Raw genomic sequence first — 72,089 nt, forward strand, 5'->3', positions numbered from 1 at the left:
GAATATCTACCTTGTTCGAAATTCATATCGAATGATCTCCATTGACTATTGAGTTACATACACACTCCCACAAATACATCGAAAGAAATTTAAAATAAATATATTAAATATATATACCTAGGAAACAAAAACATAGAGATAAAATAACTTATCTTTTTTAGTTCAAAATCTAAATTGAACGATTTTCATTGACTCTTGACTCTCCATTGAGGTTTTACATACATGCTCCCACGAATGTATCGATAGAGATTTAAAATTTATATTAGTACATATACGTAGGAAACATAAAAATAAATTTTGAATAATTACCTTCTTGTGTTCGAAATTCATATTGAATGTTCTTTATTGACTATTGGGTCCTAACATAGATTTTACTTACACGCTTCCACGAATACATCGAAAAAGATTCAAAATAAATATATTGATATATATACGTATGAAACATAAAAATAAAGATTAAATACTTATCTTTTTGTGTTCAAAATCTAAATTAAACGATCTTCATTGACTCTTCAGTCTCCATAGAGATTTTACGTGTGCATGCTCCCACGAATGTATTAAAGACATTTATAATAAATATTACTATAGAGGTATAGATGATGTGCCAAGGAGGTGGGGAGTCTTGGGACAATCTGGCACGGTTTTGAGGGTAGGGTTTGATTGATTTTATTTTTTTAAAAATATATTAATTGATTGAAAACTAAGAATAATAATGTAAACATAGTGTCATACTATGATACTTATTTTAATTTATGTATTTATTTTTTGTTATATAATGTTTTTATAATAAAATTGTCTTTTTTAAAATGTGGTGTATATGTATTAGCTTCTAGCTTTTCTGTTATTATACATGTAAGTACATTTAACAATTTTATTATTGTTGTTTTAAAAATTATGAATATGGTATAATTTGACTTTATGTTAAAGTATTTTGGTAGTTACTATGTAAAACAATAACAATTGAGTAACATGTATGAAATTCTCTAAAGATAAATAAAATTAAAGAATTTAAATGAAACATTCATGAGAGGGAAAAATAGAATATATTGGACGAGAAATAAAATATAGGGTTAAAATTGAAGTATGAATTAATAAAAAATAGAGTTTTCGATTTGAATATAGACATTTGAAATCATTGTGAGCCAATGTTTGTAAAAATGGATTTTCATATTTATGTATTTTTTTATATTATTTTGCTAGATTTAAGCATGAGTCCACTACTATATATATATCTTGTAAACTCTTACTTTTGACATATAAAATTTTTATAATTTTTCCACAAATTCTAATATGGTATTAAAGCCCGGTTTTCCAAAACAGAAACCCTAGTTGCTACCACCGCTATTCGCCCACCGCCGCGCTCCGATCGACACCACCTATACCATCGGAGCCGCCGCCTCGTCCACGGTCGATCACCGAAGTTTCGCCACCAACCACCGCGCGTCCGCCGCTATTTGCGCTGCTCATGTGCTGCTGACGCAAATAGCGGCGGAAAAGAGTTTTCCGCCACCGTCTTCAGACCGCGCGTCCGGCTATCCTTCACCGCCGTTTTGTGGCCGTCATCTTCTGTCTTGATTCCCTACGTCTTGGTGTGGTTGATTTTGTCATCGGAGTTAATTTCAGTTTGTGACTGTTACTGGTTAGATTGTTTGATCTACTTTCTTGATTTGAATCTTGATTTCTTGATTCACATATTTTTCTTTGTTCTTGTTATGGAGCATATGGACGTTCATTCACCTATTACTACTATCTTGTCCTGCGATTATTATGATCTATGGATGCAGTCTATGAAAAATTTCTTGGTTGGTAGGAAGTTATGGCGAATTGTCACTGGCGATATCCGGCCACCTATCTTTCCATCTCCTTTTGTGAATGTTGATCCCACCTCTCGGGAACATGAAGATTATGTTTCAAAATTGGAAGATTGGAATAGTAAGAATCATAAGAAGATTATGTTTCTTACTTGGTTGCGCAATACTTCTGTACCTGCAATTCATGTACAATTGACTATTTTTGATACTGCAAATGAGGCATGGAATTTCCTTACTGCTCGTTTTTTAAATACAAGTCTTGCTCATTATTATCAGCTTTGGACCATGTTGAGCTCCACCCGATAGCAAGCTGGTCAGTCTATTAATGAGTTTCTTGCTTAAGTTCAGTCTATTCGTTATCGTCTCTGGCAGTCACAGATTAGTCAAGTCCATCTTGACTTTATTCAGATCTTGATGACCCTTCGACCTGAATATGAGATTGTTCGTGCCTCACTCCTACATCGACATCCATTGCCTACTCTTGATGTTGTCATTCAGAAGATTATTTTTTAGGAGACCCGCCTCCAATTGGCTAAAACACCGAGTTTTGATTCTGCTTTAGTTGTGTCTCGCCAGTCCCGATCTGCTAGTACTAGATGTCGAGTTTTCAAATCTTATGATCACACTTGGACCACCTATCCAAAGATTGAGTGCCACTTTTGTCGTTTGCATGGCCATATTGCTCCGGCTTGTCCCACCAGATCTCAGTGTTCATGTAGTTCTGCTCCCAAACATTCCGGTAGTTCTGCTCCCAGAAATTCAGGTGGTTTAGCTCCCAAATCTCGGGAGCCTAGTGGGTCTTCTTCGACTGCTTCTTCTTCGGTTACAACTTCTACTACTAATGAGACTCAGAATTCATCTTACAATCTTCACAATATAGAAGCCATCATCAAACAGGTTATGCAAACCAATTCTACTATGTCTACCACTCCAGGTACATCTACTTGGTATTTTGATTCTGGTTGTTGTCACCGCATGACCTCTAACCATCGTAACTTGACCTCTATGTCTTATGTCTCACATTTACCACATATACATATTGTCAATGGTACTACCATGCATATCATCCATACCGGTCTTGTGTCCTCCCCTTCCCTATATCTTCCTGATACATATTGTATCACTGACTCCCTCTCCCTATATCTTCCTGATACATATTGCATCACTGACTTACCTTAAATCTTATCTCTGTTGGTCAATTAGTTGAACAAAGTCTTACCGTTACATTCAGTTCTTGTGGTGTGCAGGTTCGGGATTCTCAGACGGGTTAGCTTCTCGGGACGGGCCGCAAGACGGGTCGGTTATTTGAGCTTGAGTCTCTCCATACCTCCTGCATATATCCCCGCTCTGCAACTCTTACCTCTGATTTCTCAAGTCTTCATTGGCATCTCACCTAGGTCACGCGTCTTCCAGTAAGCTCGAGTCACTTCATACTAAAGGTCTGTAGGTCCAGATGGTTTTGAGTCTTTCAATTGTGTCGACTGTAAACTTGGCAAACAGTCTGCTCTTAGTTTTTCAGAGAGTTCATCTACTGCTACTAAACCTTTTTCTTTAGTACATTTTGATATTTGTGGTCTTTCTCATGTTGTGTCCATCAGTGGTTTTTAGTATTATGTTATATTTTTTGATGATTTTTCATGATTTACTTGGATTTATTTTTTGAAAAATCGTTCTAAATTACCGCCTATATATGCTCAGTTTTCTCATATGATTCACACTTAATTCTCTCGTCCTATTAAAGTCCTTCGTACTGGATAATGCTGGTGAATACAATGCGTCATCATTTTTTTATTTTCTATCCAGTCAGGGTACCTTGGTATAACGTTTCTGTTTGTATACGTCCCAATAGAATAGGCGCGCAGAACGTAAACATCGTCACATTCTCGATACTATTCGTGCCCTCCTTCTTTCTACTAAGTGTCTTGGTCATTTTTGGGGGGAAGCAGCCTTGATTGTTGTTTATAGCATTGATCGGTTACCCTCGTTAGTCCTCCATGATGTCAGTCCCTTCGAGCATCTATTTGGTCAGTCCCCTGATTATAGTTTGTTCCATCCACTTAGTTATGTGCTTTGTCCTCATCCCTCCCCATAAGCGAACAAAGCTTCAACATTGAGCTCGTTTATGTTGTTTTTTGGATTATGGCGTCGAACGCAAGGGTTATAGATGTTGGGATCCTATCTCTAATCGGTTGCGCATATCTCATCATGTCACCTTTTGGGACCGCACCTATTTCTCCACCTTATCCAGGTTCAGCACACCGTTTTACTCAACTTCTCTTTTTTTTTTTTTTTTTTTTATATTCTCTCTATGATCTCTTCCCAAACACCTCTTCTTCTTCTTCGCCACAACTCATTGATCAATCTGTCTTGTCACCGTCTCCTGAAGTTGATCCGTCTGCGTCTCTTGAGCCGACGCCTCCTCTTGCGCCTCTCCCTGCTTGTCGTCGCTCCACTCATGTAAGTAACCCTCTTTCTCACATTAATGATTACCATTGTTACTCTGCTATTTTATCTCATCATAAACCTAGGTCTTTTTGTGAGGCGAATGCTGATCCATTATAGCAGCAAACTATTACTGAGGAATTGCAGGCTCTGGAAAAGACTTACACTTGGGATTAGACTTGCCCAAACAGTTCAAACCACCGGTTACGATTTGTCAGAATTTCAAACCGAAACCGAATCTTCCGAATGATAGTTTCGGTTACAGTTTGATGGCTTCGATTACAGTTTATAAACTGACGGTTTCGGTTTAAAAACTGCCGGTTTATATTACTTTTTTTTTTGGTTTTTTCTTAATATTAATTTGTACGATTAATTTTGATTCCGATCTAATTTACTAAATCTTTGTAATTTTATGAAAAATTATATAAATAATACTTCATTTTTATAAAATAATTACTTATTAATTTATTAATTAAGAATCAAGAATAGAATTATAATTTATAAAATTGTTTAATAAGTTAAATTTTAAATTAAATTAACTATTAGAAATTAAAAATTATTTTGTTTAAGACTAAGATTATCTTTTATTTCATTTACATTATAATTCAAATTTATAAATGATTTAATTAGATAATCCAAAGATTGCCGACTTTTTAAATATTTATTTGACTTTATTATTTATTTTTATAATTGTAAAATAATTTTTTTTATTTTATCGAATTTCGGCCGTCGGATCTGCGTTAATTAATCTGGACCGTTCATTTCAAAAAATTAAACTCGCTAAGATAGATTATTAACGAAATTTTTTGGTAAATAATAAAAGTTTAGACAAAATCTTTCAAAAGAATATACTCGATAAATATTAATATTTGAACTAAAATTGATACATTTTAATTATATTATGATTATTATTGATTTTTTTCTATTTTAACTATATCAACTATTATAAATTCAAAATATTTTTTTTTAAAAAAAAATATAACAAAAAGATAAAAAAATTTAGACATAAAGGTAGACAACCGTATAAAATTATACATGGCCGTGTAGAAACATGATCATGTATAATAATACACTGAAATATACATGGTCGCGTGACAACATGACCGTATGTAATTGTACATGGCCGTGTAGTTTCCAAGTCAGCTTTCACGTCACCTCCGTTATGTCAACGTTAGCAATTTAAGTTAGTTTTTTAACAGGGCGACCAAAATTGATTGAAATTGTTTATAATGAGACAAAAATTGATTGAAATTATTTATAATAAGACTAAAATTAATGAGTTTTCTGTATTGAGACCAAAATTGATAAATTTTGGTTATATTTAAACTAAAATTAATTTTTTTTCGTCAATTAAAATATTGGTGGGATAATGCTAATTTCTCTAAATATTAATTTATCAATTAATTAAATTAGTTATTTGATTGGTTAAAGTTATTCAATCAACTAAAATTTTTAAATAAGCTTATTGCTAAATATTTTAGGATTTCTATTTTTTAATAAAATATTATTTTAATTAATTTTTAGTGAAGAAAAATAAAATAAAAGTAAAATAATGTTTCTTTTAATGATAATAATAATAATAATAATATGTATTTAAAAAATAAATCTTGAGAAATTAATTTTGAAAAAATTATTGTATCACTTGTATTTTATATTACAAGCAATTAGATAATATAAAAATTGAACAAAATTTAATAATTCAAATGTAACAGTAAAAATAAGTTGTTGTGACTCATTTATTTTATTTAGTAGAGGTCATTTAATTGTGGCACAATATTATGATGTCAAGAAATTAAGTATGATAACTAAGATTTTGTATATTGCCTATAAATAGGCTATTATATCAAATGAATTATTAGATTTGACATTAAACTAGTTTACACTCTTTTATTCCCTCACTCTCTCTCTCTCTCTCTATTATATATACACATTTTTTTCTCCCATCTATTTTATCTCTAGATACATACATATATATATCTATACACATATTACAATATCTATATTATTATATATTATTAGTAGTAGTAGTATTTTTTATATTTTATTATATATTTTATAACACGTTATCAGCACGAGGCTTTGTCGAGGAAGTGCATATAAAGATAGCGTATTTTTTGTTGTTTTTGTTGTTGTATTTTAGGTTACTCGAAAGGTTGCGGAGTTTCTGGTAAGTTTATTCATTTTCTTTTAACCATGTCTAATATAACAAAATTTGAATTTCCCCCATTAGAAATTACCGGAAATAATTATATGTCGTGGGTAATGGATGTCGAGATGCACCTCAAAACTATGGGGCTTTCGAAAACAATAATTAGTAAAAATGAATGCACAAATCAAGAATGTGCAAAGGCAATGATTTTCTTACGTCATCATACTGACGAAGCCCTGAAAATGGAATATTTAATGGTAAAAGATCCATTTGAATTATGAATAAATTTGAAAGATCGGTTTGGACACTTGAAATCTGTCATATTGCCAAAAGCGAAACACGCATGGCAACACTTACGTTTGCAAGATTTTAAAACAATTGTCGATTATAATTCCATGATGTTCAAAATCACGTCCTAGTTAAGATTTTGTGAAGAAAATATTTCTGATAGGGATATGTTGGAAAAAATATTTACCACGTGTCATGCCTCTAATATAGTTTTACAGTAACAACATCAAGAAAGGGGTTTTAATAAATATTGTGATCTTATTACTTGTCTACTTGTTGCTGAACAGAATAACAAATTATTATTAAAAAATCACGAATCGAGGCCAACTGGTGCAAGTCCATTCCCTGAAGTGAATGCGACTCAGTGTTTAGATAATATGCGTAGATTCTACCGCGGAAGAGGTCGCGGACAAGGCAGTGGATGTGGATTTAGTCATGGATGTGGAATGAGTCGTGGACGTGGTGCCAACCGTGGACGAGGTCATGGCAGGTTTGTTTCGCATTACTACCGACAGGCATATTTTGATGAACATGAATCAAATAGGCCTCTGAAGAGGCCTCAAAATTATGTTGGTCAGAGTTCAAAGAAAAACGAGGATAAGTGTTATCGTTGCGGAATGACAGGACTTTGGTTCAGAAATTATCGTTCCAATTCTTATTTCGTTGAGCTATACCAAAATTCCCTGAAACAGAAAGATAAATTATATGAAGAAGTTGAAGCATCGGAAAATGTCAATCCCCCATAAATTAATTTTTCGGAGAACATTGCCAGTGGTAGTGGGGGTGATAAATGTACTGAGAATACACAGTTAGATGTATCTGATTTTCTGGCACAACCTAAAGGTGGATACTATGAAAATCCCGGAAATGCGATATAATAGTACACATATAGATATGTGTATATATTTTTGTAACATATGTAGTTTTTGCTCCCTATATTTTGTAATGATATGACAACTATGTATTTTCTCCAAATTTCTGATATATTTATTCTTATATTTCTCCCAGAAGAAGAAATATGAATGTGGAGCACGCTATAATGAATAATATGGAAGACAATTCATGTCTCATTGATAGTGCATCAATGCACACCATTTTGAAATATAAGAAATATTTCACCAACCTGAAGTTGGGAAAAATTGAGGTGAATACCATAAGTGGTTGTGCGAAGTTAATTGAGGGCTCTGGAAGAACGATAATATTTCTCCCCGAATGAGTAAAACTTGATATCCAAAATGCACTATATTCTAGTAAATCTCAAAGAAATTTGTTGAGTTTTAATGATATTTGCATAAATAGATATCATATTGAAACATCAAGTAAGGCAAATAATGAAGTTTTGTTGATTACAAAATTCATTGATGGACATAAATATATATTAGAAAAAAAAATTTCATTGTCTTATGGATTATATTTTACAAAGATTAATGCGGTTGAAACATATCTGGTAGACCAGAAGTCTACAGATTTTATGATTTGGCATGACCGGTTTGGGTATCCCGGTAATACTATGATGAGACGAATTATTGAAAATACCAATGGCCATAACTTGAAAGATCAAATGATATTAAATACAAATGAGTTTATATGTGTTGTTTGCTCAAAAGAGAAGTTAATAACTAGACTATCACCAGCAAAAGTGGGAACTGAATCCCCTTCATTTTTAAAACGAATTCAGAGTGATATATGTGGGCCTGTAGATCCAACATGCAGACCATTTTGATATTTCATGGTACTTATCGATGCATCTACTAGATGGTCGCATGTGTGTTTATTATCCACCCGCAATTTGGCATTTGCGAGGTTGCTTGCTCAAATAATTAGATTACGAGCTCAGTTTCCAGATCACTTAATAAAGAAAATTCGTCTTGATAATGTTGGTGAATTTAAGACATTTGATGATTATTGCATGTCTATTGGAATTGTAATGCCCCGATTTCGGAATGTATAAAATAATATTATTATAGCAAATAAATATTTTTATAATATTTTGGAATCAAGAAATTAATATTGTGGAATAAATTTTATTCCTATTTTATATATTGATTATGATTAAAAAGACTGTTAAACGAATAATATCAATGAGGATAAATATAAAATATAATATATAATATAATAAATAAATAAAGAAGATAAAGATGTTAATGTTAATAATAATATAATATAATATAATATAATATAATAATAATATAATATATATGTGTATATATATTATACATATATATATATAAAAACAAACAAACCTTACCTCGAAACGAAGGAACGCAGAAGACGAAACGCGAAGGAGAAGAAGAAAGGAGAAGAAAAAAAAAAAAGGAAGAAAAAGATTTAGCTGTCCGATTTTGATTCCGATTTCGGTATTGTATTCCTTGTTATACGTAGAATTTAATTATGGATTTTAATATGAATTTCAATATTGGGAATATTAAATTAGAAATTCTTTAAAAAATTCATAACCGGCTATTTGACTATTTAATCGACGAATTTTTTTAGCTGATAGCCTATTCGTAGTCCTAGTATTATATTCTGAGAATTTCGTATCGATCCGAGCCGAATGGAAAACGGCAGTATATCGCACCTGCCTGCTTGTTCATACCTTTGCGTATTTTTATTTAATAATCGGGCAATATAAATATTATGAGGTAGAAGGATTTTATAGCTAGAATATCATATTCTACTAAATATAAAAGTTTGGAGCCCGACGAGTTAATTATAGAAATTAGCTTTTGAATAAGCAGGTAGCTCCTGAGAATAAGCATAAGGCTCATCTGATTTGAGTAAATAATGGGACAGGTGTACGTTGGAGGAGATTTGGGTGAAGTTATAAAATCCAGAAAGTATCGGTAGGAGGTAAGCAGTAGGGAATTAAATCTAATTTTAAGAAATTAGGTATTTATGTTGCATGTGATTCTGATTCTGATATTGATATGATATTATGTGGAATCATTTGATCAGTGCATCTATATATGTATATATGTGTGTGTATATGCATGTGTGAAACTTCGTTTTACGATATTTGATATACGTATTTGATCGTGTTGGTGAATTTATGAAAAGGAGGATAGGTGGGCCGTCTCACCAGCCCTTTTCATTAAATTCACTTATTGACATGCTGCACACATCGCACGATTTATCGGATATGTTTTATGGATCTATCGTTTAGTCGCCGTGTGCGGTAGTGCTAGGCGAGGGCATCATCTGGGGTTAGGATATTCGACCCCGATGTACCGTAACACTTTGGCGATAGTGGACGATAGTAGTCGGACAACTGGGTGACTTAGTCGCACGGTCATTCAGGGATTAGACCCATTGCAGTTGAGACGTATTTGGTCTAATCATTCGTGTTCGGTGTTGTTCCACTCATTGGAGTAGCTACTAGTGAGGTCTACCGGTAGTTTAGGATCAGATGCCAAACTCCAAACGCGATCCCGTTAGGGCGTGCGAGGAGGAGTAGAGTTTCCGGGTTTCCTTCGGGTGATTCCAGGTTGCACGGATTCTACTACGTTACACGGGGTAGGGCTAGACAGGAGGGTCCTATCTTCGCTATCACAGACTATGGGGTGTCTTGTGGTTAATGGCGACAACGCTCGGCTATCCATGTATTGATTGCGGGAGTCGTATGGTGGGTATATGGAAGTGACCGGGTGACCGTTATATTATTATGGGTTTACCAGGTCCTTCCTTGAGCCGAGGATTTTCCGGCTATTTATTGATGATAGTCTAGTGAGCCGTTATTATGGAGCCGAGGTTATTCCGGTTGCTCACTTTGACATATGTATATGGGTATATGTGCATGAGTTGTCGATTTTGACATTATTGTTACATTATTTCAGTATGGGCATGGCATGGCATTTATTTTGCAAATGACGGAAATTAAACTCTATTTTCGAGCATGACATGGCATATTTTATGTTAGTTCTTAAAATGGATTTAATTCTAGACTGCTTTTAAGAAAAATATTTGATTCAGGTACGCATGGCACCTCCGGGACAGGGGACGTCTCGGGAGATAGAAAGACGGGCTGAATGAGTGAACTGCATCTGATGTATTATATGTAAATTCTAACTAGAAAAACCTCCCGTTTTGGGAGTATGTTTTTGTAAATATTTATAAACTATTTTTTTGGGAATAATAAAATGCTTATATAATTAATTTTAGCCTTAACACTGTGTTGTGGGGCCTGAAGTAGGAGGTGACGACCTCATGATGCAGTGTGGCGGTAGCATTTCCAGTATGAGCCAACTGGGGGTGTTACAAGTTGGTATCAGAGCCTAGGTTTGATAGATTTTGGCTCTTTGAATTAAAAAGGTTTTGAAAATAATAATGATATTGAATTGGTTTGGTGAGGTTTGGGTTTTGCGGGTGCATTCATGTTAATGTGATCTATCTTTTATTGTTATGCTTGGTTTAGCTGTGTGCTGAATTGATATTGAATCAGGAAAAATTGGGGGCAGTATGTCGAATTCTCGAGGTGGTGGTGTACGTAGGGCTATTCAAGGCCCAGAGTTTGATCCTTCGTCTGATGAGTCACTGTATCCTGTGCCAGCGCATGTACCAACAGAGGCACCTAGTCAGGATTTCTTTCGGCAGTTTATGGCCGCGATGATGCCTCAACAGAGGAGTTTCATTGATGCTGTGATGCGGCATAACCCACCAACATATTCTGGTTCAGTGGAGCCAGGAGTCCTTGAGTTTTGGGTTGAAAAGATGGAAAAGATATTTCGTGTTGTTCAGGTTCCGCCAGATCAACGAGTTAATATTGGAGCCTATTTCTTGGAAGGCCGAGCAAATCGGTGGTGGTTAGGTGAAGAAGCTGCAGGTGTAGACCAAGTGGATATGACTTGGGATGAATTTAAAGCAAAGTTAAAGGCTAGGTTTATACCGTCGCATATTCGAAAAGCGAAGAAGCAAGAATTGCTGGACTTAAAGCAGGGCTCGATGTCAGTTGAGGATTATTTTGTGAAGTTTAATGAGTTGGAGATGTATGTTCCTGACTACTTTTCCTGTGAGCGAGACAGAATTGACCATTTTGTAGACGGGTTGCAACACAGAATTCAAGAAGCTTTAGCGGTGTTGGATATCAGTTCATTGTATGAGGCTTACGAGCGTGCTGCCCGATTTTATCAGAAGCAGGAAGTCAGACAAAATGAGAGTGAGAAGGAAATAGGTTATCAACATCAGGTTCGAGATAAGGGAAAAGCTAAAGTGGAGGATGAGCCCAAGGGTAAAAAGAAATGGTGGCAAATGTTTAGGTCTGGGCCATCGTATAAGGGGATTTCGATTAATGAACCGAGTCATGAGAGGTCTCAGCAATCGGGGGCTGTTTGTCGGCGTTGTGGAACAAGCCACCCAGGTACTCGTTGTGATAAAGTTCCATTGACATGTTTTAAATGTGGTGGTAGTGGTCACATTGCCAGGTTATGTCCAAGTGTGGTAACTGCAAGGGAGTTTCCAGAACCGAGGTTTAGGCCATGGCAGCCGCCGTCTTCGCAGTCACAAGGGAGAGGATTAGGATCATCTTGGCGAGGGGGACGAAGTCAGTCACGTTCGTCATCTAGGCAGCCAGGCAGAGGACCTGACCAGCGTGGACGAATAAATGTTCTTACCCAAGCAGAAGCTGATTATCATCCAGGTGAGGTTTTAACGGGTAGATTTCTGGTTTGCGGTTTTCCTGCTCTTGTGTTATTCGATTCGGGTGCAACGTTCTCGTTCATATCTAAGCGTCTAGTTAGACGATTGGGTCTGAATTCATCAGTAGAAGTGGTAGTGGAAGTTTTACTTCCATCAGGAGAAGTGCTGGAATGCCGAGAGCTTTATATGCAGATTCCGGTTAGTATTGAAGGGGTTGATTTTGTTACTAACTTGTTGGGCATCAAGCTATCCGAGTTCGATGTAATATTGGGGATGGATTGGTTAGTGGCATATCAAGCTCAATTTGATTGTCGAAAAAGATCAATTTCGCTGGTTGGAGCGATGGGCGAACTGGTGAATTATGCAGGATCTGCCAGACAACCTTTTATGAAGGTAATTTCATCCCTATCATTTCAATCATTTATTCGTAAGGGGTTTCCAGTATATCTGTGTGAGGTAAGAGATTTGACGCAAGGGGAGCAGCGATTGCAAGATATTCCTGTAGTCCGAAATTTTCCTGATGTATTTCCTGATGACATTCCGGGTATGCCACCAGCTCGTGAGGTGGATTTTACTATTGATATTGTGCCGGGTGCTGAGCCAGTATCAAGGGCTCCATACCGGATGGCACCTTTAGAACTAGCCGAACTTAAATTGCAACTACAGGAATTGCTAGATAAGGGTTACATTCGGCCTAGTACATCGCCTTGGGGAGCTCCAGTTTTATTTGTGAAAAAGAAAGATGGAAGTTTGAGGTTATGTATTGACTACCGTGGACTGAACAAAGTCACGGTGAAGAACAAATATCCTCTTCCGAGGATTGATGATCTATTTGATCAACTGAGAGGTGCAACTATATTCTCAAAGATTGACTTGAGATCTGGATATCATCAGCTAAGGATTGCAGAGCATGACATTCCGAAGACAGCTTTTCGGACTAGATACGGGCATTATGAATTCACGGTTATGTCCTTTGGGTTGACTAACGCCCCGGCTGCGTTTATGGAGTTGATGAATAGAATTTTTCAACCATACCTCGATCAGTTTGTGGTGGTATTTATTGACGATATCTTGGTCTATTCCCCAGATAAAAAAGACGCATGCAAAACATTTGCATGTAATATTAAACATATTGCGTGCAAGAAAGTTATATGCCAAGTTATCCAAATGCGAGTTTTGGTTGAAGGAGGTTGCTTTCTTGGGGCATGTTGTTTCTGGAAAGGGTATCTCAGTAGATCCTTCTAAAGTGGCGGCAATCATGGATTGGCCAAGACCTACCAATCAATCAGAAGTAAGAAGCTTTTTGGGTTTGGCAGGATATTATCGGCGATTCGTTCTTGATTTTTCGAAGGTTGCAAAACCATTAACTAATTTGCTGAAAAAGGATGCAAAGATTAACTGGGATCACGAGTGTGAGTCATCCTTTTTAGAATTGAAACATCGATTAACTTCAGCGCCAATTTTGGCTTTACCAGTGGAAGGTGAGGAGTTTGAAGTGTATAGTGATGCTTCGAAGCAGGGATTGGGATGTGTCTTAATGCAGAATCAAAGAGTTATTGCTTATGCATCACGACAACTAAAACCTCACGAAGAGAATTATCCGACACACGACTTGGAAATGGCAGCAGTGGTGTTTGCTTTGAAGATTTGGAGACACTATCTTTATGGAGCCCATTGCAGAATATTTACTGACCATCAAAGTTTGAAATATATCTTCACCCAAAAAGAATTGAATTTAAGACAAAGAAGATGGTTAGAATTGGTGAAGGATTATGATCTTGAAATTGTGTATCATGAAGGCAAAGCAAATGTTGTAGCCGATGCCTTAAGTCGAAAACCAAGGCATAACTTGGGCTTCATGTCGGTTGCTGATGAACTGTGCCAAGATTTAGCGCGGATGGAAATTGAGGTACTTGGACGGGGTATGACTCGGGGATATTTGCAAATGATACAAGTTGAGCCTGAAATTTATGATCGCATTAGAGCGGCTCAAATGGAAGATAATAAAATGGTTGAGCTTGCAGTGAAAGTTCAGTACGGTCAGACTCAAAATTTTAATATTGCTCCAGATGGGAGTCTTCGATTTCACGGGAGGTGGTGTATCCCAAAGGATCGAAATGATTTGAAAGAGCAGATTATGAGTGAGGCTCATAATACACCATACTCAGTGCATCCGGGGGGAAATAAAATGTATCATGACCTACGTCAACATTTTTGGTGGAAGGGCATGAAGAAGGATGTAGCCAAATTTGTTGCACGATGTTTAAATTGTCAAAAGGTAAAAGCAGAACATCATAGACCAATGGGGTTGCTACAACCTTTAGAAGTTCCACTCTGGAAATGGGATTCTATCGCAATGGATTTTGTAACAGGACTTCCAAGGTCAAAGTCGGGAACAGATGCAATTTGGGTAATTATAGACAGATTGACCAAGTCAGCAGTGTTCATTCCAGTACGTATGACTTGGAGTATGCAGAAATTGGCCAAATTATATGTTCGTTATGTGGTTAAACGACACGGTATTCCTGAGGTGATCATATCAGATCGTGATCCACGTTTTCAATCTCGATTTTGGCAAAAATTGCAGGAAGCCTTTGGTACTCAGTTGCATATGAGTACTGCATTCCATCCTATGACTGATGGTCAGTCAGAAAGAACTATCCGTATTCTGGAAGATATGCTAAGAGCTTGTGCTATGGAATTTCAAGGGAGTTGGGAAGACCACTTGGATTTAGTGGAATTTTCATATAATAATAGCCATCAAGCAAGTATCGGAATGACTCCTTTTGAAGCTCTTTATGGTCGAAAATGCAGAACTCCTTTGAGTTGGGACGATATGAGTGGTCGACTGATACTGGGTCCGGAAATGATTGAGGAATCGAAAAATAAGATTCGAACTATCAGAGAAAAGATGAAGGCAGCTCAAGATCGTCAAAAGAGTTATGCCGATAGAGCCCGACGTGAGGGTCAATTTCAAAGTGGAGATTTTGTCTTATTGAAAGTATCCCCAATGAAAGGTATTAGAAGGTTTGGGGTTAAAGAAAAATTGAGTCCGCGTTATGTTGGACCTTATGAAATTGTCGATCGAGTTGGTGATTGGGCCTATCGGTTGGCACTTCCAAATTCTATGGAGCGTATCCATAATGTGTTTCATATATCTCAGCTTCGTAGGTATGTTGCAGATCCTTCTCATATTTTATCTCCAGATGAGATAGAGCTGAATGAAGATCTTTCGTATGAAGAAAAGCCTCTGTGGATCATGGACACAAAGGTCCGAACCATGAGGAATCGAGATATTCGTATGGTGAAAGTAATGTGGTCCAGACATGGAGTGGAAGAGGCCACGTGGGAAGTAGAACAAGAAATGTTCAAAGCATACCCACAATTGTTTAATTAAGTTGCCTTGTTATGTGTTTGAGTTTAGATTTCGGGGACGAAATCTTTTTAAGGGGAGTGGATTGTAATGCCCCGATTTCGGAATGTATAAAATAATATTATTATAGCAAATAAATATTTTTATAATATTTTGGAATCAAGAAATTAATATTGTGGAATAAATTTTATTCCTATTTTATATATTGATTATGATTAAAAAGACTGTTAAACGGATAATATCAATGAGGATAAATATAAAATATAATATATAATTTAATAATATAATATAATAAATAAATAAATAAGATAAAGATGTTAATGTTAATAATAATATAATATAATATAATATAATATAATAATAATAATATAATATATATGTGTATATATATTATATATATATATATATAAAAACAAACAAACCTTACCTCGAAACGAAGGAACGCAGAAGACGAAACGCGAAGGAGAAGAAGAAAGGAGAAGAAAAATAAAAAAAGGAAGAAAAAGATTTAGCTGTCCGATTTTGATTCCGATTTCGGTATTGTATTCCTTGTTATACGTAGAACTTAATTATGGATTTTAATATGAATTTCAATATTGGGAATATTAAATTAGAAATTCTTTAAAAAATTCATAACCGGCTATTTGACTATTTAATCGACGAATTTTTTTAGCTGATAGCCTATTCGTAGTCCTAGTATTATATTCTGAGAATTTCGTATCGATCCGAGCCGAATGGAAAACGGCAGTATATCGCACCTGCCTGCTTGTTCATACCTTTGCGTATTTTTATTTAATAATCGGGCAATATAAATATTATGAGGTAGAAGGATTTTATAGCTAGAATATCATATTCTACTAAATATAAAAGTTTGGAGCCCGACGAGTTAATTATAGAAATTAGCTTTTGAATAAGCAGGTAGCTCCTGAGAATAAGCATAAGGCTCATCTGATTTGAGTAAATAATGGGACATGTGTACGTTGGAGGAGATTTGGGTGAAGTTATAAAATCCAGAAAGTATCGGTAGGAGGTAAGCAGTAGGGAATTAAATCTAATTTTAAGAAATTAGGTATTTATGTTGCATGTGATTCTGATTCTGATATTGATATGATATTATGTGGAATCATTTGGTCAGTGCATCTATATATGTATATATGTGTGTGTATATGCATGTGTGAAACTTCGTTTTACGATATTTGATATACGTATTTGATCGTGTTGGTGAATTTATGAAAAGGAGGATAGGTGGGCCGTCTCACCAGCCCTTTTCATTAAATTCACTTATTGACATGCTGCACACATCGCACGATTTATCGGATATGTTTTATGGATCTATCGTTTAGTCGCCGTGTGCGGTAGTGCTAGGCGAGGGCATCATCTGGGGTTAGGATATTCGACCCCGATGTACCGTAACACTTTGGCGATAGTGGACGATAGTAGTCGGACAACTGGGTGACTTAGTCGCACGGTCATTCAGGGATTAGACCCATTGCAGTTGAGACGTATTTGGTCTAATCATTCGTGTTCGGTGTTGTTCCACTCATTGGAGTAGCTACTAGTGAGGTCTACCGGTAGTTTAGGATCAGATGCCAAACTCCAAACGCGATCCCGTTAGGGCGTGCGAGGAGGAGTAGAGTTTCCGGGTTTCCTTCGGGTGATTCCAGGTTGCACGGATTCTACTACGTTACACGGGGTAGGGCTAGACAGGAGGGTCCTATCTTCGCTATCACAGACTATGGGGTGTCTTGTGGTTAATGGCGACAACGCTCGGCTATCCATGTATTGATTGCGGGAGTCGTATGGTGGGTATATGGAAGTGACCGGGTGACCGTTATATTATTATGGGTTTACCAGGTCCTTCCTTGAGCCGAGGATTTTCCGGCTATTTATTGATGATAGTCTAGTGAGCCGTTATTATGGAGCCGAGGTTATTCCGGTTGCTCACTTTGACATATGTATATGGGTATATGTGCATGAGTTGTCGATTTTGACATTATTGTTACATTATTTCAGTATGGGCATGGCATGGCATTTATTTTGCAAATGACGGAAATTAAACTCTATTTTCGAGCATGACATGGCATATTTTATGTTAGTTCTTAAAATGGATTTAATTCTAGACTGCTTTTAAGAAAAATATTTGATTCAGGTACGCATGGCACCTCCGGGACAGGGGACGTCTCGGGAGATAGAAAGACGGGCTGAATGAGTGAACTGCATCTGATGTATTATATGTAAATTCTAACTAGAAAAACCTCCCGTTTTGGGAGTATGTTTTTGTAAATATTTATAAACTATTTTTTTGGGAATAATAAAATGCTTATATAATTAATTTTAGCCTTAACACTGTGTTGTGGGGCCTGAAGTAGGAGGTGACGACCTCATGATGCAGTGTGGCGGTAGCATTTCCAGTATGAGCCAACTGGGGGTGTTACAGGAATTGACATTGAACATCCTGTACCTCATGTACATACTCAAAATGGTCTAGTTGAATCACTTATAAAAAGGTTGCAATTAATTGCAAGCCCTATATTGATGAAATGTAAGCTTCCCATATTTGTTTGAGGATATGCAATTATACATGCAGCAACACTGATAAAATTAAGACAAACAAGTTATAATAGCTACTTCCCGGTACAATTAGTGTATAATGAAAAGCCCAATATTTCACATTGAGAACTTTTGGGTGCGCAGTTTATGTGTCAATTGCACTGCCCAACGTACAAAAATGGGCCCCCAACGGAGATTGGGGATATATGTCGGGTACGAATCACCATCTAATATTAAATATTTTGAACCATTAACTGGTCGTTTACGACTCATTTTGCTGATTGTCATTTTTACAAGTAACATTTCCCGACATTAGGGGGAGAAACTGATCAACTGAAAAAGAAAATTACTTGGAAAATACCATTCAGTTTTCTTGATCCTCGTACAAGTCAAAGTGAATTAGAGGTGCAAAGAATTTTATATTTGCAGCGAATAGCAAATCAGTTGCCTGATGCTTTTTGTGACGCCAGCAGGGTCACTAGATCTTATATAGCTGCTGAAAATGTACTTGCTAAAATTGTTATTCCTTGAGACAAAATACAAAGTGCTAATGAATCAAATGAACGCCTAAAGTGTGGCAGACCTGTAGGTTCCAAAGATAAAAATCCTCGAAAGAAAAGAGGAACAAATAAAGAAATTGATCATAATAAACTTGATGAGGATGTTAATCCTAATAGAATTTCTCCTGAAGAGAATAAAATTATTGAAAATTGAATAAATTATGTTACTACTGGAAAGCATTGGAACCGAAATGATACAATTATGGATAATGCTTTTGCATATAATGTAGCATTTGATCTAATGGAAAATGACGATGATCCATAACCTAGATCAGTTGATGAATGTCGGAAAATAATAGATTGGCCAAAATGGAAAGATGCGATCCAGTCTGAATTAAATTCACTGGCAAAACGGAAAGTTTTTGGACTCATTGTTCAAACACCTGAAGGTGTTAAGCCTGTTGGCTATAAATGGGTATTTGTTCGAAAGTGAAATGAGAATAATGAAATTGTCAGATATAAAGCAAGACTTGTTGCCCAAGGTTTTTCACAAAGACCTGGATTTGATTTTAATGAAACATATTCTCTAGTAATGAATGTAATAACATTTCGATATCTTGTCAGTTTGACAGTACATGAAAATTTGGATATGCGTCTGATGGACGTTGTAACTGCATATTTATATGGCTCATTGGATAGTGATATTTACATGAAAATTCCTGAAGAATTTAGTATGCATGATGCATACAAATCAAAGCCAAAAGAATGTTATTCTATTAAATTAAAAAAGTCTTTGTATGGGCTCAAACAATCTGGTCGCATGTGGTATAATCATCTCATTGAATCATTATTGAAAGAGAGATATGCCAATGATTCTACTTGTCCGTGTGTTTTTATAAAGAAATATGAGAGAAATTTTGTGATAATAGTTGTTTGTGTGAATGACTTAAATTTAATTGGAACCCCTAATGAGGAACTCTCGATCCTATTAAAGATCATTTTAGACCAAAAGAGAAGAATGAGGAAGCATTTGGTCCTGAAGTACCATATTTAAGTGTTATTGGTGCACTAATGTATCTAGCTAACAGTACTAGACCAGATATAGCATTTACTGTAAATTTATTGGCCAGATTTAGTGCAATGCCAACACAACGACATTGGAAAGGAATCAAACATATTTTTCGTTATCTCCAAGGATCTATTGATCTTGGTCTATTATATCCAAAAGGATCTCGACATTAATTGATTGGATATGCAGATGCTAGGTATCTTTCTGACCCGCATAAAGTCAAGTTTCAGACTGACTATATGTTTACTTGTGGCGGTATAGCGGTATCTTGAAGATCCACTAAACAAACATTAACCGCCACATCTTCAAATCATGCAGAAATAATAGCAATTCATGAGGCCATTGGAGAGTGTGTTTGGCTAAGATCAATGATTCACCACATTTTACAGAATTGTGGTTTGAAATATGAAAATGATAATCCTCATACTATTTCGTACGAAGATAATGTAGCTTGTATAGCGCAACTGAATGAATGATATATCAAGGGAAATAGAACGAAACATATTTCACCGAAATTTTTCTTTACTCATTATCTCCAGAAAAAATGGTGAAATAAATGTGCAGCAGATTCGATCAAACCAAAATTTAGTAGATTCGATCAGACCAAATGAATTATTAGATTTGGCATTAAACTAGTTTACTCTCTTTTACTCCCTCACTCTCTATCGTCTCTCTCACTCTCTCTCTATATTATATATACACACTTTTTCTCCCTTCTACTTTATCTCTCTAAATACATATATATATCCATACACATATTACAATATCTATATTATTATATATTATTATTAGTAGTAGTATTTTCATATTTTGTTATATATTTTATAACAGTTGTAGTAATTAAAAAAATATTGAAATAACTATATTTACATAAAATTCTCCAATTTTTCTTCTAAAAACATGTGCTCCGTAAGGAACAGTCTGGTGGTGTGGGGGTTGGCGATTATTATTTTTGTCAAACTTTTGCTATCAAATGTATATAAGTTTTAATTATTGTGCTAAAATAATAAAAAATATGACTAAAAATAGTTTATCCTACGGCCCAACACCCGGTTAACCTTAGCCGGCCAGATCGACAAAAATGGAGAAGCAGCCTAGCCTAGTGGAAGCAGAAGAGGCAAAAGACCTGGTGAGAGATGGTGGAAAAAAGAGTTGAGGTTGTTAGAGAAAAATAAAGATGAAAGATTTTATCTAAAAAGAAAATAACAGGATTCAAAATTACATTATAGATTGAGCACGCGATCATATTCATCTTCTTCGTAATAATTTCTTGCAATTTTTTCTATGTATTTTTCTCCTATAACAAAATTAATTTTTACAATCTTTTCCATTAATTTTCAGCTTCTTTAATTTCAATTTATAGCATTTTCTTTGTATTATCAGCTTTACTTTTTGTCTTCTCGCCACATTAATTATTTGATCAGAGATAACTCAGATTCTTTTTTTAGAAGGCAAGGGAATCCTTCGAATAAATCAATTTCGACAGGCTTTTTTAGTTAAGCCGTGGATGGTAATTTTTTAACGATAACAATAGCGTTATTTGAGTTTGAAATTGCAATTAAACCAATATTTTAGGATTTATTTGGTTACAGTTTGACTCAATTTAGTACTATTCTCTCAACTTTTTTTAAAATATTATATTATATGAGACTCATTAAAAATTTATTTAAAATTTTTTATTTATATTTCTTTTTAATAAATAAATATATTTATATACATTTTATATATTTATAAAATTTATTTATGTTTATCATAAATAAATTTTTTTTTAAAATTTATTTGATTATATAAAATTTTATTATTTATAAAATAATAACTATATTATATATTTATGTTACCATGGGTTGCAATTTTTCAATCGAATAATAACCAAGGGCTTCTTTATGAAAGATTTAGAGTATTTAAACTTTTAATTCGTACGAAACACAGTGCCTAAGCTTTTGTTAGTAAGAAATTAGGGAAAAAGAAAATAATACAAAAAATTAAAAATAAATTACACGAAATAAAAGAAATGATAATTTTGATTGAGATGTGTGAATCTGGTTTACAATGATTATATTAAGTCCTATTTATAAAATCTAAATAGTATCTCTAAACCGACACGTTGTTTCTATCTACTTAAAACTAGAGGAATTACAATGCTTGGATTGAAAAAAGCTTCTAAATTTACTGTTGAAACGTGACTTTGATTTAGCGGTCTACCCAACCCGAAACTAAAGCGAAATGGTTGTTTCAATTGGCAAGGTTCCTTTTGGGTTTATCTTAATTAATAACAAATAGGCTTAGATTTTATGGTGTTTTGGGATGCTTATAATTAGACAGCTATGGTTCTTAATCAGATGACATAATTTTAAATCTCTGAATCAGTATAATAAAATCTTTCCGATTCCTGCCCGTGGACGTAGGTTGACACACCATCACCGAACCACGTAAAACCTTTGTGTTCTTTATTTGCTTTCTTTCTCGTTGTCTCATAACAAGTGGTATCAGAGCCATATCTCATTGATTGAAGATTTCCTCGTATAAGTTTGATCTGGAGAAGTTTAATGGGTCGAATGACTTCAGGCTCTGGAAGGTCAAGATAAGGACACTTCTGGTTCAACAAGGATGTGCGGCTGTGTTGGAGGGAGAAGAAACGTTTCCTAAATATACGAATGAGGAGGTAAATAAGGAGATTTTGGCAATGGTTCATTCCGCGATCTTGTTGTCAGTTACTGATGAGGTGTTACGGGAGGTTGTAGATCAGACAACGGCTTTTGGGTTATGGAATAAACTGTGTGAAAAGTACCAAAGCAACTCTCTCACGAACAGACTATATCAGAAGCAACGGCTTTACATCCTCCGGATGTCCGGAAGTACTCAGGTAAAGGATCATCTTGATACCTTTAACCGTATCATTCTTGATCTTCAAGGGGTTGAGGTTAAAGTAGATGATGAAGATCAAGCCCAAATTTTATTGTGTTCACTACCTAGTTTATATGAGAATTTTGTAGATACTATGTTATATGGTAGAGCTACAATTTATGTTAATGATGTGAAAGATGCCTTTATGTCCAAAGAATTGAAAAGAAAGTTTCTCTGAAAGAGGGTTCTGGTTCAGGTCTGTTTGCAGGTAGGGGAAGACCACAGGAGAGGGGTAATGGGAATGGGAGGTCGCGTTCAAAATCAAATTCCTCTAGCAAAGTTAAGTGTTATCTTTGCAAGGAGAATGAGCACATTAAAAGGGATTGTCCACAGAAGAAGGGAAATACAAAAGTTGATTCTAGTAACAGTGGCAGCAGCGCTGCTGTGGTGCAAGACAGTTCTGATGATGGGGACTTTGATGAAGTTCTGACAATGTGTAGTGCTAGTACTGTTGATTCCTGGATTATGAATACCGGCGCTTCTTACCATATGACGTTCTCTTGTGATCTACTCACTTATTTTAAGAAGTGGAATGGAACGGTGAAGTTAGGTGATGATGGGGTTCTAGCCATAAAGGGTAGCGGGATAGTGCAAATAAAATTGCATGATGGTACTATCAGAAAATTTGACTATTGGAATGTTCCTAAACTCAGAAAGAATTTGATTTCTCTTGGCACCTTAGGCAAGAATGGTTTAAAATATCATGGTGAAGGTGAGTGGGTGAAAGTCCTGAAAGGTGCTTTGGTAATGATGAAAGGAAAACTGCAGCATGGAATTTATTTTCTACAGGGCAGTTCAGTGAGGCGGTATCCCAGTCCTTGGATAAACATGATGACAGGACAAATTTTTGGCACCGTCGATTAAGTCACATGAGTAAGCTAAGGTTGTCTGTGTTGAGCAAGCAGGGTTTATTTGGTGGGGATGTGATAGGTAAAATTCAATTCTGTGAGGCTTGTGTGAAAGGGAAGCAACGCAGGGTGAGGTTTAGTACCGGTCGTCACACTTCAAAAGAAATTCTGGAGTATGTTCATTCAGATCTATGGGGTCCCTCTCCGGTGAAATCGCAGGGCGGGTATTCTTACTTTGTCACTTTCATAGATGATTATTCGAGGAAAGTCTGGTTGTACTTTCTGAAGACTAAATATGAGGTGTTTGGGAAGTTCAAGGAGTGGAAGACCATGGTTGAAAAATAGACGGGTAAACAGGTCAAGACTCTAAGAACTGATAATGGGTTGGAGTTCTGCAACGCTCTGATGATTTCTGCAAGAAAGAAGGTATAGTGAGGCACCGCACTGTACGACACACCACAGCAAAATGGAGTTGCAGAGCGAATGAACCAAACCCTCATGGTGCCTGCTAGGTGTATGCGCATATTTGTTGGCTTATCTAAGCAATTTTGGGCTGAAGCAGTTAACACTGCCAGCTATCTGGTTAATAGATCTCCATCAACTGCAATTGACTTAAAGAATCTTCAAGAGGTATGGTCCGGTAAACCCTCTGATTACTCTAATCTAAGAATATTTGGATGCCCTGCATACGCTCATGTGAATGATGGTAAGCTGGAGCCGAGGGCGGTAAAATGCATATTTCTATGGTATGCAACAGGAGTAAAATTTTATCGACTGTGGTGTACAGAAGGTAAAAATCTTGGTAAATTTCTTATTAGCAGAGATGTAACCTTTGGTGAATCTACTATGCTTGATCAAAGTAGATGTTGTGAAAGTATTGCAGGTATAAAAGATTGTGGTGCTAACCAGAGGTGGAGTTTGAGACTCCTGACAGAGTTGTGTTAGAGGAAGAGCAGCAGGATAATACTATTGATCAATTCGATCAACCAGATCAGTCAAAACCTCATGGAAAACCGGTTGAGGGTGAAGCTGATGACGCTGGTACTGGGGTTGAAGATTCCATAGCAGCAAGAAAGGGAAAAAAGAAATATTCAGAAACCAGTTAGGTTTGCAAAATGTGTTAATACATGCGACATGAATACTGTGGCTTATGCACTGACGGTTGGTGATGATCTTGGCTCTGATGAGCCAAAAACATATAAAGAAGTTGTGGCGAGTAAAGATACAAAAACCTGGATTATGGCAATGAATGAAGAGATACAGTCTCTTGAAAAGAACAAGACTTGGGATCTTGTTGCACTACCAAAATGGGTGAAGCCAGTGGGATGCAAGTGGGTTTTTTAAAAGAAATGAGAGAATTTATGGTTTTTGAACCTGCTAGGTTCAAGGCGAGACTGGTGGCAAAAGAGTTTTCACAGAAGGAAAGAATCGATTACCATGAAGTCTTTTCTTCTGTGGTGAAACACAAAACCATTCGGGTTCTTTTGGCAATGGTGGGTGCTTTTGATCTAAAGCTAGAGCAGCTTGATGTAAAAACAGCATTCCTTCATGTCAATCTAGAAGAACAGATTTACATGTCTCAACCGGAGGGGTTTTACAGTTCTAAAGGGGACCAGGTATGCTTGTTAAAGAAATCTCTGTATGGCTTGAAACAGTCTCCAAGGCAATGGTACAAGAGATTTGACTCATTCCCGGTGTCTAATGGTTATACTCGTAATCAGTTTGATAACTGTGTTTATTCGAAGAAAGTTTCTATTGATTCATTTGTGTATTTGCTGTTGTATGTGGATGATATGTTAATTGCAACTAAAAATATGGCTGTAATTAATGACTTGAAGGCTCTATTAAAGGGTAAGTTTGAGATGAAGGATTTGGGTGCGGCAAATAAAATACTTGGTATGGAGATCTGGCGTGATAGAGAAGCAGGACGGCTATGGGTTTCTCAAGAAAAGTATATTAAGAAAGTTTTGCAGACATTCTCTATTAATCAGTCCAAACCGGTAAGTACCTCTTTGGCGGCACACTTTAAACTTGATCGAAGCACTATACCAAGTACAGATGAAGAGGTTAGCTACATGAAAATGGTTCCATATTCAAGTGCAGTTGGAAGTCTTATGTATGCGATGGTATGTACGAGACTGGATCTCGCTTATGCGGTTAGTGTGGTGACCAGGTTTATGTTAATCCGGGTAAAGCTCACTGCCGAGTTGTAAAGTGGATCTTGCGATATTTGAAAGGAGCGTCTGATATTTGTTTGGTATATGATGATAAAGGCCATGGTGATGGTCTTGTTGGCTATGCAGACTCTGATTACGGGGGTGACTACATGAAACGAAGATCACTGACTTGTTTTATCTTCACTCTGTTTGGATGTGCAGTCAGTTGGAAGTCTACTTTACAACCAACGGTGCACTGTCGACGACTGAGGCGGAATACATGCCAATGACTAAAGGTATTAAGGAGGGTATTTGGTTATATATTCTGGTGCAGAGTTTGGATCTGAAGGTGGAGAAACCGGTGCTATTCTGTGATAGTCAAAGTGCTTTGAGTTTGGCTAAAAATCCAGTGTATCATGAGAGAACCAAACATATTGATGTAAGGTTGACTTTTATTCGTGGAGGAAGACAAGTTTTCTATTCAAAAAATAGCTACATAACACAATCCAACTGATATGTTGACAAAGGCTCTACCGACGGAGAAGTTTGAGCACTGCTTGAACTTTGTGAATATTCGCATGAGGTAAAGCCCTCTCGGGGCATCTGGCAGGAAGGAGACGACTGAGAGATACTGACAAACCTTTGGCGGTTGGAGAAACTCCAAGTCAAGGTGGAGATTGTTGAAACGTGACTTGGATTTAGCGGTCTACCCGACCCCAAACTAAAGCGAAAGGGTTGTTTTAATTGGTAGGGTTCCTTTTGGGCTTATCCTAATTAATAACAAATAGGCTTAGGTTTTATGGTGTTTTGGGATGCTTATAAATAGACATCTATGGTTCTTAGTCGGATGACATAATTGTAAATCTTTGAATCAGTATAATAAAATCTCTCTGGTTCCTGCCTATGGACGTAGGTATACACACCGTCACCGAACCACGTAAAACTTTTGTATTCTTTATTTGCTTTCTTTATCATTTTCTCGTAATATCTACCATAAATTTGACGTAGCTAAAATTTTTAAATCTAATTTATTCTAAATCTAAAATGTACATACAATGGTTATTTGAAGAGGAAGAAAGAATAAGAGGAAAATGAGAAGAAAACGTAAGAGAGAGGAAGAGAAAAAAGGGAGTTAAAAAGAGAATGTTAGAAAGAGAATGTTAGTGACGAAGAGAAAGAAAAAAGTAAGAGAGAGAAAAGAAAACTTGAATATGGCTTCTGCTGCACCGGGTCTGTTGCCAAGCGTTTCAATGTTTTTCCATCATTACAAAAGTCATTGTACTTGTTTATTTTAAAAACTGTGAAGAAAAATTTTTATTCTGACACAAAATTCTTGGAGTTATTGTGTTGCTCTAAGCACAGGGAGTTGAGATTTCTGCCACTAGGACATGTTTTTATCCAATATTATAAATATGTTACATATTCAACATATAAAAAAGTCAATATTTCAATAAAAAAAAAAATACTCCCTTTATCTTAAATATGATGCAATATTTATTTTTAACACGTGAATTTAAGTAGATGGTATTACATAAGATGATTTGAAAATTAAGTTATATGATAAGAGATAAATATGTATATCTATTTGAGTGATGTGATGAGATAAAATATGAGGTAAAAATTAAATATATTCAATTATTTACTATTTTAGAAATATTGCAGAATGTTGGAAACATACTAAAAATAAAATATTGTAAAGTGCAAAGTGCTTGGAACGGAGGTATTATTATTATTATTATTATTATTATTATTATTATGTTAACTAGATATTTCTTATAATTAATGTTAAAAATAATTCAAAGTAAAAGAGTATAAAACAATGGTATTGTTCGACGGTTTAAATTTTGGGATGAGATTTGATTAGTAAAAATTGAATTGAAATAGTTGTATAATGTGATATAAATAAATTTTGAGAATGTAAAATAATTTTTATTATAATATAAAAAATAAGTGTTTGATTTGAAAAATGTTTGTTAATTAGCTTCTTTAAGAATTTTTAAGTTATTGAATGGTTTTTCAAGTGTTTGATAAATCAAACAACTATATTAAAGATGTGTTTGGTCATTAGCTGATAGTTGTTAGTTGATTCAATTATCCGATTTAACTACCTGATTCAATTATTTGATTTAATAACTTCTTTGACTAACTGATTCAATTAATTATTTATATTAAAGTGTTTGGTAAAACAATTATTTAATAGAAAAAATTATAAAAAATATTCCCCATGTATACCTCATTATTATTTTTGTCTTATATTTATTTTACTGAAAAAATAGATCTCACATATTTGCAAAAGTCGTTATTTCTATCATTTGGCTGCGCGTGATCGCAGATGACCGCGCGTGGGGTGAATGTCACGCGCGGGCCAAAAGCTAAAAATAGCGAATTTTGTAAACATGTAAGATATATTTTGTCAAATAGATAAATATATGACAAAAGTGATAATGATGTATATATTTTCTGCAATTTTCTTTTATTTGATATTAGTTGTTTATATGTAAAATGATAATTAAAAATATTTATACTCTCTCCGTCCCATTGAAAGACTGTCATTTTCCATTTTCGTCCGTCTCAAAACAGGGTTACCATTTCCTAATTTAGTAATTGTACTATATACCTTACATAATAAATACCCTTCCAACTTACACTATATTACACAAATGTCATTACTTTTATATTACACAACACTAATAGGGATATTTTCGTCTTTTTACTACAACCCATTATAATACTAATATTAAAAAATCTACGTGCAAAAGTAAACGACAATTTTGTACTAGGACGGAGGGAGTATTTTATTTTGTAAAATATTAAATTGTGTTATTTTGAATTTAATATTTTTGATATTTTTTTATTTAGTTATAAAAAATTGTAAAAATATTATAAAATATGTATTTTTATTATTTTTAAATTTAAAAAATAATAATCCACATTTTCATTGAAAAATATAAGTAAATTTTGTTTTTATTGAGAATCACGTCAAATGTAAAATAAGAATTATTTCGTGTATATATATATATAGATATACTATGTTAACTATTGATTAAGTCATTATGAGTGTTTGTCTGGGGCTTTGGATTTTCAATTGGGATTTGAATAGTAAGAATTTTGAATTTGAATAGTTGTATGATGTGATATAAATAGGTGTTGATGTGATGTTTTGAATATAAAATTGATTTTTAGTATAATATAAAAAATGAAAAATAAGTGTTTGATTTGATATATTTTTGGGTAAAAAATTAGATGAATAGTGTATTTTAAATCCAATACCCCAAACAAATCATTTTTAATAAATTTATTCTATTTTATTTATTTTAATATAAAATTTATATAATATAAAAATTAATATAAAAATAAATTATCAATATTTATATTGTTTTAATAAATTATTTATATTTATATATTTTACAAATAAAATAATTTATATATAAAAAGTGATTATTTTAAATTTATAAAAGTAAAAATATAATATAGTAAATAAAATACTCCCTCCGTCCCATTTGAAGGGTGTCATTTATTTTTTGCATGTAGATTTTTAAATATTAGTATTTGTTGATGTAATTTTTCAACAAAAATAAAGTAAAATTCAAAGATATAGAAAATATCCTTAAACTTGATTAATTAGTGCCTGAGATTAGGAATCTCTAAACACTGTATGGTACAGAAAATAAACTGGAAAATAAAAGACTGAAATTTAAAGTGGTGATCCCCAAATCTAACTTTGCTTTGTTGAAGTTGATTGAAGATGCCTTGCCAAATGATGATCCAAATCCTTAAATATTCTTTGAAGAAAACGTTCAGAACCGTCGCACTGTTTCACTAACCGTTCCCACCAGTTACAGAACTCAGAACTGCCTCTTTCATTGACACATGTCTTTAACCGCCTCGCCAACCGCATAACCCAACGACCGACCAACCGACCAATCTAGATACATAATTGGTCGCCAGATCAAAAGACTCACTCGTCGCCCCATCAAACGACCACTATTTGGTCTCTTCAATCGTCTGACCTATCAATAGACCTTTCTTCGCCCGACTTCCTTTTTCGACTGACCCCCATAGCAGCCAACCTTTGTATCAACCGACCCATTTATCCGACTGCGGATAATCCGACCTGCTTGCCCGACCGCGGACCATCTGACTTGCTTATCTGATTGAGAACCAACCGACTGAGAACCCACCGACTGACTCTGGATACCTTATTATTATTATTATTATTATTTTGTGCGTAACAGTATTATATTGGATTGCAATAATAAAGACAAAAATACCCCTATTAGTATGGTATAATATAAAAGTAATGGCATTTGTATAATATATTGTAAATTAAAATGGTATTTATTATGTTAGGTAGGTAGTACAATTACTAAATTAGGAAATGATAATCTTGTTTTGCGAGGAACGAAAATAGAAAATAGTAACCTTTCAATGGGACGGATATGGTATATTAAAATAATTAATAAATACTGCAATCAAAATAAATTTATGTATTGAAATATATGATAAATTTTAGCTTATTTAAGTTTGACCACTAAACAAACTAATTTTGGAGTGTGCTTGTTTTGTGAGATTATTTGAATTTTTTTATTTGAGATATAGAAAATTGAGTAAGTAATATTAGATTGTATTTGGTTAAGAGAAATGAGGACAAATAAATTAAAATGACTTAATTTCTCTTGTTTGTTTGAGTTATATAATAAATAATTTTCATTTCTCTTTTTTCATTTCTCTTCCATATGCACAGAAATAATGTTGCAGTATATTTTTTTAATTTTTTTTTACTATTTAATTTTTATAATTTTTTTAAAATTATATTATTTCAATTTTACAAAAATCAAATTTAATTTATTGTTAAAGTATTTAATTTTTACGATCTTTTAAGAAATTATACTAAAATATAATTTTAAAAAATATCGTATATAATTTATATTTTTTTTGAAAAAAATCACCAAAAATATTTTTTATTAATTCTCATTCGTTAAAACTTTTTTTATCCGGTTAATCATTTATTCTTGTTTGATCATTCATATAGCTGCATTTTTTTTTTCTCAACTAAAAATAAAAGAATTAAATCTCATTCTCTACTCAATTCTATTTCTCCAATTTCATTCTCTACTCTTATTTATATTCTCTGTATCAAACGCCCCTAAAAGTAATAAGCTTGTGATACTTTTTTTTTTTTTTTGAAGAATATGTTTATGATAAATTCTGGAAGAACCGATGTTTGTAAAATTAGCATTTTAAAATAGCTTATTGCAAAAAAAAATTAATTTTTGAAACATTGTATATCATATCGTTTCATATTAATTTTTTTATTTTAATATTTTTTATTTGTTCTTAAAATTCATTAATTCTTTCACACATATTAATAGATATATCTATATATCATTTATTAATTCTCTCACACATTAATAAATATATGTTTACATGATTTATTGATTATTTAAATATATTTTCTTCTGATGATTTATAAATTTAAGATAATTGATTTTTTTTTATGTCAATTATGTTATTTGATATATCTATATATCATTTATTAATTCTCTCACACATTAATAAATATATGTTTACATGATTTATTGATTATTTAAATATATTTTCTTCTGATGATTTATAAATTTAAGATAATTGATTTTTTTTTTATGTCAATTATGTTATTTGTAGAAATTCTAAATTTATTAAAATAAAGGCAAAATAAAAATTATTATTATTAATTTATTTATATATTTTTTATCACATATTTTTTTTTTAAAAAAAATGAATATAGTTATTTAAATTATAATTCTAATGAAAATATATATTAAGGGTGTGTTTGTTTTAGGGTTTGGATTTTGAGTTGAGATTTGAATAGTAATAATAGTATGATGTGATATAAATAGGTGTTTATGTGATATTTTTAATGTAAAATTAATTTTTAGTATAATATAAAAAATAAAAAATAAGTATTTAATTTAATATTTTTTAGAAAAAAAAATTAAATGAACAATAAAAATCCTAAAAAATCTCCCCAGAACATACACTCTAAATAAAAACTATATAATAAAAATACATATACATGAATTTTTTGTTTTTTTTTTAACATTTATATTACTAACAAAAAAGAATGCTCATATTTTTCAATAAATTTTTATTATGAAACATTTAAAAATAACAGAAATAATAGTTTAATATAAATTTCATAATTTTAAAAAAGTAATAATAAAATTTTACAAACCTCCTACTTGAAAAGTTTAACTAAATATTTAAAAAATAAATTATATAATATATATGGACAAAATATTGTGTTATTTTTAATAAACGCAAAATTTATATAATTTATATTTGATTTGAATTTAAAACGGGTCTTATTCTCTAAATGAGTCCTTCTGATTATCCTTTTGGGTCGATTTGTTTTCCAACTTGGTTTTCTATGGCTTCTTTGATCCGAAGAAATTTGGTGTTCGGTTTGATTTTGCCGGACTTTAGAGAGCTTTGGTCTCCGTGCGGGCGATTCGATCGTCGGCTTTGGATTTGATGTCCTCTTTGGACGATTCGTGGCTTTGATCTTTGAATTGTCTTTGCCGCCTTTTAGAGAGCTTTGGTCTCCGTGTAGGCGATTTGATCATCGGCTTTGTATTTATGTCTTCTTTAGACGATCCAAGGCTTTGATCTTTGATTTGGCTTTGCCGCCTTTTGGAGAGCTTCGGTCTCCGGGTGGACGATTTGATCATCGGCTTTGGATTTGATGTCTTCTTTAAACGATCCGAGGCTTTGATCTTTGATTTGGCTTTGCCGCTTTTTGAAGAGCTTCGGTCTCCATGTGGACGATTTGATCATCGACTTTGGATTTGATGTCTTCTTTGGACGATCTGCGGCTTTGATTTTTGGTTTAGCTTTGCCGCCGTTCGGAGGGCTTTGGTTTCCGTGTGGACGGTTTGATCACTGGCTTTGGATTTGATATATTCTTTGGACGATCCGCAACTTTGATATTTGAGGATGTGGATTTGGTGCTCCATAACCTTTTTGGTAGCGTGTCCCTTTGACTTTTGGATCGAAGAGGGCCTAGTTGATGCTTTGGTGAAGAACGCGATGAACGTCTTGAAGCTTTAAGAGGAACTTTGGAGACCTTCCCTTGGCTTTGACGAATTCCTCAACGGCTTTGAGAGCTTTGATCCATCCTTCGGCTTGGACATACAACGAAGAATGTTAACTCCATCGATTCGTCAACCAATATTGGATCATTTGTCCAAATCAGTGACTTTCGATGAAGAACGCTTCGAAGGACACGAAGAACATGAAGAACAATACAGAGAGAGTCTAGAGACTTACCCATTTGCTTGAATCCTCGATGTAACTTCGGTGTGTCAAATGAACTGGCCATGGTTCCTATTTATAGAGGATGAGTGGCTTCGGCTTCCTTTTTTAATGGTGCCACGTGGCACATTTTGATTGACCAATAGGAAGATTTTATAATATTTCCTTTTCCATCAGATGCTCTTTTCCATTCTTGACGGATTTGATTGTGCACCTTCCTTTCTCGCCAAGATCTTTATATCATTGCCCTTTTCGGAAGATATTAATTTATATACTTCCTTTATTGACAAGATTAATTTATTTTGCTGCCAAATTTATTATGGCTCTATTTATGCACGTAATGTTTGTACGATATCTTCCATTTTAAGTAGATTTTTGCATTAATGGTTGATATTTATTGTACAAAAATTAACATATGTGCAAAATTAAATACCATATATTTATATTATTGGAATTTTATTTTCTTCCAAAATATATGATATTTAATTGATTTTAGACATATATTTTTAGTGTCTACAAAATGCCTAATCGAGACTCTTTTAAGCCGACGCAAAGCGTTTAAGACGTTAATGAGTCTCGAAACATAAGTCAATTTATTTTTTGACTGATTTTTTTTTATGGCTATCATTTTTTTGAATTTTTTTTTTTGCCAATATTTTTTTCAAAGGGCTTTTTCTTTTTTTTTTTGGATGAGATTTTTTTGGACTCTTTTTTTTTTTTTGGCATGATTGACTGTACTTGGAGTTATATTCCAAGTTGCCTACGTATCCGGTGAAGGAATCAAGTCATAACGTAGTTCAAAACAAATTGAATTTGTTTATTTTTGTTAAACAGTTTATTCTCGTGTTAAGGAGTCTTATTAGAAAGTTTATCCTCAATCCCAGGAGATTGAAGAAAGTTTATCCTCGTTTTTAGGAGATTGTAGAAAGTTTATCCTCGTTTCCAAGAGGTTGTAGAAAGTTTATTCTCTTTTCTAGGAGATTTTAGAAAGTTTATCCTTGTTTCCAGGAGATTGAAGAAAGTTTATCCTCATTTCCAGGAGTGTGAAAAAAGTTTATCATCGTTTTTAGAAGGGTGAAGAAAGTTTATCCTCGTTTCTAGGAGGGTGAAGGTATGACTGCCACCACTGTTTGAAGTGTTGTATTTCTCGTCTTCTGAGAAATCTTCAGTAGGTGGTCCATACATTCCACTAAACATTATGTTCAATTCCATGTCATGAGCGCGAGTGGCGAGTTCTTCAAAAGTATGGGGTTGGATCCCTTGTAGGATGTATTTCAAGCCCCATTGCATTCCTTGAATGCACATTTATATGCCAAAAGCCTCAAATAGACGGTCTTTGCAGTTAAGGCTTAGACTTCTCTAGCGGTTGATGTAGTCAATTACTAGTTCATCTTTCCATTGGCGGCTGTTGGTGAGTTCGGTCATGCTGACGGTTCTCTTTGTGCTGTAGAACCGATTCAAGAACTCGTACTTTAGTTGTTCCCAATTGTCGATGGAACCGGCCTCTAAGTCGATGTACCAATCGAAGACATTTCCCTTTAGTGACCGCACAAATTGTTTGACTAAGAGGTCTCCATATGTTCCAACATCGTTGCATGTCTCGACAAAGTGCGCTATATGTTGCTTTGGGTTGCCTTTGCCGTCAAATTGTTGAAACTTTGGTGGTTGATAGCCTGTTGGCATTTTGAGGGCGTCAATAGTGTAAGACTTGGCGTAAGTGTGCGTCGGCCTTGAACTCCATTCGAATTCTCTTTTGATTGCCCCCTTGATGTATTTGTCAAATTGTGATATATGGATGAAGGAGTTGGATGATCCTTGAAATGGATTTGACTCCGCCACATTTTCTTTGCCATGACGTTGCTCCACAGTTGTTCCCGCTTTATTTTGGGCCGCTGGGGAAGATGGTTGTTTTTCGGTTGCATGACCGGCTTCTTCAGGCTTGTTCAGCTTTGTGAGAAGTTTTTCGAGTAGGGCGTCTTGTTGTTGCATATGTTGAGACATCCCTTCGACGATTTTGACTAATGCGGCAAGCTGGTCTTGTATATTCGAAGCGTTGATAGTTATTATTGGAGCAGAGCTTGATGCGGTTGAATGACTTGAAATTGGCCGAGTAGGTGGCATGAGAGTGCCTTTGAAGCTTTGATCTTCCTCGCAGACTTTGATCCACAATCTTTGAGTCCTCAATATTTGAAACGTTGGTAGTCATCATCAAAGCAGAGCTTGATGCGGTTGAATGACTTACAGTTTGTTGAGGAGTGAATAGTGCGATAATATTTAAAGATAAGTTTTAAAGATAAATAAAAATATTTATTGATTGATGAGAAAAATAAAAATAGAAGAGTTTTTGAGTAAATCATATACATAAAGAGTTAAAAATTTAATTAAATTGATTTATATTTGTTAAATGTATTTAAAATTAATAAATTAAAAAAATAAAATAAAAAGAGATCATCTTTTTACATCAAAAAAAAAAAAAAAAAAGAAAAAATACATCATCTATGATGGTATATACTACACTTTTCAATTTCAGTATGTTAGTCATATTCGGTTTTTCAGAAAAATTATATATTTTAATTTTATATTAAATTTTTTGATTTATCATTTTTTGTATTTTAATTAGATTCATGAGTTCTTTTAATTTTAATAAAAAATTATTTTATTATACAATGATTTTTTAGAAAGATTATATATTTTAATTTTATATTAAATTTTTTAATTTATTATTTTTTGTATTTTAATTAGATTCACGAGGTCTTTTAATTTTAATAAAAATTTATTTTATTCTATAATGATTTTTTAAAAAAATTATATATTTTAATTATATATTAAATTTTTTAATTTATATTTTTTATATTTTAATTAGATTCATGAGTTCTTTTAATTTTAATAAAAATTTATTTTATTATATAATAATTATTTTTACTAATATATTTTTAATTTTTAATTATTTATTATTTATAGTCTACTAAGTATTATATTAAGATCATGTAAAAAATAAATAATGTTTTTTTTTTTTTTTTTATATATAATAGAGATATTATGATCTAGATAAAACATGTAAATTTTCAAATTAGAAAAGATAAAAATTGAAAAACATTATCGACGATCCATACGAATGCATTTATATTCTTCGCATAAACCTTCCGGAGGTTATTGCAATTTGAAAATACTCATACGGTATATATATCTATGCAATTATATAATTTTCTATATAATCTCTATATATAAATATAGAGAGAGAGAGAGAGAGAGGCATAGAGAGAGACAGACGGGGACGCAGACACAATAGCGGCGTCGAGGTATTGCAGAAGAAGGGGAAGATGAGCAGCAGCGGGGCTAAGGGAGGTGCAAGTAGGGTTCCGATTCCCGCCGGCGTCAAGAAGACGGTTGAGAATATTAAGGAGATTACTGGCCAGAATCACTCCGAGGATGAGATTTATGCAATGCTCAGGGAGTGCTCCATGGATCCCAACGAGACCGCGCAGAGGCTTCTACTTCTCGGTGGAATCTCCTTTTCCCTCGCTCCCTCTCCCTTTTTAATTGTTTTTCTTCGATGCTTGCTTCCGATTTTGCTTTTGATCTGTGCCGTCACTGTAAATGGGCCATTTTCATTGCTGATCCGTTCGTACTGTCTTTGTTTGTATGCTTTTGTTTGCTTCGGTGTATGTTATTGGATGAATCAGTTTTGGTGTGAGTTGAGTTTTACGGGGAAGTAATTGTGAGTGGATAATTGAAAAATTGGGGTTTATCTACTGTTGCATTTGTAGTGAGTTGGGAGTTGTCTGTGTTTGTGTTTATCTGTTTTTGTTACTCAATGAGATTTTTTTTTTTTTAATTTTTTTTTTTTATGTTGTCGTAAAGGGCGACCTTTGTTTCTGTCACAGAACGATCTTTGTTGTTTCTTTATTTTATCTGATGAGCATTCTGGTCTACATTAGTTGTGATGTTTCCATAGAGTGCCCTGCTATTAGTTTATTTACAACAGAATTGTAGCTTTAGATTCATTGGTGGCAGTATGAAACTAAGGGTGGTGTTATTTTTTTTCAATAGATTGCATTTTTGGAGATAAGATTAGTGTATGCTTCGGTGTGATTTTGGGTAGTAATGCATGATATTCAATTTAATTGTCTAACTTTGAAATATGATGTAGTTATTGGAGTGGCATGGTGTCGGAATGTTTGCTTAGGTATGAATAAATCTGAAATTGGAATTGAATTAAGGGTAATGATGGCATAGTTATTGGATATAAATTTTTTAAATAATATTTATGAAATAGAAAATGTTTGTTTGGGATGAGTTATGTGGTGAAATAGAAAATGTAATTGGGACTTGAAAAATGATACTCAAACAATGCAATGACTGATGAACTCTTCTGGCAGCTGCTCATTTGAATGTATTTGTTTTCATATGTGAACTTTGCTTATTGAATTTGAAATGGAAAAACTTGCCTGGATCTAGCTGCAAGATGCTGGATCTGGAGGGGGGCCTGTACCTAGAATGTCTGTAGGAATTTTTCACTAGCTAGAATGTGAAAAATTCATTTCTTGTATTGAATATATGTCCCATATATTTTGAAAGTAACCGGAGAAGAACATTTTTTTTTGCATGTTTGAAACTCATATGTGAGCTTCTTTGATTTCTCTAATGATAATTCTGACAAGTGTTTGTATTCTTCCTCAGATACGTTCCATGAAGTGAGAAGAAAACGTGATAGGAGAAAAGAGGTACTGCTATGTCACATTGAACATGTTCTATGCACATGTAAAACAGCTAGTGTTTATACATCCAACTTGTGTTACTTGCTTTTCTTGTCTCATTGATAAATCTCCTGAGAAATGATGTTGCAATAGAAATTTCACTATCATAGCTGTCATGTATACATATCTAGACAATGTTGGTACTGTTTCTTCCCATAAATGGTTGAGAGTGACAATACCAGGCTTCATACCCAAAAACAAATTGTGATCATGTTCCTGTGATATTGACCCTTATAGTAATGTCCCTCAGTTAACTTCCATAATTTTTAATCTTCTCAACCTGATAGTGCAGCATGGGGTATTCTTATTGGAAGGAGTACATTTCTGTAACTTCGTCAACCAACTCCCTTTCTCCACTTGCTCACATTGAATTACTTTTTCTGTGTCTTCAGCCTCAGACTAAGGAGCCTGGAGACTTAAAGTGGAAGTCTGGTACTCAGGCTAGGGCAAGTAGACCGGGTCGTGGGAACTATCCATCACGATACATATCTCATGGTGAGCCTTATTTAGATGCTAGTAGATATGTAGACTCACTTCCACATGTGCCTTTGAGCTGAAGCTTGAGTTGTCTGTATTTATGCTGTTACTTGCTCTCATGGTTAAACCTACTTCATTGACGGCCCATACCAGAAGAAAATGAAAACCCATCAAGTGACTGAAATTTGTGGACTAAGTACAGTTACTTCACGTAGGAGGATTCAAAGTTTGGTAAACTGACTGAACCAAGCCTAAATTTGAGTAGTTACCAAATCCCAAATTGAAATTATAATTGGAGACTCAATATATTATAATTAGAAATCTAGCTTCTGGTTAATTGTCAATCTGGATATCATTGGTGTGTTAAGTTGGTGATTCATTTATTTATTTTTGTGTCTGGAATCGTGAGGGTTGAATAGTAAAAAAAATGAACAAAGCGCATGTAACTTTAAGTATAAAATTTGCTTAGGGTTAAATAAGAAATATATAGTAACCCAATTCATTACTTCTACATTTGCATTTGAAAGATTCAAATCATAAAGTAATATGTTACTTATATGTATATAGTAAAAAAAAATTGTTACGAGTTCACAATATTTTAGATTGAAAATATAATTAAGAATAATGCTATATGTGAAATATTATATTTTAATGTAAATTTTTGAGAACTTCAGATGCTTTAGTAAATTTCTTTGTCAAACCAAAGTGAATGTACACAAATTGTACCAGAATTCCAATTTGGTTTTATTCAGAGTTACCTAATGTGTGTGCCTCAGCTTTCACTTCACTACTCATTCCTTCAATTTTCTTTTATTTTCATGTAATTTCTTGTCAGATGTTGGTGGTGGAAGAAGCTCCGCTTCTGTAAAGGAAAATGCTACTGGTCCAGATAAAGGCACCAAGACCCATGTGGCTCTTTCTAAAGACATCCGAAAGAAAGAAATTTCTTCTGCTGCAAGGTGTGATATGTGATTATAACCTTCTTGATGAGATGCTTGCACAAATCTATGCTTTTATCTAAAATAGTACTTATGTGATGCGCCCTCCAGCATAAATTGCTCCTCAGGTCCCCCACTCCTCAATGTTTTCTGAAAGTTCTTGTCTTTTGTGTTTGCAGCTCAATTACTGCTGTGTCTAATGGTCCATCTGGTATTACTTCAGAGAGTGCCAATGTTATTCATAAAACCCATGCATCTGCAGGTGGAGGTGTTGACCAATCCAATACAACTTCTAGCATGAGTGTGTTGGACGGACCACTTCCGCCATCCTCCCCTATTGCTTCCATAAAAACTTCCAAGGATTTACACCAGCACCAGATGATAGAGTCGAACAATGCGTCAATCTCTTCTTCAGAACATGCTTCAGGATCTTATCTCTCTTCTTCAGATCCTATCTTAGTGCCGTCTCCAGATTTTCCACTTCCTACTGCTGTGGGCACTATTCGACGTGAGGTGGGAAGCCAGCACGCTACTGCTGAATTTGTTGATGACAATCCTTCTCGGATCAAACAACCTTCTGTCAAAACCTGTATGTTAGTTGCCCTAATACTTGTGTATGTTTCACATTTTAAAAATATCAATTTATTCTTCAGTACTACAGAAAACAAAGTAACAGAATTTGCGCTTCCTAATATATGTAATAGCTCCTTCAGACGGTGGGATACATAATTTGAAGCAAAAGATGCCGAATGATTTCCCTGTGGTTGGAAAGAATCAGAATGTAGAGTCTACACAGACTTCATCTCCAACTGTCAGCAGACCTTCATCAAACTACAGCAACCGCTCTCAAGGAGTTGGCGTGCAAAAAGGCATGTATCTTGATAAAAAAATATGGAAAGTAGTGTTCCTTTTGTCCAGGTTTAATGTCCCTTTAATTATGAGCAGCTTCAATGAAGCTGTCATTTTTTTTGTGTTCTTTTTTTTTTTTGGTTTGAATGTGATAGTTTTCTACATTTTTGTTTTGATTGATATCAAAATATAGAGCATATCCATTAATTTATTTATTTTTCTATATTTGTATAATTTCCAATAGTTGGTCCTGGAAAAGAGTGGAAACCAAAGACTTCAAGTACCAATATTGGTCAGGGTGCCAATGCAGCTGCCTCAGTAGAGGTTTCTGCAGTAACTGTACGAAGTCCTGAATCTCAGACAAATCATGATATCTCCACTCCACAAGAAGATGTTTTTGAACTTCAGAGGAAACTAGAGGATTCTCAGATATCAGATGGGGAACATGTTATTATTCCTAATCACCTACATGTCCCTGAGGCTGGAAAACTTGGATTTTGTTTTGGAAGTTTTGATGCTAGCTTTGGGTTGGACATTAACAAAAACGATAATCCAGGAAGTGAGAAGACAGCACCATTGACTGAATCCTCTGAAGCGGATGTGGAACCAATGAAAGAGTCACACCCAAGGTCTGTCTTTTCTCCTCCAGTTCCTTCTTTGATATTTTGTTTATCAATGGCTGGTCAAATGATGCTTAATATAATTTGTTTATAGGTTCCACTCATTTATTTCTATTTTTAAACATTCTAATTTCTCTTTGACTTCAGTTACCAAAATGCATCAGCACCTGCAGAAGATACTGAAATGAAATATCCTGACCATCCCCAGTCACCTTCACCAGGACCAGAAAAATTTTCACCTAATGAAGTTGAAGTCTCATCCTCTGTTATCCCCAATTACAATGAAACACAGCCTGAGGTTACTCCCGGAGGCCTTCAACATCAGGTGGCTGCTCAAACTTCTTCAAACTATAATATCGGTGTCATGCCAACAATATTGAGTGCCAATCTTACACCTTTGGAAAGCTCAGAATCTCAAGCCCGTGATGCTCCTCGGCTCCCAAGCTTTGTTGTATGTTCCCTATTCTCCATTTCTATTAATACTTTCATAATAGCAGAAGTGCCAGTGTGAGTATGAAATTAATTTTTTTTTAATTGTCAATTTTTAATCATGCAGCAAATCATATAATCATATTTATTTTGACAATGAAAATAAAAATAAAAATCAAATAATTTAAAAGATAAAAAAGAATGAAAGATAAAAGTGAGAATATGAGAAAAATAAAATTATGAAACAAGATTTAGTACAAAACATCATAGGAGTAATTTAGAAGTTTAACTGTGATACCAAATTAGTCCTTTCTCATTATATTTAAATAATTTTTCTAGACCAATATTCAAAACTAATCGAATATCTCTCCCCACCTTTTCTGTATTTCTCATTCCCACTTGATTAGTGACCTGTTTTATTTTGACTTTGTGCTGACCTTGCTACTTATGGTTTGAAATGTTGGTGTGTGTTTGCATTCTGCAAAACTAATCGAATGTTTCTCCCCTCCTTTTATATATTTCTCGTTCCCACTTGATTAGTGCCTTGTTTTACATTGACCTTGTGCTGATCTTGCTACTTATGGTTCAAAATGTTGGTGTGTTTGCATCCGCTAATGTTGGCTAATAATGTTATAATATGCCATTCAGGTGCCACAATCTTTTGATCCAACTAGTTATTATGCTCAATTTTATCGCTCTGGCATGGATACTGATGGCCGAACCTCCCCTTTCCATCCTGCTGCTGCTGCAAATAAATTTAATGGAAATGCAGGGCTGGTCTCTCCACAGACTTCTCAGACACCACAAGAGGTTTGAGCTTTTGTAATCTCAGCTGTTTTCTCTTTCCTTCTTATATTTTCTCTATGAATAAGGATGGTTTAAAATCTTTGTTGATGACCAAATTGGCAAGGTGAACATTACTCTATGTTTAACAGTGTCTCATACTTTGTGGTTTTGGTTTCAGACGGCTTTACCATTTTTAGTGTTACTTAAAAATAATACTTTTAGAAGAGCTGAATGTCCACCCAACCTATATGTTTAAGTTGGTAGAAAGATATATCACTATTATATTATTACATCCTCACCTGCACTTTGTGTTGATTTTGTTAAGTGTTTTACTTGTGATACCTTTCCAATTCTTCCCTTGCCAGTAGTGAAAATTCTTTTGTACCGGGAAACCCATCCATTGTTGTTTCTGGTGTATAGTGTGGCATTTTACCTAATTCCAACATCAACATATTGCTCACAAAAGATCATAGAGAGGAAGCTTTAGAGGAAGTTCTATCAATCTTAAGATTTTTTAAGATACAATATGCCTGTGGACTTGGAAGTTGAAACCAAAAGTTTTAAGAACTGTTGGGCAGCTATCAACTATAGGATCAAATATGTGCAAACGTTAATAGCGCATTGCTACTATGTTAAATATTCAATACTGAACATCTTTTAAGGATTGATTATTTGCAGAATCTATTTGAGCTTGCTTATGTGTCCTCTTCTCTCATTATTTGGGACCTTTGGAATAACTAGGGTGTGTTTGTTTTCAATTTACACTTTATCAAAACACACCGTTACAAACAAGGTGGGTTGGAGATGCCTTGGCGACACCTCAATGACGCCATGGCGCTATCCCGGTTAGCCCAAAACATTGTGAGTCTCCCACCTAGGTCAGCCTAGGCCCCCAAAACCACACCTACCTCAGACCCTAAACCCTTAAGCACGATCGAACCCTAACTCGCCATCCTTTCTCTCCCTATTTGCAACTTCATTTCGCCGTTTCATCTCACCATTTCATTCGCCGTTTCATCTAGACTCAGACTCTACTAACTCTAGTACTATTTTTTTATTTATACTATCATAGTGACAGTGTATTGCATTAATATGTATTATTTATTTTTTAATTTATCATTTAGGGTGCCAAACCCCTATAATTTTACTATTTAGACTGTGTTTTTTCAAAAAATAGTGATCGTGTGTTGCATTATTATGTATTCTTTATTGTATAATTATTTATTTTTTAATTTATCATTTAGGGTGCCAAACCCCTATAATTTTACTATTTAGACCTTGTGTTTCCCCAAAAAAAAGTTACATTTTTTTCTTCTCACGACATATTCTATCAAACATTATTTTAATACCAAATTTAAATTAAAATTTTCTAAACCAAATCAAAAGAAACACACCCTTAGAAATTAATACTTATAACACAGAATATATAAAAATTATATATAGTGCACCGTGTTCGCCATTTTGTCGCCATCGCCATGGTGGTATGGCGGGCGCCATATCGCCATGGTGGTATGGCGGTCCAAAGGATCTGCGCCGCAAAAGGACGCCGTGCAACCTTGATAGTAACATATTTTTACACCACTTTCATAGTTTTGAATAACTAACAACAAAAATTTCTAAACTCTGAAAAACACAGCCCTAATGTTCCCACACTTTGGGTGTGTTCACTTTTGATTATTATTATTATTATTATTATTATTATTATTTCATATTTTTATGTTTGTTTGGTTTTCATGTCTTTGAGGTGAAATAGTTAAATGTGATGTTTTAAATGAAAAATTGATGTTAGATGTGATGTTTGAAAATTGCACTTAAAATCACAAGTAATATTCTCAAACAATGTTATAGTTTGTAATGCATTGGGTATCAGGTATTCTTTCATAATAAGTTTATTCTGATTGCTCAAGTTCCTTAAACTTTTGGGAAATCAAATCGAATATTATATCATGTATTTGCAGTTAACTGTACATAGACCTGTCAAGGTTGCAAAAATGTAACTATGTAATGCTGCTGCTTCCATTATTATCCAACTTGTCATGTAGGATAAAGATCTGGGAGAACAATTATTTCCAATTATAAATGGCAAATAAAACTCATTTTAATGGGTACAAATTATGAAACTTGACATGTGCTCAGGATTTCGGTAACGGAGTTTGCTTACTTTGGTTGGTTCGAAGGTTGATGTCAAATTTGTCATTTGATTTAATAACTTGCTAAGGAGACCATTTCAGCAGTTCATGTTTAGTGATATGCTGTTTTATCTTCTATCTGCATGCCATCAGATGATCATGGGTACATGCTTATATTCATCCTGAAGTCAAATCTACTTAATTCAGTTGCAGGGTGGAGTTCCGTTGGTTTTGTCCACAGCTTCTGCAACGCCATTGGTGACCCAAGCTGCTGGGGTGATGCAAAGCACAATATCAATGGCCCAACAACCTCTTCCTGTCTTCCGGCAACCAACAGGGGTTCACTTACCTCATTATCCTCCAAATTACATTCCATATGGTCCTTATTTCCCCCCATTTTATGTCCCGCCACCTACAATTCACCCCTTCCTAAGCAATGGTGCATTCCCCCAGCAGCCTCAAGCTGGCAGTTTGTATCCGACTGCACCTGGAACAGCCGGAAAATACCCAGTTTCTCAGTATAAGCAGGGATCAAATACAGGAAGTTCAACTCACATTGGATTGCCCGGTATCTACGGGCCATATGGTCTTTCCATGGCCAACTACTCTTCTGGTTCAGCCGCATCAGCTGTTACATCAACATCTAATGACGATAATTCTGCTTCTCAGAACAAGGAGAACAACGGCTATATGAGCAGCCAACAGGTGCGTGTTATCTTTAATATTTGATCATATGCTTTTTTGTGTGACAATGGAAATTATTTGCAAGATTTCTTCTCATTTAATTAAATTATTCTTGATAGTGATAAATAGTTTTATTATTATTATTATTTGATGTTTTGGTAATTTGAATTGTGCTGTAATTAATATATGACCTACTTAATAGGTCATTCTGAGCTGTTATATCTTAGCATCTGTTTTATGTGGTGGTGTCGTACGGTTTACATTCTTGTAGAAACTCTGCTCCTGTTTGATATTAGAGGTGCACATTTGTTAGTAGGCAAATCCAATTGAGTATATGCTAAGAGTTTCTGCTTGCGAATATGCTTAGAGTTCAGTATTTTCAGAAGTTTGTCTTTGAAAAAGAAAAAGTAGTTTATTCGGTTTCGAAATTGGTGTAGTGCTAATTTAAATGTGTGTGTGCACATATATATTCTCAAATTAAGACTTCTAATTTCTATATATTCTTAAATTAAGACTTCTAGCTTCTATATGCACTTGTATAAAATAGTAGATACAATTTTTTTTTCCCTTTTTGAATTTCATTTTTGTTTTATTTAAGTTGTGTTCTTTCGTAGATTTTAACACTGATTTTTACTATTCAAATTTTTTTTTTCTAAAAAAAATATCAAATCAAACAATTATTTTTCTTTTTTTTTTTATATTATATTACAAATTTATTTTATTTTCAAAACTCATATCAATATCTATTTATATCACATCAAACAACTATTCAAATTTAACTTTTTACTATTCATAAATCCAAACCCAAAACCACAAACCCACAAACAAACACACCCTTAGTGTTTTGAACAAAAAGTACAATTAAAATAAAATATAATGAAAAGGTTTTTATGTTTTGTTTTGTTGTTACTATGTACACTAATTTGTACTACCAAACTTGTATTTCGAAGTCGAATTTTCAAAATATATTATGCTGAATACTGAACAGAAATAATATCCATAGTTGTGGTTAGGTTCACCTGGATGACCAATCTTTTAACACCTCTATCTGTATATGCATTCGAGTTTTGACTTGTCTAACTTTTCCTCTACATATTGTTGATGTTACTGATGTTGGTACTACCTCATTACTATGTAATGCAGAATGATGGTTCCGGTGTATGGTTCACCACTCCTGGTCGAGACATTTCCACCTTGCAGACCAATTCTTTCTACAACCTTCCTCCAGGCCAACTAGCTTTCACACCTACACAACCAGGGCACGGAACCTTTACTGGGATTTTCCACCCGGCACAAGCTGTCACAACGGCCAACGTGCACCCTTTTTTGCAACAATCTCAGCCCATAACCAATGCTGGGGATATGACGGGCCCTACAGCTGGGGTATACCAGCAGCCACAGTACACACAACTTAATTGGCCGAATAACTACTAAGCTAAAACCCTTCTTCAAGGTATGGACAAGTTCAAATCCCGAATCTTCACTACAGGATTTACAAGATTAAAAAAAAAAAGAACAGAGACAACCTGAAGACTGAAGATCCCCAAGTAAGTGTAAATTAAATGGAAGGGGCCAATAAAATTGGCTGATATCTTTTTGCTATCCTAAAAAACAACGGTGGTAAGTTAATTGGGGCTGGAATGCTTACTGTGCCTCTGTTTCTCCCTCCTTAGAGTTGGCATCGTAATTCGTTTGAGTAAATACTCGGGGAACCTGCCCTTTTATAGCTGGTTGGTAGTCTTGCTGGAGGTGCAATTCTTTTTCTTGTTCTTGTTGTCTTGTCCTGTCCCGAAGTTTGAAACTTAAACAGAAGTTATAGGTGAGATTTGTAGGCATTTCCCCTGTTGTTTTGATCTCCCGTATTTTTGCCCCGTTTCTTGTTTGTGCTGTCTGTGTTCTGTGAAGGGAGAGACTTAGACGATGTAAGGATGCAAGTGTTGTAACTGTGGCCGCTCTTCTGCTATTATAAGGTTTTCATAGTTTTGGAATTACTTACTATTGTTTTGATTTTATTTTAATATCCATCCAGTGTGGAAATGATCCTTATTAAGTACTCCAGTTATCATGTGACTACTTGATATTTTTGGGTCTATAGCCGGGGGATTGTACTGGATTTGATATATTTTCCATTGTCTGTGCAATTATAATTTAGATTTTGTTTTATTTTTATTTCTTTAGCAATTATTATAATTTAGATGCCCCCTCTGTGTAGGTAATGTATAAATATTTTGATTTTTCTTTGTATTGTGCGACAGGATGCATAATTATTCAAGTTGGTTGATTCAGTTGTGCGTTGTTTTAGGTTAGCACTGTGTTTATATGATAGGAATATATATATATCCTAGTGTTTTGTTCGCGTAATGAATTTTGGTATATATTGTTAGGAATATAGCAGAATTCATTAAAAAATTATATAGATATATTTATTAATGATGTATATTTCTACCAATTATTTTTATCTATGAATATTTTCAAAAATAATGAATGGTCGGTTTAATCCCAAGGGAGAGTAATGAAAATTTAATCCCATGTCTAAGTTCAAATGTAAACAGGTGTATGAATATTGATGTTATCTATTGTCTTGGTAAATGTTGGGATAATCGTTCATCAACAATGGTGAGTTGGTGACAACATTTAGAAAAGCTGGAAGGGAGAAACATAGATGAAGTATACCGATTATGACATGACAGTTGAATGGCATGATTTTCAAGATGATAGAGATGCAGTGTAGAGACAATCGAAATAAGGTTGAGAGGCTCATGAAGGGAAATAGGATAGTATGTTTTCATGAATTTAGCTATTAGACTACAACACTAGTATGATATTGTCTGTTTTGAGCTTAGTCCGTACGGATTTATTTTTGGATATTCTCCAAAAAGTCTCATACTAGTGGAGTTACATGTGAGATTTATAAGGTGTAAATTTTTTTTTCACATCTTCCGATGTGAGATTGAGTTTGCACTCCAACAAAAGCTAATATCTTATATCCTTCAAATTTCAAGTCATCGCTGTGTCATCACTGTTATTTATGACGTATAGCAAAACTACCAAAGCAAGCGTATGAAAAGTTAAAAAAAAAGAAAAATAAATAAATAAAATCTAAATTTAATCACAAAGTAAAAGCAACGGCATCTACATTTTTTAGTCAAACTAACACCTACTGACAATAATATAGTGGCACCACACCGCCAACAGGAGCAACCGAAAGTAAGCATTGAAGCAATAACTCGAAAAAATCACCAAGTAATAGATTGTAGTTTAACAATAAAAAACCACATATTTGAAACCAAAGAAGTCGTAGATGCGGAGAGGGACATATGCATAAATTATTAATTACTACATACCTTCAACAACAGAGGAGATTTCATGGACAGAGAGAAACACATTGAATTTATCATCATCATCATCATCATCCCGGTCTCACTTCACTTGTATCAGGTGAAAAGGCCAAAAACTCACCCTTGGCAATGGCATGCATATAACAATTCCAAAATTTGGTTAGTTAAAAGGTGCAGACATGCCATGCCACCTTGTCCGAATATATCTGCACCAGTAACTCCGTATTATGATATCCTTGAAACCATGGGAATCAAGCAAAGGATCAGAAGAGCAAATAATAATAATGCTTATGTTATGTTGAAAATGAGCCATTAAAGCTGATTGATGAATAATACCTGTTCATATTGTAGTTGCATTTTTCATATATAGCTCAATTCAAGCACTACATCCATCAGATCCTCTGTAGTTTGCTTCAATCTCTTCTTCAATGTCAGCCTCGGAGATCTGAAAACAAGATCCATATGATTTTTACACGAGCAAACTTATAGAAAACAAAAAATAACAATAAAACTAGTGTCATAATCAATTGTTTAATGCAATAACCTTTTTATGCATAGCTCTGAAGAACGTATGCAAATTTTGAATGGCAGCATCTCCAGAGTCAGACAGTTGCTGCAGTTGGACAAATTCAAGAAATTACTTGTATTACTAACATTCATTTTCATAGAACTGAAATTACTTAACATAATGCCTTTGTACCAACCAAAAATATGAAATAAAAGTTGAAATAGTATATTCAACCTAAAGATGAATGAATGGACACCGATGTTAGATCTAACATGTATGATATGATATTATATGCTACGCAGCCACAATTTTGAACATATATAGATTACCATTCAAAATTTAAGCAAATCCAAATACAGAACCCAACCCATAGCTTTAATCCTCTTTCTTCATTGGTTCTGGTTATAGTTTGACACAGTTACATCTACTAATTGCTCTCACAATTCATCCTAAGAAGATGCATGCATGCTTCAACTTGACTTTTGTTGTAAAACTTCAACATAAAATCGAAAACCAAAAGGGCAAGAACACAAAACTTCACAAAGTTAAGCAAGAACGGCATCGTCCTCAATGATTGTTTTTCTCATTCACAACATCATGTACACAAGTTGTAGATTACATATTGTTACGTATGAAATTTAGAATTAGGTTCAAAAGCCCAAGATAAAAGAAAAATGGGCCTAACGATTGAGGTGATCGAGTTGGTCGAGGGGCATTGCGGAGAACTCAGGTAAAGTAAATATATTTCTAAAGAAATAGCGGGTCGGAAGGTCCGCAGGTCGGAAACCGCGGGTCGGAAGGTCCACAGGTCGGAAGGTCCGCAAGTCGGAAAGTCCGCAGGTCAGAAGGTCCTCAGGACAGAAGCTCCGCAGGTCGGAAACCGCAGATCGGAAGGTCCGCAAGTCGGAAGGTCCGCAGGTCGGAAGGTCCGCAGATCGAAAGGTCCACAAGTCGGAAGGTCCGCAGATCGGAAGGTCCGCAAGTCGGAAGGTCCATAGGTCGGAAGGACCGCTAGTCGGATGGTCTGTAAGTCGGGAGATTTGCGGCTGGACCAAAAAGTCGGATGGTCTGTAAGTCGGGAGGTTTGCGGCTGGACCAACAAGTCGGATGGTCTGTAAGTCGGGAGGTTTGCGGCTGGACCAAACAAGTCGGGTGGTCTGCAAGTCGGGAGGTTTGCAGTCGGACCAACAAGGCGTAAGGTCAGCGGTCGGTCCAAAAAGGCGGAAGGTTTGCAGTCGGGCCAATAAGACGTAAGGACCGCAGTCGGTCCAAAAAGGGCGGAAGAGTTGCGTTCGGGCCAAAAGGGCGGAAGGTCTGCGGTCGGTCCGAAGAGTTGGATACTGTTGAGAGTGAGTGAGAAAGATAATTCGGTCGGCTGGGGGCACGTGTCAGCAGGAGAAGGGTTAACAGACGGTTGAAAAAGAGGCGTTGTAACCGTTCGGGCGATGGTTTCCAATACCGTTTCTGAAGAGTATTTAAGGATTAAAATTTGCAACTGGCAGATTATCTTCAATCATCTTCAAACAACGACAAAGTCAAAAGATTCGGGGATCACCACTTTAAATTCCAGTCTTTTATTTTCTAGTTTTTATTTATGTACCGTACAGTATTTAGAGATTTCTAATCTCAGATGCTAAATATATCAAGTTCGAAAATAATTTTCTATTTTCGGATTTTACTTTTTGTTTGTTGAAAAAATACATCAACAAATTGGCGACCACAGTGGGAGAAACGCAATATTGCTAATCCTACATTATCAGAGAATTTCATACGATTGAGGTCTGGCCGAATCATCAGAAAAATTAGTATGGCAGGCTCACAACCTCAATCATCATCAGCACCGGTGGGAGAAAATGTTTCACCACCTGTCATGCCAAATCCAGGGAAGATTCCCCAACCACCTACCGATTGGTTAGCTTATGTTCAACAATTGAACAATCAGCAAACTTCGGCGATGCAAAATATGTTGCGCGAGCAACAAAATCTGATGCAGAATATGTTGGACCAAGCATTATCAAGGGTTACTCTTTAACCCACACAGACACCGCCAGAGGTGTCACCATCAAGAATGCAAGCAAATTTTGCAGGGCCATCATATGTGGACAACACACTTCCAAGCGTCACAACGTTCAACCGAACAGATAGGGGAAAGACTCATCTGACTTTCCCAAATAATATTCCTTTGGGGCCAAGGGTTGAGAATGTGCAGCCAAACATTACAAGGGAGGAAAGGCTAGAGGGACATGTGCAGGATCCTATTCTTATTCATGTGCAAAATCCCATTGATATCCCTGATCATCAACATTTTCGTTTGGGTGATGAAATTGCTCACGTATTGAGGGTTCAGTTTGGTCTAAATCCTCAGATGGCCAACCGACCTGTTTATCAAAGACCTTTTCCAGAAAGGATTATTAATGAATATCCTCTCCCAAGGAATTACAGGCCACCAGATTTTCATGTTTTTTCTGGAGAGGATGGATCCTTTACTATAGAGCATGTGGGGCGTTTCACAGCACAGTTAGGGGAAATTGGTAACAATCCTTTTTACAAACTACAACTGTTTGGATTGTCTCTAACTAGGACAACTTTTTTCATGGTTTGTAAGTCTGCCACCTGGGAAAATACAAACTTGGGAAGGTTTAGAGATGGCATTTCATGCCAGATTTTTCAATCCCTTGCCAACGGTTTCTTTGACTGATTTATTGGAGATGAAACAATATCCAGAAGAATTAGCTTCACAGTTTATTGAAAGGGTGTGATTGATAAAAGGACAATGTCCTACAATAATCAATGAAAAAGAGATGACCAATTTAGTGGTTCGAAATATGCATGGTCGCCTAAGAGATGCGCTCACTGCACATGATGTCGAGGATTTAGCAAGTCTTGCATCCAAGGCTGGACGATTAGAATCTCTTTTCAGGGAAATGGATCAAAATTTCAGGTGTAATAAAGGTCAACATATGGCTTGTATGGAAACAGAGGCATACGACTTTGATTATGATCAAACAGAAGAGATGGCGGCCGAAATAATTTTAGGGAAGCCTTATGTATACTCTAAGTTAAAGCCAGCACCAGGAACTGAAGCTAAAGGGCAACTGACCTTTGACAATTCAAAGGCCGATGAGATATTTGATATTCTGCTAACTGATGGTCAAATCCGAATTCCAAAGGGGCAGAGTTTGGCTACTAAGGAAGAAATCAAAGGGAGGCCATACTGTAAGTGGCATAACTCCTTCACACATAATACAAGTCAATGCACTCATTTTCGAAATGAGATCCAAAAGGCTATTAAGGCAGGTCGGCTCAAATATATTACTTTGGGAGTGGAGCAACAAGCATTTCCAAAAGTAACCACAACAATGGTTAATATACAAGCAAGTCCCAGAACTGAAAAAGGGAATTCATCAAACAGTGGCCGACCAGAGGAGAAACTCAAGGTCTGTGAAAAAACAGTGGCTGAAAAATAGGATAACCAAGATGATTCTTTTAATGTGGAATTGAAGGACCAAGTTTTGGTTCGGGACCACCCGACTAGGAGATCGGGTTCGGTCGGGAACAAATGGACTTGAAGTAAGAAATCTTTACCAATTAATGTGGATCTTCGCTTCCCAAGCATGAATCGCACTCAGATTCGAAATTCCAAACGCAGGTACGCTGCGAGATACAGAGACAAGGTCGCTTCCTTGAAGCAACCGAACGACAGCCGAAGCGCTACTAAGTATACTGAAAGAGGTCGGTCCATCAGGGTCGTTTCGTTTGAGCAGCCGAATGAGGCAGAGGAAAGTCGTCTCATTGGGGTTGCCTCGTCAAAGCAGCCGACCAGCATACGAGACACTGCCAATTACAATGAGGGAGGTCGGTCCATGCAAAAAAAGGGTAAAGGCTTGTTTGATGAAAGAGTTGAGGGTTTCAGATGTCAGTATTGCGAGAAGATTAACATTAATCCATCTCTGGAGGAATTTCGTTTGGAATCTCTGACTGTTCAACCTGAAAGTGAAGTCAGAGACGAAATTCCAGGGAATGTTTCAAGGTCTGTCAAATCTCGACTAGGGCCACGTCTCCCCTGCCGAATGACATAATTTAATTGGGTCGAGGAAGAGCCTTTGTGGGCAAGTCTGGTGGATGAGTTTATAGAAGAGCCAGAATGGACAAAGATTTCAGATCCTGATTTTTAATCAGAGGTCCCTCCAATAGTCTTCCTTCCCATTCCAGAAGGCATGGCGTCTCATTTGAAGCCTCTGTACGTTAATGCTCATATTTGTGGGAAACCAATCACAAAGGTTTTCATAGATAATGGGGCCGTCTTCAAAGTAATGCCATTAAAGACTCTCAAGAAGTTAGGAAAGGGAATTCACGATCTATCTCCTGTGGATTTTGAGATGACTAGCTTTATAGGGCAGCCGACCAAACCAGAAGGCATGATGGTCGCCTCAATTGAAGTCGGTCCAAAAAAGATTTCTTCTGTTTTCTTCGTGGTGGATGCAGATACCACATATTCAATCCTGCTGGGACGAGATTGGATTCATGCATCTAAATGTGTACCATCAACATTGCATCAACAATTGATGTTCTGGGAAGGCAATCAGGTCTTCAAAATGGAAGCAAATGACAATCTTTTTGGAGCATCAGAAAAAGTTGAAGAATCAGTTTTTTATTCTGGTCATGTACCTCCAATGTATCAGTTTTTTATGGCTAATGACTACCCAAAGAAGGGTTTTAAATTCATTGGCCAGAATTCAATGTTCTTTTAAAAGAATAGTTGTATTATATGGCTTTTGAGTAAGCCAGACCTACTTTTTATAATATATTTCTTATGGAAGGTGCAGATTTAGAAGATTGTAGTGTACTTATTAATAAGTATTATTTAGACCAGCTTTTGAAAAAAGTAGAAAAAATAAAAAGATGTGATGTTCATTTCCAAGAAGATGAACAATTATTTTGGCCTGATTTGTTAGAAAAAACAGAGCCAGCTTTTTCGCACAAGATCCTTTGCTGGAATTTAACTTAGGAACCGACCTGGTTCCAAAAATAATCAGGATGAGTGGTTATTTATCTGAAGAGCAACAAACATTGATGCTCGAGGTTATAAGAAACAATATTGATTGTTTAGCTTGGGATTATTCAGAAATGCCTAGTTTAGAGCGAAGTCTGATAGAACATCGATTGCCCATTAAGAAGGATTTCAAGCCTTGTAAGCAATCTCCAAGACGTATGAGTCCTGACTTGATACCTCAGATCAAAGAAGAGATTCAGAAGCTTCTTAAAGTGGGTTTCATCCGACCTTGCCGTTATGCTGATTGGTTGGCCAATATTGTACCAGTGGTTAAAAAGAATGGTAAGATCAGGATATGCATCGATTTTAGAGATCTTAATATGGCCACTCCTAAAGATGAGTATGTGATGCCTATGGCCGACATGTTAATTGACTCAGCAGCAGGGCACAGAATTCTCAGTTTGATGGATGGTTATGCAGGATATAACCAAATCTTTTTGGCAGAGGAAGACATTCACAAGACGGCATTTAGATGTCCAGGAGCATTAGGTATTTATGAGTGGACAGTTATGCCTTTTGGTTTGAAGAATGCTGGGGCGACTTATCAGAGAGCCATGAACTCAATTTTTCATGATATCATTGGTAAGTCTATGGAAGTATATATTGATGATGTTATTGTCAAATCTTCTAGTTTTGAGGAACATTTGAGGGATCTTAAAGATGCTTTCAGTCGGATGAAGAAGTACAAATTGAAAATGAACCTGACTAAGTGTGCTTTCGGTATATCAGCCGGGAGTTTCTTGGGGTTCTTGGTTCATGAAAGGGGCATTGAGGTCGATGCTAATAAAGCCAAGGCAATTCTTGCCAGCCGACCACCTCAGACGGTTAAGGAAATTCAAAGTTTGTTGGGGAAAGTAAATTATCTCAGGCGGTTCATTTCCAATGCTTCTGGCAAGGTCAGACCAATTACTAAATTATTGAAGGCAGGAGGAAGCGCCTTTGAGTGGGGACCAGACCAACAGACAGCTTTAGAGGCTATAAATCGAGCATTGGCTCAACCACCTGTGTTGATGCCTCCCACGGAAGGTCGGCCCCTCAAACTTAATTTGGCAAATACCTATGAAGTGGTCAGTTACTTACTAGCTCAAGATGGAGATGATGGAAAGGAAAAGACAATTTATTATTTGAGCAAGACTCTCATATGACCAGAATTAAATTATACAATGCCAGAGAAGATGTGTTATTCATTGGTGTTTGCATGCACCAAACTTGAACATTATATGTTGCCCAGAAGAGTTGAGGTTATTTCAAAGATTGATCTTATCAAGTTAATTTTACAAAGACCTACGATACAGGGCAGACTCATGAAGTGGGCCATTAAATTAACGCATTTCGTTTGTATCATTCCCTTTCGAGGGCGGTCAAAGGCTAAGGAATAGCAGACTTTTTGGCAGACTTTAAAGGTCATGAGGAGCAACCGACTGGGTGTATATATTATATAAGCACCCGAAATTGGTTAATGTTTTTTGATGGTTCTACCTCAAGAAACAGATCGGGTGCAAGTGTCTTGTTGGAAGGACCAGACGGTCAAAGAGTCAATTTGCAGATGTAATTGGAAGCCATGACCCATAATTCAGCAGAGTATGAGGCTTTAATCTTGGGATTGGAGGCTTTTGATAGCCAGAAAAGTTCAGTCGGTTATTATAAAAGGGGATTCTCAATTGGTGATTAACCAGGTAAACAAGCAGTATGTTTGTAATTATCCCCACCTACGTAGGTACAGGGATTTGGTAGGTCGGTTGCTATCAAAGATTTCCGAAGTGATAATTGAGTTCGTCCCTAGAAAGGAGAATCAATTTGCAGATGATTTAACTCAAAAAGCTTGCAAGGGAATCCTAAAAGATATATGCACAGAGGTCGGCCCTGAGACAGAAACAGGAACCGACTGGAGGACAGAACTTGTCATGTATTTACAAGATCCAGGAGCAAATGTACCGATTGAAATTCGACTGAAAGCTTTGCAATTCCAATTTGTAGAAGGAGTATTATATAAAAGAACATTCGAAGGATTGCTCTTGAAATGTTTGGGGCCTAAGCAGGCTTTGGAGGTGATGACAGAAGTGCACAGTGGAATTTGTGGAGCTCATCGGGCAGGTCTGAATATGAGATGGGCTATCCATTGTTTAGGTTTCTTTTGGCCAAAGATTTTTGAAGATTGCATACAATTTGCCAAGGGCTGCCAAGAATGTCAGAGGCATGGGCAATTAATTCATTTACCAGTTACAGAATTGCAAGCGATGGTAAAACCATGGCCTTTTAAATCTTGGGCTATGGATATCATTGGTAAAATTCATCCTCCATCTTCCAAGAATCATTGTTTTATTCTGGTTGCAACAGATTATTTCATCAAATGGGTAGAGACGGTTGCTTTGAAAAATGTGGATCAGAAGGAGGTGATTGATTTTGTGCTGAATTAGATCATATATAGGTATGGTATTCCTCATTTAGTAACAACTGACCAAGGTCTGGTATTTATTGGGGAGAAATTTTTAAGCTTCTTGGCAGAGTTTGGTATTCGTCTGAATCATTCTTCGCCTTATTATCCCCAAGTTAATGGGCAGGCAGAGGCAAGTAACAAGATTATTATTGGAATTATAAAGAAAACGATTGAAGGGAATCCAAGGAAATGACATTTGTTGTTATCTCGAGCCTTATGGGCACATAAGAATAACATAAGTTCTGCCACAGGGTTTTCACCATATCAACTCACCTTTGGACAAGATGTTGTGTTGCCAGCCGAAGTGCAGGTCTCATCTGGACACATAAGCTTTTCCAATGATGAATTTATTGAGGAATATCAACAAATTATGTTGCAACAATTGGAAAGTCTGGATGTCAACTGACTTCATGCAATTGATCAGATTGTGAAGCAGAATGAAATCAGGGCTAAGACTTATGGAAAGAAAATCTTTTATAGAACATTCAAAGAAGGAGACTTGGTCTGGAAGACTATTCTTCCGACATATAAGAAGGTTGATCAATTAGGGAAGTGGTCTCCGAATTGGGAGAGACCATTCATAATTCAAAAGGAGATCGGAAATGGTGCCTTTATTATTATAAATCAAGAAGGTAAAAGGGTACACGACTGTATTAATGCTAAATATCTGAAGAGGTATTTTCCTGCCTTTTCAGATAACAAGAAAGCATGAAACAGTAACTTTATTCAGAACCCGTTTGCCAAGGGTTCGAACCTAACAAGGGTTCATTCATTATCATATGTTGAGTCGTGCAGAGAATTACTTACTTCTGAATGAGAATCTTCATTCCAGTGATTAGGGATTAATTCTGGTTTTTCATCAATAAGGTCCTCTAAGTTAGGTCGGTATTTCTCCAATTGATCTTGCATCTTCTCAAGATCATAGTCGGTCCGAGCTTTCATATATGTCACGGCTTGGCGTTCACGATCAACAAGAGTGCGTAATCTTGAAAAGACTACGCGTTGATTGGAGAAGGTATGATCCCAGCCAAGGTCTGGGAGTATAGCTGTCACATGGTGTTCAATCAAATCCATGTGATGATCGATGTCGGGAAGGCGGTTTTGTATATCCCGAAGAGTTTTATATCCTTCTAGCACTTTTTCCATCAGGCGAATAACGCGATGAATGGTTTTTCTGCCTCGTTGGGAAAATCTGAATTTGAAATCTAATTGCTTGAGGATGCATAGCAGGTCTTCGGCATGACCTCCAACTGGATGATTACCCACAAAAAAGGGTTGAATAACACCTTACCAATTGTTTACAGGAACATGAGGACGGTGGGGTGGCATTTTAATATATGTTAGCAGGTGTGTTCAAGGTTTTATTTATGGATAAACGCTTGTTTGCTGGTTTGCATGGACTGCAAGTGTTTATAAAGGAGATGAATTGATTGGTTCCCTGGATGGTTGGAAATTTGGAAAGTGATCCTTAACAATAGGATAAAATTTTATTTACCAGGTCAAAATTTCGAAAAGTTTACAAAAAAAATCCTAAAACAAGTTTAATCTGGGATCATTTGTCTTATGTTCTGGAAAGTCGCCTGTTATTGGCAGCCGACTGATATTGCCTTATGAGTTAGGTTCGGGCATGAATCTTTAACTCCTGGTCCAGGTCGGTTGCATTGTTTTGGTATCGATCAATTAGGCACTGCTCGTCATTTATGTGGCCTTCAAGGACTGACTTTTCTTGATGAAGCGCCCTCAGTTCTGTTTCTTTTTGTTGGATTGATCCTTTTATTTGTGCCTTGGCATTGTTAAGGCCTTCTAGTCGGCCAATTGCCTGTTGAATGGATTCCTTGGTTTTGGTCAAGGAGGCCTCCAGACTTATTCAATCCAAATCAGGCAAGGGTGTTTCAGTGGTCAGAACACGAGCGAACAAAACTTCATTCCGGAGTTCGGATAGTCGCTCCATCAGTTGGTGAAGAATGGAGGTAGCAGCCGACTCTGAAGACATTTGAAACAAAAGACCACCAATGGCTTGAAGAAGGCTGTCAAGCAAGTCTGGTCCCAGGTTGGGGAAAGGTTGGTCAACAGCCCGTGCAATTATAGTTCGGACATCCATCGGAATGGGGACAGCCGACAAGAGGGCTAGGTCAGAACATCCCTGGAGGAAAGGATGTTTATTTCAGACTGAATGGAGCATGAATATTAAGAATTGATTGTGGAAATTGTTCTTACCTCTGGACGAATGGTGGTCACTGAAGGTGCCAGAATAGCCATATGTCTGGAAGGCTGGGCGGCTGGTACTACGATGGCCGACTCGTCGGCTGCTTCAAGTGGACGTTGTGGTATGGATCTGGGCCCCTGAATGATGGAGATATAGTGTGTTAAAGATCATGTTAATATTAGCTTGTAGTTTGGAAGAAGGAATCTCGAGTATTTACCAGATTAACAGAGGTCTTTGAATCAGAGGAGGGGATCTCTTGTAATTCTTGTAAGAGTCCCCTTGGTTGAGCAGGTACAGGTTCTCCTTCCAGTCTGTCTGCTTCTGGAAGGGGGTCTGCTGCCCTTGGGTTCACTGCTCCCAGGTCGGCTACCCCTAGGTCTGCTCCCAGGTCGGCTACCCCCAAGATGGCTGCCCTCTCGTTGGCTGCTCCTTGGTCGGGTGCGTCTGGGGCGGCCGCGGCTGGTTCGTCAGGATCGATTTGAAGGGCCGCATCAGAGATATCTTTGTATTTAGAAGCGACCACATCAGAGGCAATCACAGTAGAAGTGGATGCAAGCGTCGCTATGGGCGCCATATTAGGCAGAGATGGGTCTGAAGCGACATAAGGTAATCTACCCATCTCTGAAGCAGTCGCCTCACTGCGGGATGAGACCCTTGTTGTTGCTGGTTCGGCCGGTGAAGATGCTCTCACTGGGGTCCATCGTTTGGTCGGGGGTTCCAGTTCGTGGAGTTGGTCGGTTGGTGGCTTTATTGATTTATTTGGAATTGGAATAGTTTGGGCGGACGCTCTGGCCGAAGTCGGACCTGTATATCAGAATGATGGTTAATAAAATGTTAAGTACTGAAGTTGTTTTGAATCAAGGTTATTGGAAAAATACCTGGACGAGGTCGGGTCTTTACAGGTGCCCGACCTGATGGGCAGTCTGTCAAGGTCGGTTGATGGCCTCCAGAGAGGGGAACAACTTGAGTCTGAAGAGCTTTTTTTTTCCTCTGCGGAGTGCCCGATCCGGTGCCCTGGACGATTAATTTCCTTCGGGTATTGGTCAATGGGGTCGCCCCCAACACCACTGCAAGCTGGGGCAGAAGAATGCCCAACAGGCGATCTTTGTCAAGAGTGATTAAGGCCCAAATGACCAACCACCATTCGCGAAAGGTTTCAATTGAAGCTGGAGAAGTTTTGAAAGGGATATAGGAGTTGGAAGTTATGTAATTGGTGAGCTGGGATATGTATGGGTCAATCAAATCAGGAATGACTTTCCCATATGGACTCTGAATTACTAAATGAGGATGGGCAATAGGACCAGGCAAGCCTTGTTGGCAGCCGAATTGGCGTGCCAAAAATTGAGGCTGATAGTTGACGGTATAAAATGCTTTAAGAGCAGCATCCCAGGAAGAGGAGTAAGTGGGATGTGGAAGTGGGTCTGGCTCAGATAAAGGTGAGGATACAAGGAATGGCCAAAACAGGCCGGATGCATAACCAATATACCTTCTATGTATGTAGAAATGGGTGTTATTACGATTATCGGCAAGGATGGCAATTATGATAGGGTCGGACGCTTGGAGGTTGTTGCGACCTAAGCAAAGTCGGTTAAGGGCTATTCCTAGAGACTTCTCAGATGTGGGGGCAATAGGCGGATGACCGAGTTGGAAAACATCGGGAAAATAGAGACGGAACCATAGTTCCAGGAACCAAAAAGGACCCGACGCAGCAGTGTCTAATTTTTTACCGTCTGTTTCTGTAAGGCGGGTGCTAACCCTGGATAAGCCTTCAAAAAGATTGGCAAGGAAAAGAGTACCTAGAGAAAAGAAACGGCTAGAGGCTATATTTATGGCCAAATCAAGATGAGTAGGAAGGACACACTTCGAAGGAGAAATGATGACATACTTACAAAGCCAAAAGAGCAGGAAGGCAGTATGCTCGCGGTCGGTGATAGGGGTACCGTTTGCTCATTGTTGATCATTTAAAAATTTGGTCCAGCCCCATTCCTTAATGTTAGCCAGGGGCCAACCTGGATGGTCTGCTCTGGGCTCTTGTCCGTCTAGGGTACCCATTATAGGGTCTTCCCCTACGATTGGAAGATGAACGATCATGGCCACATCCATGAGGGTGGGGCCGATGGGGGCTGTTGGAAGAAGGAAGGCGCAAATCTCAGGGTGCCAAAACGCCGCCATTGCTAGAAGAACTTTCTCATGTAAATGGCATGGGAGTGTAGACAGACGTATGGCCTAGTCGATCTGTTGAGTTTTCCATTGATCCTGGAAATGTTCTGCTACCCTTTGGTACCAGGTGCGGTAGGGATCTTTGGGGTCCGTCAGATGAGTTTTGATGTTATCATGAAGACGAGTAGCGTTGTAGTTGGGATTGTTAATAGCCAGTAGATTTCTTGCCTCCAAGACCTCTCTCATTCGATTGGAGTCTTCAGGGGTAGTGCAGTAGGGGCGAATGGTCAGAGTGAGCATTTTCATCGCAACAAAAGCTGTTTCAGGGGCTGATCCATCGAAAGGAAGTGCAGGTATGTATTGATTAGCCATGATTCTGGGGTTGCAAACTTTGAGGACGAAGATACCTAGGGGCTCCATTTTTATAATGCCTACAGACCCATAAAGATTTCCCTACGCTTCATGCTATTTCCTTGGGTTGTCTTCGATGGCTGTTCTGATGATTTTTATCAACACCTTATTGGCTATTTTGGCCTGCCCATTGGTCTGTGCATAATACGGGGACGAATGCAATAAAATGATCTCATACTTGACGGCAAAGGCAGCCACTCTATCACCCGTGAATACCATGCCTTGATCAGTTGTGATCATTTGGGGAATCTTAAATCGATAAATAATATGCTCATTGATAAATTTTATTACTTTCTGGTACATTACATTGGCTAGAGGTACGACTTTGATCTATTTTATAAAATAATCGGTAGCTTCCAATATAAACAAATGCCTCTTGGAGGATGGTAGATAAATCTTGCCTATGATGTCCGTAACCTATCCCCGAAACTGCCCACTTCACTACCTCATGTAGCTCTGGACTCGGATCAAAGGTCCATACCGTTGACAGATTTTGCATTCTTGAGCATACTTAACGTAGTCTTCGGTCATTGACGGCCAATAATAGTCGTACCGCAAGATGGTCTATCTCATAACCAAACCGAATTTGTGCGCTCAGCAAATCCCCTTATGCACCTTGCCCATAACCTTCATGGCTTCTTAGAGACTAATGCACCATAACAATATCCCGTTGGTAGCTAGTCTATATAAATTCCCATCCATCAAAATGTATTTCAAAGCCTGGTCGCGTAACTTCTCGGGTGCATCGCTAGAGGGTTGTTCTAAATATATTATGAGCTATGTTTGGCAATTGTCTACTTCCACTGGATACAAACAAACCCGTTCCGACTCAATCTCTTTCCATGCCAATGGTTTATATCCAAAAGTTCTTTGACCTAAGTCATTGGCCTCAGAATTTTCACCTCCAGGAATGAACTCTACTAACGCATTGTCAAATTCCCTTAATATTCTAGTTGCTTCCATTTGAAGGCTTTATAAAATTTTGTCTTTGCGTTGAAATTCGTCCACCACTTGCTTTAATATCAGTTGTGAATCCCCTTGGACTCTGATTACACTAGCTCTTTAATGGTAGAGAGCTCTCGGGCTCGCTAGCTAGGCCTTACATTCTGTTTGATTATATGTGAGTCTGGCTGCTAACGACTTGCCAAACACCCATTTCTTTCTCAACGGGCTTTTGATGACCATTTTGTCTCCTGCCCTTGTTGCTGTACTGGACCCATCAAAATTTAGCGTTCACAATAAGGAACCGATAATGGTTTTTGACATTCCTGGGAGCTGTTTTATGACTAGGCTCGGGTGGTCTGCCAAGAAGCCAGGTAACACATGTCCCTTGATAGCGTTAATCGGCACATATCATAAATGAAAAGCAAACAGTGTTACCGCCCACTTAGCTTGCCTCCATCTCAAGACTGACCGATTCAACAAATATTCAAAATATCAACATGAAAAATCACTTACATTTCCATAAGGGCCAAATAATATTCTAATTCTGTAAATGCATAAAACAGAGCAATACATAATTTTTCATAGTCTTTGCATTGTTCATTATCTTGCTCAAGTAGAACACAACTCTCTTGCTCTTATCCAAAGTTTCTTGTGCAAGCAAGCAGTCTATTGTGTTCTCCATGCCTAGTACATACAACCGTAGTGGCTTTCCAATTTGTGGTGGCGCTAGCACCAGCGGGCTGGCCAAAGCCTCTTTGATGGCTTCGAAAGCATGTTGATGCAGCAGCTCTCATAAGAATTCATTTGTCTTCTACAACCTTAACAATGTCGAAAAGGCTTTTAGCTTCCCTACGACATTTGAGATGAAACGCCGTAAGAAATTCACTTTTTCAAGGAACCCTTGAAAGTTCCTTTAAGTTCTTGGGTGGCCTGGCATTTATGATAGCTTTTGTCTTGTTACAACCCACATTGATCCGTTTAGCGTGAACCAAAAAGCCTAAAAGGTTCCCAAAAGCCACTCCAAACATGCATTTTGTTGGGTTTATTTTTAAGTTATCTTGCCTCTTTCTCTAAAAAAGGCCTAACTCGAAATCCTTTGGATGCTCTGAAAATTCCCTTGACTTTACTACAATATCATCGATGTAGACTTCAGTCTGCTACTCGGTATTGAGCATCGTGTGATGGAAAAAAATCCCTAGAGTTGTTGTTGTTGAGTCTATATCTGATGAAGAGATTGACCTGGAGGTTAATAAAGAAAACATTGAGAAGGTGCTTGAAGAAATTAGGCCCCATCTTGTTGAAGTAGCAAAAAGGGGAATTGGAGCTTATAGAAATTGATGAGCCAATAGTTAAAGTAAGGATCTCTGGTCCTACAGCTCGTGATGACTGTACGAGTTGCAGTCACTCAAAAGCTCAGAGAAAAAATTGTAGTGATCACGGTTGCCCAACTCTTGTCCTAAGATTTCTCCGTGCCATCATCTACTTATGCCAAGTATGTCGAATGTGCCTATTGAATGATTCTTACTAAAAAGTGATCTTCCGAGTATGATGTTGGTGCAGTAAGAAAGTAATGTTAAACCTATATAATTGTACAATTTTAAAAAATTGATCGAGAGGTGCATGTTATACTTACTTACATGTACATACGTACCTATTGATTTTGTGTTTCGAATTTAAATAATAAATTTGTCATAATAAAAAAAAATTGTTGCTCGATCAAGTCATAAAATATGATGTTCATTGGCCATTGGTACATGGCTTCTATATTTTTCAACCCGAAGGGCATGACCACCCATTCGTAGACCCCAAGGGCCCCATAGCATCTAAAAGCTATTTTCGAGACACACTCCTCTGCGATAAAAGTCTAATTGTGCCCAAAGTAGCCATCCATAAATGAGATACTTCTATTCATGGCGGCTGCATCTATTGGCGTATCTGCAACTAGCATGACATACTCATCTTTTGGGGTTTCCAACTTAGATTCTAGTAATCTATACATACTCATAGTTTGCTATTCTTCTTGAGTACAGGGGCTACGTTGGCCACCTATTTAAGATACCGACATGTTCTAATGAAGCCTACTCCTAACAGCCGCTCGATTTTCTCTTTTATATTTGGGTATACGTCGGAGTTCTCTGTGGCGGTTGCTTGTGAGGTTTGTATCCAGCTTTGATGGGCAAATGATTTTCTATGAGTTCTCTAGCCAAGCTTGACATTTCATTGTAATCCCACGAGAAGTAATCTTTGTATTCCTTGATGACCTTCACCAAAGCATCTCGAGCCTCTAGGGCTAATAATGCGCTGATATTTGTTATCCGTGGAACTTCTTCAATGCCTAAATTCACGTCTTCTAATGGGTCTTGAGCCTGAAAAACCAGATGTCTTGTGAATGGGCAATGGTAGTTCTCCCTTGCTGAAGTTTGTCCTCCGGGGTGGCTTGTGAGTATCCCCAGGTTTGCCGCCATACGCAACTCGAGCAGGCCTTTGGAGCTTGCTCCACTGAGTGGCTCTGAGCCTTTATTGGAGCTTGTTTCCCATAGCGGCTCTAGGTCTTTGCCGGAGTCTGCTATTTTGAGTGGCTCAGAGCGAGTTTCATTATTGTCTCAAATCATCATAGTCTCCCTCACTCATAGGCCGTGGGTTGGACCTTGCTTGAACTCTGACTTGTTTATCAGTAAACACACATTTGTAATCGTCTCTATTTGGGATGGTAGCGATCACCTTAGGCAGCGGAATCATCTCCGAATTCTAAAATGATGCATCCACAACAGTTACCTCTGCTGTGAATGGGTCATTCTATACCTCAACTTCTTGTATAGGGTTGAAGGAACTCATTCACAAGCGTGAATCCAATCTCGCCCTAATAACGCTAAATAGAAGGGCCATTTGTCTATAATTACAAATGTTGATGGTATCTTTTTGGTGTTGACTTGTATCTCTACGGTAGCAATCCCTGCTGGGTTATACGAATTTCCCATAAAATCCGTAGCTCACACCAATGTGGGGATCATGTCATCTCTTGTTTTCCCCAACTTCCTTAATGTCTGGATTGACATTACATTAGAAAATGCTCCGCCATCCACTAGCACTCTGCTAACCGGCCATTCATCCATTAAAGCTCAAATGTGCAATGGCTTCACGTGCTTATTCTGCCTGGCTCCGAGTAGCGCAAACTCCATCATTATCACCACATCATTCCACTCGATGATTGGCTATTCGTCTACCATCACCTTTTCACAATTCCTGCTCCCCTTCAGAAGTTTTGAATTTTGGTGGAAATAAACCGACCACCGTCAGGTCTCCTGCACCAGACTCGGGTTCCTTTGGTTGCATTACTTTCGGTACCCAGTGGCACTACCACTTTGGATACAGCTCTTTAATCTTCATGGTAAAGATCAAGCAAGGTTGCAGCTCTCATTCCTTTTGGGCCACCTTGTCCTGCGCCCGCAGCCTTTGGGTTTTCTCAATCTGCTTACCGGCCTGCTAAACCTCTACACGCGGCTTTCGTTTCTGGTCCAAAAACTGCTCTTCTTGAGGCTTTACTGATTGTTCATTTGCTGGTAGTTTACCTTGAGATGCAAGAATGCCTTCATCTTCCAGGCGCGCTTGTAATCTTCTCCTTTGGGCCCGCATTTTTTGTGATTGGGTTAGTTCATTTGTTGCTCTTCTGTTTGAGGGTTCCGGTGTATTAACCACCCACTTCTCTGTTTCTGCTACCACTAGAGGCTTTCACGTAGTCTTCGGGGTGATGGTGGTTTGATCGGCCAAAGTGATGGTCCAATCTTGCTTTCGACTCACAATTTTGACTTCTTCTATGGTGGCGTTTGGCTTAATGATTGAGACTAGAGTCATTGCCTAAGAAGCCACATTTGGACCTTCCGGCTTGGGTGTTGTCTAAGGTCCATTCTTGTTGGAAATTGTTACATTCACATTAGAGCTCCGTTTAACCATTCTAGCAGCGCTCCCACGCTTGTTAGAGCCTGACTGCCCTATGATAGAAAACCTATCAAAGTCTGAGCTCCGTTGCGGCAGCTTAGGCCCGAGTCTCTCATGAACTTGTTAATATAGGTTAATTTAGCCTATAGATTAGCCTCTCATTAATTGTAATTAGCCTATTAATTATAATTAGATTGTCTAACAATTAAGTTAGCCTATAAATTAGTCTCATTAACTGTAAATTACCTATAATTTAGCATTTCATAAGGGTACTTGGCATATAGATCAACCCTTCTTAACCCTATATATACTTTGTATTGTAATCAAATAAGATCATCAAGTTTTGGGAATGAAACGAAATGTTATGGTGCCAGAGCTCTTTGGTATTTTTTCCTTTCGTTGGGAAATATTCTGGTATTTTTTTTCGGGGTATTTTTTGGGATTACACATGGCTACCAGAAAATCAGAGTCTGAATTTTGTGTCAAGTTTACGGGAAAGAATTATTCAATGTGGGAATTCAGTTCCAATTGTATGTTACTGGAGAAGACTATGGGGACATATTGATGGGACTACTCCACCACCTACCGATACCACTAGAATAGCTCAATGGACGGTCGATGATGCACGGGTAATGTCTTGGCTTATAAGTTCTTGAGATTCACAAATCATTCCTAATTTGCATCCATATAAAACTGCTAAAGAAATATGGGCATATTTCAAGAAAGTTTATTGTCAACGGGATTTAGCAAGAAGATTTCATTTGGAATGTGAGATTGCAAATTACACTAAGGGAGTCTGTCCATTCAGGAGTATTTTTCAGGTTTTGTGAACTATCGGAAAATATTTGTTCTACTGTCTCCAAAGAGGCACTCTTTGATGTATTGGCGGTCATGAAATTAGCAAGCGAGATCAATTTCTGATGAAATTGATATATGATTTTGAGAATGCTCTGTCTAATCTTATGCTTCGTCATTATCCTCCTTCGCAAGGAGCGACGTCCCCTCAGATAAGCCACTCTTGAACATGAGAAGTTGAATCCAACACCACTAGCTTATGTGGCTTAATCAAAAGGGAAGGCTCGAGATATGAGTAAGGTGCAATCTTATAGTCGCAAGAATTATGGACACATCGCTGCAAATTGTAATAAGAAATTCTGCAACTATTGCAAGCAGCAGAGACACATCATCAAAGACTGTTCAATCCGTCTTCAAAATCGGCACACCACTGCTTTTCAATCAACTGTTAGTAACTCCATTGATCAGACTCAAGACGAGTCCTCTAAACACACTCAACATGGAGCCAATGATACTCAATCGAGTACTCTCACTCCTGAAATGATGCAACAAATGATAATCTCAACATTCTCAGCCCTTGGACTTAAAGGTAATTCACAGAATTCTTTTTCTCGGCCTTGGCTGGTAGATTCGGGTGCTTCAAATCACATGAAAAGCTCAGCTAAGTTGCTGAAAAATATCCGTCTCTATCATGGTTCAGAATATATTCAGGTTGCTAATGGGACCAATTTATCCATCAATGGTGTTGGTGATGTTACTCTCATTTTCAAAAATGCCTTTCTTTCATCTGAACTTTCTAATAATCTACTTTATGTTGGACAATTGGTCGAAAAAAACTATGATGTGCACTTTTCTCGAAATGGTTGTGTACAGGATCAGGTGTTGGGGACAGTGATCGCGAAGGAGCCTAAAGTGGGACGCATGTTTCCTCTCAATAGCCCTATCCCTTGTAATGCTTTCTTGGCATGTCCTGTTGTTCCTAATAAAAGTAATGTGTGGCATAAGCGTATAGGACATCCTAACTCATTTGTTTTGTCTCATTTGTATCTACTTTATTGGGTAAACATCTCTCCAGTCATTCTCTTAATTGTTCAGCTTATAAATTAGGAAAAAGTAAAGTTCTTCATTTTCCTACGGTTGCTGGTCATGCGAATAAATGGTTTGATGTAATTCATAGTGATGTATAGGGGATTACACCTGTTATTTCTCATGCTCACTATAAGTATTTTGTGACTTTTATTGATGATTACAGTCGTTTTTTTTACTTGGATTTATTTTCTTCATTCCAAATTTGAGGTTTTTTCGGTATTTCAAAATTTTGTCTCCTTTGTTGAAACCCAATTTTTTAATACTATTAAAGTTCTTCGATCGGACTTTGGTGAAGAATACATGTCTAATGCATTCCAAGAATTTTTGAAAGACAAAGGAATCCTTTCACAACGCTCTTGTCCACATACTCTGCAACAAAATGGTGTGGCAGAGCGAAAGAATCGTCACATCTTAGATGCCACTCGTACATTGTTACTTGATTCTTCTGTTCCCGCTAGGTTTTGCGTAGAAGCTCTAACCACTGCAGTTTACCTTATAAATAGATTTCCATCTTATATTCTAGATTTTGAGTCTTCTTATTTCCGTCCTTATAAGCACCGTCCTCGGTATGATCATCTGCGTATATTTTGTTGTGTTTGTTTTGTACATTTACCTGTTAATGAACGTCACAAACTTTCTGCTCAATCTATTAAATGTGCATTTTTGGGATGTAGTACAACTCATAAAGGCTTTGTTAGTTATGATCATTCAGTGCCAGATATTGCAACTCTTCCGGGTTTCAGCAAAATGATTTTTTCTTTTTCACGGTTCAAGCCGAGATATGAATCTAGCAGGCGTTCTACTCCACAGCTTATTCCAGATCCAAATTTGTCACTTGATCATTCTCCAAGCTTGGAAACCGATTCTGCCCAACTTGTGTTACGACGCTCTAGTCGAATTTCTCGGACTCCTGATAGGTATGGTGATTATCACTCATCACTCAGTGCTACGTTATATACTATTTCTATTCCATCCTTTTACTCATAGGCAGTTAAGCATGAATTTTGGCAAAGGGCTATGAACGAAGAACTTCATGCTCTTCAAGAGAATCACACTTGGAATTTTGTTCCATATCCACCTATTGTTAAGCTGATCAGATGTAAATGGGTATACTCAATGAACTTACATCCAATGGAACTTTGGAACGGTATAAAGCTCGGTTGGTTGCTCTTGGTAACCGGTAAGAATATAGAGTGGACTATGAGGAGACATATGCTCCTATGGCTAAAATGACTATTGTGCAAAGAATTCTTGCAATTGCAGTTTCTCGTGGTTGGACGCTTCACCTAATGGATGTAAAAAATATCTTTCTTCATGGTGATCTCAAGGAGGATATCTACATGAAACCTCCACCGGGTTTTCTCTCCTCTTCTTCTAAAGAAGTTTGTAAGTTGAATCGTTCCTTGTATGGCTTAAAGCAAGCCCCCGTGCATGGTTTGAGAAGTTCCGTTCCACATTATTGCAATTTCAGTTTGTGTAAAGCAAATATGACTCATCTTTGTTTCTTCATAAGACAGCTACAAGGATTGTTCTTCTTTCTGTATATGTTGATGATATTGTAATCACCGTAGATTTTGTATTAATTTCTAAACTTCAGCAGTACCTTCACGATTCGTTTCACATGAAAGATCTTGGCACTCTTACATATTTCTTGGGGCTGGAAGTTCACTTTACTTCATCGGGTATTTTCTTACATTAACATAAGTATATTCATGATTTAATAGCTCTAGCAGGATTGCAAGGTTCTTCTGCGGTTAATAATCCCCTAGAGATGAATGTCAAGTATTATAGGGACGAGGGGGAACTTCTTCCTGATTCGTCTTTGTATCGACAACTTGTGGGGAGCCTTTTAAGTATTACCAGACCAGACACCTCCTTTGTTGTCCAACAAGTGAGTCAATTCATGCACTTCCCTTGACATTTGCATTTGGCTAAAGTTCGTCACATTCTAAGGTATCACCATGGCACTTCTTATCGCAGATTATTCTTTACCGGTGGGTCATCTATGCGCCTTTCTGCCTATTGCGATGTTAATTGGGCTGTCTGTCCGGATACACATCGCTCAGTCACATGTTGGTGTATGTTTCTTGGGGTGCCTTGATCTTCTACTGAATCCGAATATCGTGTAATGTCTGCCGCTTGCTCAGAAATCACATGGCTTAGAGAGTTTTTGACTGAGCTTGGCTTTCCTCAATCGGCTCCCACACCTCTTTATGCAGATAATATAAGTGCCATTCAGATTGCTACCAATCCGGTCTTTCACAAGTGTGCCAAACATATTGAGGTGGATTTTCATTCTATTCGCGAAGCTGTAAATACTTATGCTATTTTCCTTCCACACGTGTCCACAGCTTTACAAATTGCTGATGTACTTATGAAGCCCCTTTGTCAGCAGCGACATCAGTTTCTTGTTGGCAAATTGATGCTTCTTGATCATCCAATGTCAATTTAATGGGGGATGTTAGTATAGGTTAATTTAGCCTATAGATTAGCATCTCATTAATTGTAATTAGCCTATCCTCTCATTAATTGTAATTAGCCTATTAATTATAATTAGATTTTCTAGCCATTAAGTTAGCCTATAAATTAGTCTCATTAACTATAAATTATCTATAATTTATCATTTTATAAGGGTACTTAGCATATAGATTATCTCTTCTTAATCCTATATACACTTTGTATTGTAATCAAAGAAGATCATCAAGTTTTGGGAATGAAACAAATTGTCAGAACTAACGGTCGGAGCGGATGTTTCCTAGTATGCTACCTCATAGGGACCCCGGCTGACATGGTATTAATGAACAGAACTGGGAAAGGGTCTATGTCTACTTGCATGTTTCTTTCTGTCATTTTCAAGTTGCTCTCATCCAAGGCTTTCTAAATCATATTATTCAGAACGCACAATTGGTTGTGGAATGCGTATAGCTCTCACGCCATTTTCAATACATCTTTCCTTTCAACTCTTCTTGTGATGACACTCGTTGCCCATTCCAAAGTTTGATATGTATATCCCTCAGCAGATGATCGAAAATTTGTTCAACTTTGGACACATCAAATGTGTACTGAGTGCTCCCAAATTCTTTACCTTTAGTCATCCTTAGAGCCGGATACGTGCAAGCTTTTCCTTTCAACAGCTCAGCTGCTAAAATTTCATGGTTATCGACCTCTTCTTCATCAAGAGTTTCATCTTCTGTGCAAAGCGTTACACCCGTCTTTCCATCATTCTTCCATATTTAGGTAGCGGTGTTCCGCCTCTCTCATACAAGCCTTTCAGCCAAAATCGCCAAGGCGTTTAGGTGCGCGAAATCCTGGACACCCAATCGATCCCTGAGATCTGATTGCATGTTGTCCCTACCATGGTTGTTGCCTGGTGTTCCGGGATTTGCACCGTGCACTTTATCTTGTCTTGCTTGAATCATTCCAAGAATTGAGCCACCGGCTCATCGTATCCCTACTTAACCGCCACAAAATATGATATCATAGTCTCCACATGTGGCACGTAGAAACAGTCGTAGAAGAGCCTCACCAAATCTGACCACAATTGAATTGTGCTTGGAGCTAATGACGTGTACCAAGAAAAATCTGTGCCCGTAAGGGATTGGAAAAACAACTGCAACCAGTACCAATTATTTCTCTTAAGTATCCACATTAAGTTGTGAACTTGCTGATGTGCTCAATTGTTGACTTTCCGTCTTCGCCAGAGAAGAGTGTGAAATCCGGTGTTCTGTTCTGCACTGGTAGTGGCATAATCTCGCTTACCCATGCTGGGTACGTCCTTTGATACATAGGTCGTTCTTCGAACTTTATCTGGAGAAACACTATTCGTATGCTTTCTACCAAAATATCTGTGTCGATCAATGGTTGGATATCCTGTTGATTAGAAAACAACGGCCGTCCTCCTGGACCCCATGCTTGGCCTGTGGGGCCTCCCGGAGAGAAGTGGCATCATAGGGATTCTGCTGAACCTAAGGTTACGGGGGGAAGTTCCATGCACCCTGCCCTGCAAATTGTTCTTGTGGCACGACTCCCGGAGCTTGAAGCCTGGTGGCTCCATAAACCTCAAGTAAAATCCATTCCCTCCCACTTTCTGGGATTTGAAGTCTCCGTTTGCCTGCCCTCCTTGTCCATGGGAAGGATAGTGACGTTGTTAAATTCTAAACCCATCTTGTTTGCCGGCCCCCTAGAAAATCCGGTGATTCCTTGACCTGAGCCCGCGCCCAACTATCTTGCCGTGGGATGGTTCCCTCCACCATATTAAAAACCTCATCTCGGTGCTCCGTGTACCATTCCGGAGCCTCCCAAGTTGTGGCCGCCACCGGCGACCATTCGATATTCCTCTTTTTAAATTTGAAATGTTCTACTTACTATTGGTTGTATCACATCAGCCAAATGCCTCAAAATTTCATACGCTATGTTAGATTTGATAAATTCATATCCATATCTATATCTATATCCATATCCATATCTATATCCATATCTATATCCATATCAATATCCATATCCATCATATCATATCCATGATTTAGTT

At 36.7% G+C, this 72,089-nt stretch overlaps 2 protein-coding genes and 1 long non-coding RNA gene across 4 annotated transcripts; 2 read left to right on the top strand and 1 right to left on the bottom strand.

Moving 5' to 3' along the window:
• The first annotated feature begins 16,636 nt into the window (after window positions 1–16,636).
• LOC127248066 (uncharacterized) lies at window positions 16,637–17,889 on the top strand. Its single transcript, XR_007837968.1, has 2 exons — window positions 16,637–16,724; window positions 17,844–17,889. It is a non-coding gene; the product is annotated as an uncharacterized LOC127248066 (long non-coding RNA).
• An 18,365-nt stretch (window positions 17,890–36,254) lies between these two features.
• Window positions 36,255–46,775, top strand: LOC127247585 (uncharacterized). 2 transcript variants are annotated; one of them, XM_051269499.1, is made up of 11 exons: window positions 36,255–36,515; window positions 37,695–37,738; window positions 38,164–38,266; window positions 39,084–39,207; window positions 39,366–39,775; window positions 39,891–40,055; window positions 40,280–40,664; window positions 40,803–41,106; window positions 41,733–41,894; window positions 44,207–44,704; window positions 45,827–46,775. In XM_051269499.1, the coding sequence occupies exons 1-11, from the start codon at window positions 36,335–36,337 to the stop codon at window positions 46,115–46,117; spliced, it is 2,667 nt and encodes an 888-aa protein (XP_051125456.1). In that variant the 5' UTR covers window positions 36,255–36,334; the 3' UTR covers window positions 46,118–46,775. The 2 variants fall into 2 exon arrangements, with proteins under 2 accessions (XP_051125456.1, XP_051125457.1); XM_051269500.1 differs by having other exon boundaries at window positions 39,900–40,055.
• Window positions 46,776–47,811: 1,036 nt separating this feature from the next.
• Window positions 47,812–60,397, bottom strand: LOC127247147 (uncharacterized). Its single transcript, XM_051268881.1, has 7 exons — window positions 60,235–60,397; window positions 59,104–59,991; window positions 58,443–59,029; window positions 58,237–58,362; window positions 48,566–48,634; window positions 48,358–48,466; window positions 47,812–48,256 (listed from the first exon to the last, which is right to left on the bottom strand). The coding sequence occupies exons 1-6, from the start codon at window positions 60,395–60,397 to the stop codon at window positions 48,398–48,400; spliced, it is 1,902 nt and encodes a 633-aa protein (XP_051124838.1). The 3' UTR covers window positions 47,812–48,256; window positions 48,358–48,397.
• Between the last annotated feature and the right edge of the window lie 11,692 nt (window positions 60,398–72,089).

This window comes from Andrographis paniculata, unplaced genomic scaffold (assembly GCF_009805555.1).
Source record: "Andrographis paniculata isolate CXL003 unplaced genomic scaffold, ASM980555v1 Contig32END, whole genome shotgun sequence".
NCBI lineage: Eukaryota > Viridiplantae > Streptophyta > Magnoliopsida > Lamiales > Acanthaceae > Andrographis > Andrographis paniculata.

Bases quoted from the DNA above. Each gene is read 5' to 3' on its own strand.
- LOC127247585 (XM_051269499.1), top strand. From the start codon at position 36,335: ATGAGCAGCAGCGGGGCTAAGGGAGGTGCAAGTAGGGTTCCGATTCCC. The intron at 39,776-39,890 runs GTATGTTAGTTG...TATATGTAATAG, and splicing joins ACAACCTTCTGTCAAAACCT to CTCCTTCAGACGGTGGGATA. The intron at 40,665-40,802 runs GTCTGTCTTTTC...CTTTGACTTCAG, and splicing joins ATGAAAGAGTCACACCCAAG to TTACCAAAATGCATCAGCAC.
- LOC127247147 (XM_051268881.1), bottom strand. From the start codon at position 60,397: ATGGCGGCGTTTTGGCACCCTGAGATTTGCGCCTTCCTTCTTCCAACA. The intron at 59,992-60,234 runs GTTGGCCCCTGG...ATCTTTTTGAAG, and splicing joins GCCCAGAGCAGACCATCCAG to GCTTATCCAGGGTTAGCACC. The intron at 58,363-58,442 runs GTAAATACTCGA...TCCATCATTCAG, and splicing joins CAAAGACCTCTGTTAATCTG to GGGCCCAGATCCATACCACA.